The 72,089-nt window shown below is 37.9% G+C and overlaps 2 protein-coding genes across 16 annotated transcripts; both read right to left on the bottom strand.

Moving 5' to 3' along the window:
• Positions 1-28,321: 28,321 nt before the first annotated feature.
• On the bottom strand, positions 28,322-33,666 carry KCNRG (potassium channel regulator). Its single transcript, XM_004274614.4, has 2 exons — positions 32,553-33,666; positions 28,322-28,952 (listed from the first exon to the last, which is right to left on the bottom strand). The coding sequence occupies exons 1-2, from the start codon at positions 33,131-33,133 to the stop codon at positions 28,712-28,714; spliced, it is 822 nt and encodes a 273-aa protein (XP_004274662.1). The 5' UTR covers positions 33,134-33,666; the 3' UTR covers positions 28,322-28,711.
• Positions 33,667-34,802: 1,136 nt separating this feature from the next.
• TRIM13 (tripartite motif containing 13) lies at positions 34,803-48,018 on the bottom strand. Of its 15 annotated transcripts, none has more exons than XM_049701068.1 (4): positions 47,421-48,018; positions 46,725-46,842; positions 42,845-42,911; positions 37,871-38,076 (listed from the first exon to the last, which is right to left on the bottom strand). In XM_049701068.1, the coding sequence occupies exons 1-4, from the start codon at positions 47,905-47,907 to the stop codon at positions 37,969-37,971; spliced, it is 780 nt and encodes a 259-aa protein (XP_049557025.1). In that variant the 5' UTR covers positions 47,908-48,018; the 3' UTR covers positions 37,871-37,968. The 15 variants fall into 15 exon arrangements, 13 of the variants coding, with proteins under 13 accessions (XP_033292774.1, XP_004274661.1, XP_033292776.1 ...); XM_049701067.1 differs by having other exon boundaries at positions 37,871-38,151; positions 46,725-46,839; XM_049701066.1 differs by having other exon boundaries at positions 37,871-38,151; positions 47,421-48,017.
• Between the last annotated feature and the right edge of the window lie 24,071 nt (positions 48,019-72,089).

The raw sequence follows: 72,089 nt of genomic DNA, 5'->3' as shown, positions 1-72,089 counted from the left end.
CACAACAAAGTAAATGGACTTAATACCACAGAACTATGCACTTTAAAATGGTAGAATTTATATTACGTATATTTAACCACAATTTTTAAAAATAAAACAATAATAAGTGAAGACATTCACTGTGAAGGTTTTTTTAAAGATTTATAAAACTATTTGTATTTTGCAGTATTCACACTTATTTCTTTCAAGTTTGGCATACTTGGCTTAGTTTAAAATTTATAGATTTAGGGGAACTCCCTGGCAGTCCAGTGGTTAGGACTGCACTTTCACTGCCGAATATGTATATAGAGAGATACATACAGATTTTGCAAAAAAAAAAGATACGAATTGAAATAACCCATTTGATTTTAGAATAATCATTTAATGTATATGTCTGCTTTGCATGGGCAAAGAAAAATACGCAGTCTTGAACAATTATTTGCTTTATGTTTTTGTGTCTTATAATTTAAATGATTTTAGAGTCTTTCTTGAGAAGGGATTATGTCTGTTCGGTACACCAGTATACCGACTCACATAACAACTGGGACGGTACCTGGAACATAGTAGATGTTCAATAAAATATTTTTAAATGAAAAATGTGCATATATAAATTATGTATATTTGAAAATCTGTTCACAGTTTTGTCTGTTCGAGCAGGGAGGGTAGCCTAAAAGGACAGTTCCTTAATATAATTGATAAATACAGATATGTGTTTCTCAAGTCATTACAAACATTTATTTTGGTTACATATTAAAAACTGTGCCGAAACTTGAGACAATAATAGAGTAAGATATGAAACTGGTTGCTCAAATAGAAAATTAGCTGCATGGGAATTTCCTGGCAGTCTAGTGGTTAGGACTTCACACTCTCACTGCCGAAGGGCCGGGTTCAACCCCTCGTTGGGGAACTAAGGTCCCACAAGCCTAGCGGCAGGCCAAAAAAAAGAAAAGAAAAGATTAGCTACATATGCTTTTAATGGGAAAATATTCACAAAAAATTAATGTGGGATATAGGACAATTATGCTTTGTATAAACAATTAGATATTAGAAGGGAGGGGCAAATTTCAGTGCACATCCCCTTATTCTGTATAGAAGTAGTGTAGCTTTAGCATAGCCATTTTAGTGGTAAGAAAACTGCGATAAAAGAGGTTGTCGAAGCTTGAGCTACAGTGGTGGTAGTTTTCTGGTATCTTCTAGAGAGAGAAGAAATTTCATTCCAACATCTGAGTATGTGGAAACTGTTTAGGAGTAAAATTCCTTACCTGGTGAAGAGTGGGGACAGGAAGAGACTAGGAAGATCAAGAGCCACAGGGTTCCTGTTTTATTTCTCATCTCTGGGTACAAAATTAACTCATTTTTCCAAGGTTCATATTTTAGAATTACTTCCTATATAAAGTGATATCCAAGTCTAACAATAACTATTCTAATAGATAAATGTTGAGGGTAAAATAATATTTGGATTTTTTTAACAAATTAAGAGAAAATTGGTTTGTTTTAGGCCTTCTGTATATTTTTACTGTATTTAGTATTAAAATATTTCACATGACTTCTGATTTTTTTCCTTTAAAAGTATATTTGCGTTTTGCTAGCTTAAGTTTATTGAAACTTAGCTCTTGTATGTCATTTCTTATTTTTCCCTTGACATGAAGTCTTACCTACTCGATGAAGATGTCATTTGAATGGTGTACTGCAAGGAATTAAATGCTGTTTGTAAATTATGCTTTTACCAAGGTAAAGACCAAATTTTATGAATTCACTGTTTGTTTATAAAAGGAAAAAATAACTTCATATATTTAATACATTCAAAAGTTTGATTAAATATTTAATTGTATTTACTTATTAAGTTGACACAAAAAAATGCTTTTATTTTTCTCATATTATACAACTTTGTGTTCCTAACCTATAGCAAGGTGCTTCGCACATAATAGGCTTTTCCTTAAATTTTCAATGTAGGAATAAGTTTTATTATGTTACTCAAAAGCTTCCAAGAAATAACTAATTATGCATACTATGTTAATGTTAGAATCTTTAAACATGGGTTTTTTAATGTATTTACCCTCTCTTTTCCTGAAATTTTTTTTTGTATCTTTAGGTGCTAATGTGTGTTTAAAAAAACAAAACCTTGGAGTAAAGTAGCAGCACATAATGGTTTGTGGATTTTGAAAAGGTGCAGGCCATATTGTGCTGCCTCAAAAATACAAGGATCTGATCTTCTGAAGAAAATATATTTCTTTTTATTCATAGCTCTTATGATAGCAATGTCAGCAGTGCCTTAGCAGCACGTAAATATTGGCGTTAAACTTCTAAAATTATCTCCAGTATTAACTGTGCTGCTGAAGTAAGGTTGGCCATACTCTACAGTCATATTTTAATGTATATTAATATTACCAATGTATTTTCAGCTTTATTGATAATTAATTTTCAGTATTAGTGATAATCTTGTTATTTTTAGTATGATTCAATAAAAATAAGTTAGTACTAACTTTTAGATGTTTTTATTAAAATAGTATAATTGCAATTTAATGGTTGTGTTGAATGCCATCAAGTTTATTGAAAGAGCTCATACAGCATCAAATAAATTTATTTTAATGCATATTTGTATTCAGTCTAAATATTCCATTTTTACTTCAGGTAGAACGGAAATATTAGTTTTCCCTTTATTTCTCTAGTAAAATGAAATTACATTAAGACATTTGCTTATCTCACAGATAAATGTACATTATAAAATACACATTTTGAACAGAACTTAGAGGATAATTTTTAGTAATATTTCTAAATATTCTCTTATAAGGGAAAGGGGAAAGTATCAAAACATGTGAATTAAATTCCTGAAATCCTGTGTCTCAAAAATAGACTTAATCATAACTTTAAAAGTAGGAAAGACCTTGTAAATGACAAGTATATTTGTTGGTTAGTTCAGGAAACAGAAACTCAAATTAAGTAATCTGCTACACATGCAGATTAGGATCTTTAACCTTACGTCTTCTGACTTTATCCTATCATATTGGTTTTTTATTGTTTTTATTTAAAAAATTTTTTTAATCCTTAGCCACAGATTTTTGTTAGAAAGTAAAGTCGAAAATATGAAGGCCTTGTTTGCTTTTTTTATATCTAATATTTAACTTTAGCATAAGACCAAAAATTATTATGATAGTCACTAATTTTATAGATGCAAACAGTCAAAATTTTTTAATTTAATTGAAATTTGAAGGAAAATGTTTTCTTTACCTTCTATTCCTTATTTGTTGGTGTTTAATTAAGTCATTAAACTAAAAATTGATGTTTAGGATAAGAGTGTGGTTGTGTAGTGTACTATACTCCTGGTCTTATTTCCTACAAGGAATATCTCCTTTCAGTTGTAACCAAGCAGGAAATCTATAAAATACAAGCAGTTCTTAACAAATCATTTCAATTATAATTGTCTATATTGGAAACCCTAGAAGTATTTCAGATGTAATTTAAGGAGTTGTATTTGAGCATCTTCTGTTTAAATTCTTATTTCAAGGTAAAGAAAATATATAAGACAAAGCTCTCATTTTTAAGAACAATCTCACTTTTTTCCAGCAAAATTTTTTTCCCAAAATAAAGAAGTAGTATACGATATTGGCGAGAATCAAATGCCAGCTTTCACATGGAAATATTGCCTTGGGGCTTTTAAAAGTCATTCATCAAGCTTTTAGCCTGTTCCCTTTATTTTATCTCAGCCATTTCATGAAAGACCGTAACAAATATATAGTAATTTTTGGTTCCACTGAGAATATTTCAGGAACTAATACATAGATACTTAGAAATATTTATTGAATGAATTACAAAGTTTGTCCAGTATTTTCCGGAAGAACCCAGGAATTAGATTTCTATTTTTTCTTTTGTTTTCCTTAATGTATTTGAAGTCAGATTTTAGAAAATTATATTTAGTCTAATTTGCCTTCTAAATGCATTTTATATGTACTAAATAAATCTTTATATCTAGGTGCTCAAGATGTGAAAAAGGATCATTTGGGGCTAAATAAAAACTTTACTTAATTCAATCCTGAGAATAGATTAAAGAAAAATTGAAATATTGGGAGAGTAAGAAAGTATAGAAAAACTGTTGCATTGAAATTCATTAGAACAGTATGCAACTTCTTTCCAGTCTCTTATTAGAGAAGGTGAAATAGCCTGTCAGTACCTAATGAAACACTCATTTAGGTAACTCAACAGGACTTAAAGTTTTATTTGTAAGAGTTAATATATTTCCATCTTTGTGTAATTTTGAAACACAAAGAGCAAATAGTAAAATAAAAGTTATACCCTTTCATGTTAGTCTTAATATGGCCATTTATTTTTTTGCAAAGAAGAAATAACTATATATGGGTGTATATTAAGCTTTCATTTTTTCCACCTTCTTTGGAAAAAAATCCTAATCTTTTTCATTCAGGTTTAAGTTGATGCCAAATAATTCCAATATTGAGCATCTTAAATCTGTTACTTGGAGTATGGATTGAGTTTGGAGCTAACTCAGAGGACTACAGGCAAGTATTCAGGAGGTAGTCAGAGGGATAATCGTAATAGTTGAACAATTCAGCTTGCATACTATATTCAACTTCAAGTCTCTTAAGATCACATATATGTGAAAGTAGAATTGACAATTTGATCATAGACTAAATGCCATATTTAACAGTAAAGATTTTCTTCAATCAATTATGTAACCTTTTAATTGTTATAGAATTAGAGGTGTTTTTAAGCCACCAGGTATCATTACTGATATATGTTCAGGTTAGCCATAACTGGATTAGCAAGATTATACTTTAATAAACTATGATTTCTAAGTTAATGTATTTATTTATTTAGAAGTTGACATTCTAAATCAATTTTTTTTTCCTTTTGCAGGTGGATATTACTATCCCTTATTCATGGAAAAAGTTATATTCTAAGTGTTGTTTCTCATTGAGTATTAGCAAAAAGGAGAAAAATTAATGTCCTAAACTTTTGAGATAGATTTGGCTCTAGTAAGTATTTAGATCTGTTATTAATAGGGTTGGCCAAAAAGTTCGTTCGGTTTTTTCCCATAAGATGGCTCTAGTAGTGAGCGCTTAGTTGTCTTTAACTTCATTCGAAACAGTTTTGTTAGGTTGTATTGTGACAGCTGTCATATCAGAGTGCATTTAAAAAAAAACATCAAAATTGGTGAATTTTTGTGTAGCCATTTTAGTATTGAAGATGGAAGAAAAAAGCAATATTTTCGGCATATTATTGCTTTATTATTTCAAGAAAGGTAAAAACACAACTGAAACGCAAAAAAAGATTCGTGCATTGTGTGGAGAAATTGCTGTGACTGATCGAACCTGTCAAAAGTGGTTTGCGAAGTTTTGTGCTGGAGATTTCTTGCTGGACGATGCTCCATGGTTGGGTAGACCAATTGAAGTTGTTAGGGATCAAATCAAGACATTAATTGAGAACAACCAACGTTATACCACGTGGAAGATAGCTGACATACTCAAAATATCCAAATCAAGCTTTGAAAATCATTTGCAGCAGCTTGGTTATGTTAATCGCTTTGATGTTTGGGTTCCACATAAGTTAAGCGAAAAAAACCTTCCTGACCTTATTTCCGCGTGTGATTCTCTACTTAAACGTAACGAAAACATTCCGTTTTTAAAACAAATTGTGACGGGCAATGAAAAGTGGATACTGTACAATAATGTGGAACAGAAGAGATCGTGGGGCAAGTGAAATGAACCACCCCAAAGTCCGGTCTTCATCCAAAGAAGGTGACGTTGTGTATTTGGTGGAATTGGAAGGGAGTCCCCTCTTATGAGCTCCTTCCAGAAAACCAATTAATTCCAAGAAGTACTGCTCCCAGTTAGACCTACTGAAATCAGCACTCGATGAAAAGCATCCAGAATTACTCAACAGAAAACACATAATCTGGGACTTTCCTGGCTGTCCAGTGGTTAAGACTCCGTGCACCACAGGGGGTGCAGGTCCGATTCCTGGTCAGGGAACTAAGATCCCACATGCCACGCAACGCGGCCAAAAATAAATGAATAAATTTAAGAAGCAAAAAGAAAGAAAACGTATAATCTTCCATCAGGATACCGCAAGACTGCATGTTTCTTTGATAACTAGGCAAAAAGTGTTACAGCTTGGCTAGGAAGTTCTGATTCATCCACCATATTCACCAGACATTGCACCTTCGGGTTTCCATTTACTTCAGTCTTCACAAAATTCTCTTAATGGAAAAAATTTAAATTCCCTGCAAGACTATAAAAGGCACCTAGAATAGTTCTTTGCTCAAAAAGATAAAAAATTTTGGGAAGGAGGAATTACGAAGTTGCCTGAAAAATGACAGAAGGTAGTAGAACAAAAGGGCGAATACGTTGTTCAATAAAATTCTTGGTGAAAATGAAAAATGTGTCTTTTATTTTTACTTAAAACCCTAAGGAATTTTTTGGCCAACCCAATACTTACATGTCTGGGAGAAGAAGTAAGAGACCATCATCAGTACATTTCCAGCTAAAATTTTTTATTTTCTTACCTCTTATCAAGGGATTTCCTAAAATTTCTGTTTTATTACTAATAGCTTGAGCCCCTTTAATGGAGAATTAATTTCTCCAGCAGAATTTAAGAGTTTATGTTCTTACCTTGTTTATTTATAAAATAGATCTCACAGATTTCTGATTTTTTTTTTTTTAGGCTATTTGCAATGAAGAAAATGTTGGCAAAATAAATAAGTTTAAACTATGTTAAAATTACTGTGCAAGGTAACAAGTTAGTTGCTGGGTTTTTGTTTTTATTATACTGAAATTAAATTCAACATTTATCATTTCTCTTTGGGTCTATTTCTTGATTTTTAATCCATGGGATTCATGCAAAAACTTCATGAACAATACATTTAGATTAGCATATGTATGAGTACAGGTCTCCCTTAATTCTGTGGAACTTTGAATAATCTGATACTTATCATATTCTTGTGATTGAACTTTTGTGTTTTGAAAAAATGTAAACTGCCTAGAGAATCTTGTTATTGTTTCTATTTATCTTATGCTATAGGGTTAGATTTTGTTTGAGAAATTATGCTGAGAAAAATTTTTAAGCCACCTTTACACTAAATGTCAATTTGATTAACTTGTTATTAAAGTTATTCTGTATATCTTCATTTTATAATTTAAGCACTTAGCATGGATTAATATCTTTAGGAAGTAGTAGAAACTTTAAAATCACTCCAGAGTTTGCTTATTTCCACATCTCATTATTTTAAAATCTTTGGGAATGCTTGTATTTATGAAAGTAACATTTTTCAGGGACATAAATTCTAACAGAACCACTAAAAGTTTTTTTCTGTTTGGACTTTAATGCATATGATACTAAACTATAGGATAAATTTTTTAAGTTTTCATGTGATCAGTTAAAAATACCACTTTAGCATGAAGCAACAAAGTAGAATGTTGTCCCATAGTTAGAAGTAAAGAAAGTTTAAGTACGTCATTTCTTAAGAGAATTTGTACATTTTAACATAGTCTATGCAGATTTTTATGTTAATTTGTTTTTCCATAAATGTCTTTTCTGGCTTATGTTTAACAAGGAGCATTAAAAATAGATTTGAAGCATTTATATAGAGAGGACTACAAATTTATTTATTCCACTATATTGGCACTGAGGATCAGCACTGAACAAAACAGGTAAATTCCAGCCCTCATGAGCTTACAATTTTGGGAGTGAGGCATGGGTAATAGAATAGACAAACTGATAAGTACTAATACGTAGTATGTCAGATGGTGATAAGTTCTATGAAGAAAAAAAGCAAGGGAAGTGGGAGGGATGGGTTAAACGTGTTTGGAAGGCAGGCAGATGTGTTTTTAAATAGTGTGGTCCAAAAATGCCTCACAAAAATGACATTTGAACAAAGATATAAAAAACGGAGCAAACCATTAGGTTTCTGGGAGAAGAGCCTTTCAAGCAGGTGAAATAACAACTACAGAGACCTTGAGGCTAAAATATTTTTGGTGTGTACCAAAAAGAGCAGCAAAAAGGTCTCGATGGCTATGATCAAATATACAAGAAGGAGAATCATAGCCCAAAAAGTTTATAGGAGCCAGATCTTAGGGCTGTTTAAGTTCTTAGCTTAATGTACAGATTTAATTTTCCTTACTTTAAGAGAAACTTGACAGTTGTATGTGCATCAGCCTATGTGACCTTTGTAGATAGAATATTTTTTTGGATCTCACTCAAGGTTAGAACCTCCATCTGAGACCATTTAGAACATAAAATGTTTAAATGGTTAATAGGTGTATGTGTGATGATCAGGTTTTTATGAATTGTGACTTGATTGGTCTGAAATTGTTTTTTACTTGCTCAGTTTAGGTAGTCAAAGCTAATAGCTCCAAGAGACACTCTGAACTTGTTCGCATTTGTCATTTACTCAAACAAATCACAGTTGTCTTCAACTCCTCCATTCTAGGAATTGCTGCCATTTTTCTCACTTATTCCTATTAGCATTTTAGCTGAAGAGTTCTTTGCCTGTAATTGTTTCATCATGCTTTTGCTAATTAAATAAAATTCAGACTTCTTAACTTAGACCTCATGATCTTGCCCCAGCCTTAAGTTTTTCCATTTTTCTTCAAGCAAACTAGTCCTGCTCCGTCTGTTTTTCTATCTCTGTGCCCTTATTTATGCCATTTCACCACCCCAGTTCTCCCCCGACTAATTCCTGTACATTTTTAAAAAGCAGGTCAAACCTCTTGTGTGTGCTGAGTGTTTCCTGACTTTAACAGTCTGGCATTATCCCTCCTTCCCATGTTATGAATGGTTTATACCTGTAGCTCTTAACCTTTTTCTCTCACTTAACAGAGAAGTACATTCATTATCATTAATCATTAATTGTATCTCATTTATTCATGCATATTAACCTTTTATAAATGTATTGGCAATGTGAAGAAAAAATTTAAATTTAAGAACAAAAAGCAAGTGGACTAAGATATCCAGAACTTCAAAACACCAGCCTAAATATTAGGTCCCAAAGTTCAAATATTAATTTTATGCTGACAAGTGATATAGTTGATTTTTTCCTCAGTTATATTAAAATATATATCACATACAGTAGAGTGTGGACCAGTCATAATATATTTCTAGGATTTTAGCACGTTAAAAGAATTAACAAATTAAAAAAATTCTTTGTGAGTAGGACCCAGGCATCATGATTTTAAAGCTTTATAGTTGATCTGTATCTGGCCAAAGTTGAGTGACCTAGAGCATCATAGCACATAAAAAGGCATTTAATAAAGAGCTGAATGATTGAGAAAAAAAAAATTTTTTTTAAAGAATACTGGATTCTCTATTTCAATTTTCTAATACTGTAAAAGCTATTAATATTCTCATTTAAAAAGTAATCCATGTGTTTATTATAGTGTTTATAATATCAAAAGATTGAAAGTTTTTAAACTGTCCAATAATAAGAAACTGATTAAATAACATGCTGAGTGGAATATGATGCAGCTGTTTAAAATAATGTAATCAGTATTTTAATGAGCTAGAAACTTCATGATTAAGTGAAAAAAGGTTACCAAATAGCGTGAACAGACTCATTAAAAGAATACATATGCTAAAATGTTATTACTGGTTCACTATGGATGTGAGATAAATCTTACTTATTCTTATGGTAAATAAGCATGTATGATTTTTGTGAGTGGGGGAGGGAGGTTGTTTTTTGAAAAGGAGAGAGAGCTCCTTGAAAAATAAAAACAGTTACTTGCAGCAGCCTTACCACCACTTAATCACCTCCTTTAGAAATCTGTAAATGGAAACCCTAAGTTCCTATGGGTTCAGGAAATTTAGAAGTGATAATGAAGAATTAACTATCATGGGAAGGACTGAACAGGTAATTTCAAAAATCAGATAACTTTAAAATCAGCTTCAGGGGAGCAATCTACTCTGTGTTCTCAAAGGAATGGTGAAAAGGAATTCAAGAATCACTTCTTGAATTCTCTGTTGAGAGGTTTTGCTGTCTTTTCCCCGGTCTTCCAGCCCCCAAAACCTCAAAAGGTAAGTATAAGAAAAGGAGTAGGTATCTATTTTAATTTTGAAACTATATTAATAAGCTGTAAAGAAAAACAAATCTGGTTTATTTTATAGTTATAGATATTTAATAGCACAGTGAAACTGACTTTCAGATCTTAAAAGAATTTTTGTTTAAAATGAAGTTTGTTTTAATTTTTCCCAGCATAAAAATAATGTATAGGCATAGAAACCTCGAAAAAGGCAAAAAATTCTATTTAAAAATTACATTTTTACCATCCAATGGCAACTATTATTAGCAGTATATTGTTTCCTTCTAGTTGTGTAGTTGGATTAACAAATTTATTTCTTAATTCATGACTATGCCAGAAACTGGAAAGAACATCACCCTCTGGAAAAGAGATATGAGATATGCTCCTGGCTCAAAAGGTTTTTCTTTACATTTATCTACAATACAGTTGATCCCCAAACAACATGGGTTTGAACTGTGAGAGTCCACTTAATTTTTTTCAATAAATACGTACTACAATACTACACCATCTGAGGATGAGGAACCGCGGGTACAGAGGCAAACTCTAAAGTTACACGTGGATTTTCAGCTGCAAGGTGGGTCAGTTCCCCTAACTCCCTTGTTCAGGGGTCAACTGTATACCCAAAAAATACCACTAATTTTATCATTTGTTCCATAATGTTTTACTGTAAAAATGCATACATTTTAAAATTTCTTTTTTCTCAAAATATTTTAGTAAATTTGAGTACATGAGAAGATGCATCTTGTTTACCCTCTGGCTTCCTCTTTCACACCTGCATGTCATCCCCAAGCGTACCTTTGCATAGTTTGAGAGCCTTTCTGAGGCAAGGGATGTCATTGAAGGGTTTTCATTGGGAGAGAAAGAAAAATAATTACTGAAAATGTATTGCTCAAGATTTGCTGAAGGAAATCTAGGACCATTAGAGAAATGCTGCTTTTGTACCCCAATAATCACATCAAATTTATCAAAAAGCTGAGCTGGTGTTCTAAAATTGTGGAATTCACATTTGATATTCAAAAAACATTTACTAATTACAGACATTTCAGTTCAAACACATGGCTATGGTTATCAAAATGTAAACACGACACATATATAAATTCATAGTGTATGACCTGTCTGTTACAGTGACCCATTTAGAATGTAAAAATAGTATGTCTCAACCAATTTCTCACATTTCAATATTTTATAATTTAACTAAACCTCTTTAACAGTAGTTTTAGACAGGCAGGTTTAGAATCTGACAACTTGGCTAATCAAATAAACATTTGGGAGTCTAAAAATCTGACTCAGAGCGGTGTTTGTCACCAGAACTCACCTATGGTACAGATGTCAAGTTAGACCCTCTGTTATGCCACTTTTGTCACCATTTTAGTGGGCATTGCATCCTTTGAAAAAATAGGGAAAGCACCCAAAAGTAAAGCCTCAGGTCCATAGTAGTTAAGCTATCAGACCAGTTTTTTGAATATAACTCTTTAGATGTATTTACCCCTAAAACCCAAGGAATTTGGATCTTTAAAAATTGATTACTTACTCTTTCTAAAAAGTTCCTTATATTCTTCAGGAAAAAATTTGTGATTTTACAATATTTCTATATTCATTAAATTCCTTTTTTTAAAAAGAATTGTGGATGGTTTTTTGGGTAGTCAAATTGGATAATTTAGTTTGGAATTTAGGTAAAGATTCAACAAATTTCAAAACTAGCATGAAAATTCTTCATTTATTTAGGATAAACTTGCTATATGCTAATAAACACGTGTTCTCCCAAATCATTGTTGATTGAAAGTCTTGGTTTGTATGGTTCATGTCAGGACACATGCAGACTATGGATGTGAACCAGTTTCAGAGGGCATTCAGAGAACTGAAAAAATATGAGATGTCAAATGTCCTCAGGGGTGGGTGGAGGTATTAAGAAGCTTGCTTGAAAAAGAACAATATTGAGACTTTTATTCTGTATTGCAAAATATAGAAGGGCAAAACTGGGGAGATTGAGTTTCAGGGATGCAAATATAAACTCTTAAGCAAGGGATTTCTACTGACTATGGATGTGTGTGTGCATTATGGAAATGGACTGCTTTACCAAGGACCTCAGAGCGATGACGTGGGGGCGGAGGAGGGAATAAGATTTAAAGACATCATTTGAGATGATGAAAATCAATACATCAGCTTGAACAAATTCTTGCCTTTAAAATAAGCGCACTTGTGCTAACAAGTTTTGACTAAAGGAAACTACAGGGATATTTCTAGATTTTTTGTTTTAGCACAGCTTTTACTGAAAACTATTATTTTAACAGAACTGACAGTATCTAAGGAAGGTACTCCCTTAAGAAGTTCAAGATCACGGTTTCAAGAAGTATGTGTCACTTGTCTGAAAACAAATAATGAAAATAAATGTTAATAAGTTACTGAAATTGGAACATAGTTTTTGAATACTAAAACTTAAAAGTTGGCATTTGGTTTCAAGAAAGATTACTTTATCAAGGCTGTTGGGTAAGTCCAGTATAGAACTGGATCATTAAGTTTTCATTTTCCTCTTAAGACTTCAGAGGAGAATAAAGTTGAAGAATTTGGATAAACTAACAGGAAGGAACCAATTCCAGAGAAATTCTTAATCATACCGTTTTGATTTGAAGAGAGTTGAATCATAGTGTCAGTGGGACATTCTCTGATACTTATATTCCAGGGTGCTTGGATATTTCAGAAGACTGCTGCGCCATAGCTTGGGCTTAGAATTGCCACTTTTGGAATTCTCTTTCTGTAGTTAAATATAGGGGGGGATTCAGCTTCAATTGGAGCTTTTCTTACCTTACTAGACACATAGTAGATGCTCAGTTATTTATTAAGTGGAGTGTTCCTAGGAAGATCAATCTCACTCTGAAATTGGCACTGGGTCTAGTTGATTCTGTCATCACATAAACAGGAAATAATCTGTATATTCTTTGCCAGTCTTTTGAGCCTAAATCATAGTTGAGACTTGATTAAGAAGTGTTACGCCTTGGCTGAGAAGATAGCTTTTATGACGTCTTTTAATGCAGGCTTCTTAGTTTTTACAGTTCAAGTACTTTTCAGACTACTCTGGTTCTCTTTCAAATTTATATAGAGATTCTTGATAGGAGAGAATTATTAATACAGTAAGGAACATCAGCCCTGGCACATTTGTTAATGTTTATTTGCCCCTCTGGGAAATAGGCCTGTAAATATTTATTATTTATTTTGAGTGCTTATTTTAGTGAAAGTGACCCAAATCAATCAAATCAAAACATTTAAATACCACCCCTTGGGTTGTGGATGAATTTTTTTTTAAGTACATATGGAAACCACTCAAGCTTTAGGTGCTATTAGTGACAGAAATAACTGCTGACACATTGTCCTTTGCCAGAAACTTTTACATTTAAAAATCCTTTCAATTCTCATAACCACCTTATGGGGGAGATACGTCATTATTCCCATGTTATAAGGTAAGGAAACAATCACAGGGAAATAGCATGCCTGATGTCACATAACTAGTAAGTGGGGGAGTCAGGATTCAAGCTCAGGTAGTTTCATTGCAGAGCTCATGCTCTTAATAATTATATCTACAACCTCTGTCCTATAGTTAACAAAAGGTAGGGGAGAGAAAACTAAATATTAAGCCCTAAAATGCTCAAAATGATAGTGATACCTTCCAAAGAATGTTAAGACTTTAAAATAGGTTTGTATGTGGAAGTACTATACTAAGCACAAATTACCTTCTCAAATATTCCATGATGGTGCTACCATCCCACTGCAAGGAGGCATGCTCTGAGAAGTGTGTTTTGGTAACACTGGATGTGGGTGTTTATGTGTCCATGTCCTTCTGTATGTATGTGTAGTCCATGAACATACATGCAGCTATATGAATTCAGTCAGCCCTTAGTAGCATTGTCCTCCCCTGAGAAAACTGCCCCACCTAATTGTCCAGAGTAAGTCTACACAATCTATAGGTCATACTTGGTTGTACTGTTTTTAAGGTGTCAAAGCATCAAACAGCATTGTTCTCTCACTTCACATGTCTCTTTGGAAGCTAATCAAAATCTAAGAGAAAATAAACCTTTTGTAACTAAAAGGCTGCAGACAAATTATACATTTAAATTGTAAACTTATTTTGCAGGTTACCTATTCCTAAGCTATAAGACATACCATTTTCTTTGTATTTTATGTTAATTTAAAGAATTGGACTTCTGGCAGGCTTAAAAATCATTAACTTCATTCTGTCTTAGAGAGCAATTGCAGGCAGTGTAGCAAGTTCTTACTGAGCCTTCAGAAATACTCTCGGGTATTGCCTCAGAAGGGCAACCTCCTCCCACCCCCTTCACATACACACACAGAAAATTAATAGCTCCCTTTTCTGTTCTATCATCCCTATAGTAGTTTCATTATTGCTTATGTTACATCATATTGTGATTATTTTTCTTATTTCTCTCTGATTAACCTGTAAGCTTAATAGGCTTGAGCCCAGACTATCTTAGCTCATTTGGTGACTGATATAGTAAATAGAGCCCATGATCGCACATAGCACTCAGTATTATGTTACATCCCTTCCTTATCATGGAATACATTGATACCAATATTAGTATGGCTACTCAAAACAACTCACTTGTTAGATAGCCAGAAGATAGATCTTTTCAATGGAATCCTCCTAGGATCAATTAGGTGAAATTTCCAGATCACAAATATCAGTTTCATTGAAGGATCACAAGGAAAGAGAAATGAGAAACATGAAATAGTTCTTGCCAGGTAGTAGCAAGTTTTATATGTGAAATAAGTCTTTGTGAAGGCTCTTTATCTCTTACTGAGATGATGCATTAGTTAAGGAATAAAAAATTTCACAGAGCATGTTTTATCTCCTAGGTAACAGACAAAAGAAACTGACAATATACCTTATGTAAGTCTCAGGAAAACTGTCTCTAGCAGATTGAAATTGTTTCCCAGATGTTCTTCCTGAAGTGCCACAAGAACACTATGGAGGTCAGGAATTCCAGTTAGCTTTGCTACCATCTCAAGATTCAGGGTTTTCAAAAAATATTAAGTGCTTTTAAAAGGGTTAAAATTATTTAATTGCTGTTTTTCCCACTTCATCATTCATCTGACTGACCCTACAGTTGATTGCTTAAGACAGCTTTTAAAATCCAAGTCAGCCTTGCTTAGGCCAATGAATTCATACCAGCTTGTATGTAAGAATACAACCAGAACAACTATTTGTGACTGCCTCTGTTTCTACCTCATCAAGAAATAGTTTTCACTTTAATCTTTCGCACTGAGGTCATACGGTGTGACCTTTTTTCCTAGCACTGTATTTGTGTTCTTTTCTTGCTATCTCCCAGACTCTGAACTTTACCAGCTTCCTGAACCCACAGTACCCAGCCTCTAAATCCTACCTGCCTAAATCCATGTCATTCAGATGCTTTGTCCTACATTGGGAAATCATCTGGCTTCCGGGCTCTACTTTTGTTTGGAGGACCCAAGTATATTCCCAAATTAACTGAAGCTCTAGCCTTAATACTCTTTTGCTCTCAGGTCGATTTCACATGGTGGCTTCTGTTGCTCTTCATAGTTAATGCCTTCCAAACTAGGTTTGGCCTACCTGTCAACAAAATATTTGGGTGTTTTATAATTAATAAATGTATGCATTGATAATATACCTGATATGTCTGCTACTCTAATATTGTTTTTATCTTTAAGATGTTTTCTAAAATTAATTGCTCACTGCCAGTAATACTCATTACCCTCATTTTTAGATAAGGAAAAAGCCTAAGATACTGTTGCATTAGTATAGGATTTTGGCATCAAGATTCTAAATACAACACATGGCACAGTGTCAACAATTAGTTAGCTTTAAATAGATAATTGCTCAATAGAATTTATCCAGAGACCTACGAAAGGAAGCATGAGAATGATGAAATCATCTTATAACCTCATCTTCAATCCAGGCCTGCCTAATTGCTTGCCACGGAGAAGACTAAAATTGTTGGAAATTCCTTTTTTTGGCTAAGTTTACTTTTCATCTTGTTTCATTTCCTGTCTTAGTATGATAATATTTTTATATGAAATTGTGCTATTTAAATTTTCATAATTTTAATTTATTCATGTGTAGAATGTGTAATTTTATAATTTGTGATACCTGATGTATTTCAAGTAACATAATTTCCTTACACATATAAGAACAACATTAAAATTAAACTGACACAGAGTAGATATCCAATAAACATTTAAATTAATATTGAATGAATTAATAAATTTATTTAACATGGTGGTAAGTCAGAATTTTTAGAATTCTGTTATCGACAAATAGTCTTATAACTTTTCAACCTTCTCTGTGTTTTCAAAGTGTTTACTTTTAATGCTCAGTGTTTTTGTATTTAATTTCCCACAGTTGAAAAGATGAAGCTTCTCATAGAAACAAAATAATTTTTTTAGATTAAATAATCCTTTTTAGACTATGTTTTTGGTTCTGTTACTGGCTCCTAGGGAAAAGAAATTGCAATAAAATAGGCATTTCTAAAGAAATAATTTAGGATTAGGATTCCTTCAAGAATTCATACAAGAATTAAGAACACTGTAGAAAATCAAGTAATATAAATTAGAAGTGAAAATTTCCATTAGATTAATTTGATGATTCTAGACATGAGAATCTGTAAGTTATTTTCTATCATTTTGTCTTCATTTTTAAAGTCTCAGACAATGAAACTTCCATCACTTGAATCTCATTCAGTAATGTGTATACAGCTATTCATTCAACAAGTCACTTTGTTCAGAGGCATTTGCCTCTGATACTAGTATCTTCAATGTCATCAAAATGCATTTTATTAAGATGACAATTGAGCATGTAGGAAAGCTTAAGCTTTCCCCCTGGTTTAGAAGACCATGAAATGAAGCAGAATAAAAAGTTATAATTCAGTATAATAAAATTTGTGAATATTATCCTAAAGAAGTGTTCAGGTAGCTTGGTTACTTTGCCAGGGGAATGACAATGTAAACAGAAGCTTAAACTGTTCCTATCCTAGAGAAGTTAAATGTGGTCCTATTCAAATACTTAAAAATTGGCTTGGCTTAAATTTGTGTGACCTTAAACAAATTGCTCTCTCCAAGCCTCAGCTGTAAATTTTAAGTAAGAGGTTGAACTTGGATCTGTTTTGTCCCAAAGTTTTATAATCCTAGAACAGAGTCAGCCTCCAATGTATTTATTTTATGAATAATTCTGTATGCTGACATATTACTCATTAAAGCAAAGGAAAAAAAGTTAAATAATCTTGTAGATTTATGTGGAAACCTTAGTTATCACCTTAGAATTTTGGATATTATACATTTAAGTTTTCCATTCTAGAAAAAAAAATTAGATTTGTTTTTCCTACCCTTTTGTCAGATTGTCACCTTGACTGTATGAGACATGGCCAACAAAAGGAAAACAACCCCCATAGAAACTTGAAGAAGGAGAGGCACTCACTGTAAATGAAAAATAAGAAATCTTTTAATGTTTATCAGATAAAGAAAGCATTTAATTGAATTAATGGGACACTGGAGTACCAGATGATTTAGTTAACTGACGTTTACAATGATCTTAAACCTTGTTTGAATATTTTCTAAAACATTAATAAAAATTACAATATTTCAGTATATCAAACAGTATGCTGAATATTGTTAAATTTTATGTAAGGATCAAGTCATATAAAGTATTATGTAATAATAAGTATAGAAGTTTCGAGAGTAGTGTTTAATGTGTTTTAAGCCATAACATCCAGAGGGTGTTTGATTATAATTTTTCTTAAAGTTAACTTCTTTTTTCTTGAAGTAGAGTGCAAGAGACAAATTCAGGTTAACTAAGGATTCAATTTGAAGAATTCCAGTTTCCTTTAAGCAAAATTTCACTTTATTTCAAACTGAACAAAATTATGTTGTATTCTTAATTTGACAACACACTCAAAAGGTGTACACTCTAAAGGATTCAAATTACAAACCTTCCAGTTATAATCTGTTGGTTGTAAGCAAGGCCATGTACTTGTAAGTTTCTCTTACTGCCAGAAATTGTATCAGAAGGGACTAAATTATCAAGAATGGCCACTGGTGTTTTGTTTTGTTTTGTTTCGTTTTTGGCTCTGTGGCATGGGGGATCTTATTTCCCCGACCAGGGATCAAACCCGTGCCACCTGCCATGGAAACACAGAGTCACAACCACTGGACCATCAGGGAATCCCAAGAATGGCTACTGGTTTTGATCATGGTTATGTACATAAATGTGTGTTATATACTCTACCTAAGTAGAGTAGGACAGTTTTATCATATGCAAATCTATTTTTGAATAGTGTGAAAAATCTGAGGTGATAATTTGAGGTGTCATATTCTGTAAATGAGAGTGATTATAATTTCATCTCATCAAGAATAGTTATAATAATAATACTTAAAATGCCTTGAAAGTTTTCTGTTGGCATTTTTCAAGTGAGATAATCTTTTATTATTAAAGACATATTCTATGCCCAGTACTTCACTATAGTCTAAAAAAGATGGTCACTGTTGGCAAAGAACTTCTGGCCTAAATGGTAATATTATACTAACTTAACAGGAAACAACTAGAGAAGAGTGGAGTGTAATCTGTCTTGCTGATCTGAAGTGGCAATAGAAGCTCAAAGAAAATGTGGATTTGGACAACAGAGAAGACTTCTTAGAGGAGGTTGAAAATGAGCTGGGCTTAAAGAATAGATAGGACTGATTCAGTGAAATGAAGGAATTGGAGACTTACAAGTGCAGAAAACATGAACCAAAGGATGATCAAGTAGGAAGGAGTAAAGTAGAATTACTGGGTTGAAAACAGATTGGTATTGGGGAGTAGGTAGGGAGGTGAGTGTAACCATGCTTGAGATTGTTTTCCTTCCTTTGCATAAAATGCCCTAATTTCTAATTGAAGAAAATGAGAGTATATTCAGATTGCCTGCAGCCCTTCGAAAATCAAGGTGTGATATTTGAAGAAAAAAATCACGATTTGTAAGAAATGTTGGAAGGAATCTAGGCTTAAATTAGACGAGTTTACCTGAAATGTTGGGGGTCTATAGCCTTTAACTGAGCAAATCAAGTGAGAAATCTTGAGAGGCAGGGGTTGCATAGCCAAAAGTCTACTATCAGGGATATTTTTTGCCCAGGTGAGATTGACCTTATCACTATGGGAATGATCACAAGTACCACAGTACTGTTGTTAAGCCAAATAAAAACACTGTACTCCTTTTCCAAACCTCTAATTTGCATACAAACCTTAGCTCAAGTTATGTCCTTTCCCTCATCTTCAGCTGTCTAAATATTCTTAGGCTATCTAGCCCCTGCAAGAAATTTTCCCAGTTCACTTTCCTTCCTCACCCAGAAATACCATTTCTCTCTTTTGTGCTCCTATACCTGACCTAGAACAATTAATACATCCTGCTTTATGGGCCGAGGCTATTTTATTTTGTATTGTATACTCTGCAAGTCTAACATAGTGGGTGCTTGATAAATGGCAGTTGGTTGCTGAAAATCAGTAGTGATTTGGTGATAAATTAATGTTTTGGAAAGGCTGAATACCAGCTAGATAAACATAGAAATGCCCAAGCTCTTGCCTGGTAATTTAGAAGTTCTCCACCTTTTACTGTTTCACTTACCAGGGGTCAGGGCTCCTCTCATTCTATGCTACCTATTAACATTCAAGTCTTAGCTACCTTAAAGTTTTTTTAAAAAAATCAAAGCCAGAAACCTGTGGGTGGGGGTATGAATAGCTGGAAAGCCTATGAAATTTTGAGGGTTATAAATGATCTGATTGATCATCTAAAACTTTCCAACAAAGTATAATTTAACTGTTCCCTATTGGCTTTTATTTGTTGTCTCTCTGAGGAGATGGGAGATGGTAGTAGAATGAAAAGTCCTTACATTAAAAAATACTTTTCAAAAAAATTTTTTTCAAGAAGCATCATTACCATAATCACAAAAATAAATGTATTGAACATCTGCTGCAGTTCTTTAAAGTGACTCTCTAAAGTTAATTGTATGCTTCTGAATCCCTCCGCTTACTAGAGCTACCTTATTGAGTGAAATGGGTTTTCTTATAAACTTTCTTGGACAATTTTGTAAGACAGTACCCAAGTCACACGAAAAAGCTTTCAGAAATCTCAGAAGGCAGAGAAAATTGTGGATCAAATATGTAGCATTTGTTTTCTGCTAGGACATTTAAGTCATATTTATAATGTGATAAGGATTTATTTTTATGTATCCTTAAGAGCTTTTATATAAAATCTATAGGACATTTATGTCTGATTTCCAGAACCTATATAAATATAAATTACTTTTTTTTGAAAAGTCTAATGTTGCTGTTGGGTTGGGTTTGGCTTTGAGGGAGGTTGACATATTTGTTATACTTAACATTTAGCTAGAAGTCAGGAATTCAACCAGCAATTAAATAATGGTTCCCACGGTGAAGCAGTTTCCCCTCTACACTTATTTGCCTTATGACCTGTTTTCTAGGCACTTATTTTGACATCACCACTGCCCCCACCAAAAAAAAAAAAAAAAAAAAATGTGAGAACTGACTATATCACGGGTACCTAGACCATGTGGAGAAAGGACTGAGACTGGAAGCAGAAAACTCATTGTCCGTACAGAGCAAAGTGCCAGACAACAGCTCACTCTAGTAAAGGGCGATAAATGCCACATGAGATGGTCTCCTCAGTTCAAAACTGTAAGTAACTTTAGGGAATTGCAGGGGGATTAGACAGTTGTCTCTGCTGACTCAATTAAAAAATGTCTTCATTTTGTAATTTGTGGCCTGTATGCTTGTAAATAAGATGCACTGAATTGTCAAGTAGTGGACTTTTCTGGTTTGTGGGTGAGAAATAGAATGCAGCCAAAATAGAATGCAGTATTCCCCCAAAAGTAACTTGGGACCTTTGCCTTAAGACCTGAGACAAAGGTTACATGAATTTAGATAACCAGGTTAGAACTAAGCTATTGGGCCTTTGCCTAGATAACCAATTAGAGGACTTTTAGTCTTGATATAGCAAGGAATAGGGAGGTAATTATGGCCTCTTGAAACAAAATAATGAAAACTTACAAAATAATGGAATTTTTGGAAATTAAATGTGGCTATACTATATATAGAAGGATTCTAAGAAAGTCTGTTGGCAAAGAAACTGGGCATGTGACTACTGTGGTGATCTAGGAGTGAAGAAAACTTGAACAGAATGGTGGCAATAAGAATGGAGATAAGAGAATAAATTTAAGATATTTCAAAAGAAAAATTGTAGAACATCATGATGAGTTGGATAAAAGGGGGGGTGTCAAAAATTACACATTTTCTTTACTGGAAGACAATGATAGTATCACTGAAAGGAGAGAGTTAAGAGAAGATAGTTTGAAAGGAAAGATTTTGAGTCCCATTTTTGTAATATTGAATTTAAGATGATATCCAGGCATTCCTTTTGAAATGCTTGGATTAAAAGTCGCTGAATATACAGAACTGGAATCCTATGTAAAAGTCTGGCTGGAGAGGTAAATTCATCAGTTATCCACTCAAAACTGATAAGGGTAGACAAGCTAACTGAAGTTATTTATTAAAGACAGTATATCCCTTTCTTTTAAAAAGAAGTACATAAACACATACATTTACATTAAAAAATTATTTGATTAGGTATGTAGTCTTAAATAAACATTTCCAAAATGGAATTAAAACTCTCCTTTTTTTCTTAGAGTGTCATATCTCAAGCTTGTGCCTATAGGAAAACCCTACACTGGTATCAGTTATGAAGGTCAGTGACTAAAATGTGTTAATTATTCTTTTTTTTATAAATTTATTTATTTTATTTATTTTTGGCTGCATTGGGTCTTAATTGCTGCATGCTGGCTTTCTCTAGTTGTGGTGAGTGGGGGCTACTCTCCGTTGCAGGTGCATGGGCTTCTCAGTGCAGTAGCTTCGCTTATTGTGGAGTACGGGCTCTAGGGCACACGGGCTTCGGTAGATGTGGCGCATGGGCTCAGTAGTTGTGGCTTGTGGTCTCTAGAGCACAGGCTCAGTAGCTATGGCGCACGGGCTTAGTTGCTCCACAGCATGTGGGATCTTCCCAGACCAGGGCTCGAACCCATGTCCCCTGCATTAGCAGGCAGATTTTTAACCACCGTGCCACCAGGGAAGCCCCTAATTATTCTTGAACCTTACCTTTGCTTCTATTCATTAAACAAATATCTTTCCCAGTATTACATTGAGGGAATGAAATTGAGAACTTAAAGTCCAAATAATTCAGTCAGTTAAAACTGTAAAATTGACATGGCTTTAATTTCTCAAATGGAAAAGCAAGTAATTGAACTGTGGGAAATGTGCTGGTCTCCAGTTTCAAGACACAGTACAGCACAAAGACCTGGCATTCTGGCTGAAGAGTTATAATAATAAACAGAAATTTGAAAACCAGGAAGACAAGTTTTCCAAGAGTGCAACTGTGGCATTTCAAAAGAGATATAACAAGAAATTCCGGAAGATGGCCAAAAATAGGTTTAGATAATTGAGATTCCTTATTTGAATACTTGTTTTTGATGGAGAAACACAGTTAAGAGGAAATGAAGCTTCTGTCTAAGAGGTCTAAAATATTTTCTCCTTTTCACCCTAAATTGGGTTTGCTTCTGAAGAAAAGTGTTAGCCAAAAAAAATCAAATAGGAATTCAGTACTGCTTAAATTGTAGCCAGAAGTTTAAAAAGTGACCAAATCAAAACAAAAAAAAATTTTTTTAATTAATTGAAAGCAAGTATTTTGATTTTCTAGGAGCTAAACCTTGTTTTATAGGATTCCTATTTAGAAAGTCAAAGTATCTTGATCTGTTTACCTAGTAATTACATGCCCATCATGGGACAGAAGTACCACATCACTCTACGTTTTAAATTTCTAATATGTTCTACTTTAATGATATGTAAGGAAACCTAAAATGTTAATCTATGCCTCCAAAATGCCTTTAAAAAACTCAGTAACATGTCTTTTGAATATATCAGAGTCTTTTATACCATTTTACCTAAATCCTTGAACTATTTGATTAATCCGAATTCAGTGAACCTATGTCTTCAAGGCAGGTTATCCAGAACTGGGAACATTTGTTTCTGTATTTCCATCCTAGTTGCAACTGACTCATGTGCCTGGTCTGATGACTTCGACTATCTTTTCATGACTCCTAAATTATGGCGGTAAGTCAAGATTTAATATTGATTATAGTCATGTAACATTCATTCGGAATTTGTATTCCTGTAATATTTAATTACTAAGCACTCGTAGCATTGCATTTTTACTAGCAAATTATGGTATATTCCAGTTTTGGCTGAGCTGTTTTACTCTGATTAAATGTATAATTTTGCATAACTTTTTAAAAAAAATTTATTTATTTTTGGCAGCGTCGGGTCTTCGTTGCTGCACGCGGGCTTTCTAGTTGCAGTGAGCGGGGGCTGCTCTTCGTTGTGGTGCGCGGGCTTCTCGTGGTGGCTTCTCTTGTGGAGCACGGGCTCTAGGTGCGTGGGCTCCAGTAGTTGTGGCACACAGGCTCAGTAGTTGAGGCTTGCAAGCTCTAGAGCGCAGGCTCAGTAGTTGTACCGCACGTGCTTAGTTGCTCCGCGGCATGTGGGATCTTCCTGAACCAGGGCTCGAAACTGTGTCCCCTGCATTGGCAGGCGGATTCTTAACCACTAACCCACCAGGAAAGTCCAGTTTTGCATAACATTCAATTACTTACTATTTCTATATACATCTAGACTTTCATCTCATTTTTTGTGTGATTACCCACATAAACTTCTAGTAGAAAATACCATGGGTTTTTTTCTGTAGTCTTTAACTTGAATCAACTCTTTCAGACTCTTTATGTAAAGTATACTCATCTATCTTTGAATCTACTATAATTCTTGTTTTTCCAAGTGCCTGTTTACTGAGGCTATAGTGTTCCAAATTTTTCAGTTCAGTTCAGTTAAGACTCTTAGATGTCCAGCCCTGCGGGGGAATATAAAGACCAATATAAAGCACAGTCCCAGTCCTCATCTTAAAAGAACTCATGGAACCTCAGACATTGCAGCCAGACTTTCTTGGGGTCTCTTATTACAAGAAGGGTAAGATAAACCTCTCCTGTTTGACTTCCAACTTGGGAACTCAAAGACATTCAAATTCTTACCAGATTGTGAAATGAGAAAAGTAACATGAAATAGAAACACTTGGTAGTTGGTGTGTTTTACTCAACTGATAAAAAACCACTTTAAAACAATGATTTATGGATTTGAGGTGTTGGTGTGAAATCTGAAGGTGCAGAAAGCTCTGTATGATTAACTAAGTCTTAGGCACATTTCAGTTTTAGGAGCAAATTCCTATTTATTTTGCTGTATTTTGTTGCTTATTTATTCTGTGCCATGCTTAATACTCATTTCCCCATCACCATGTAAGGTGTTAGCTTTTTATCTATTAAAATATTTTGGGAGTTGGATCGACCTCATAGCTTAGATATATATTAAGGCATTTTCTGAGCTCAGAAATATTGAGATGATGAGTCTTTTGGTAAAATTTGCACATAACTTTTCATCTCAGATAGATCCAATAGAAGGCCTAACAATTCATGACAAAGCTGTTCTGGGACCAAGCTGGTGAGTAATTATGGTTTTTATGATGTTGTTGATTTTCCAGAAATCTAAGTATTTTTAGTAATATATTTTCATCTCATCTCTATACTCCTTGAACTTTTGTTTAAAACAATAAGTTTGATGTCACACTGGTGTTTTCCACGGGTTCACTGGCTCCAGGAAGGTAATAAAATTTCCCAAATTTCTTTTTAAAAATTTCCTCTTAGTGGCTTTTACATTGCTAAGTGTGCTATTACAGAGTCAACTTCCCCAGCACAGAGGAAAAATAAAAGTAGAATACGGGATAGTTAGAAGTCTTAGCAAGTCTTTTGTTATTCCAGCAAGGTCTCTGTTAATGTGACCATTTCTGTTATTTATGATAGAGAACCAATACAAAGACTTATAAAACTAAGCTGACATTTGTCAGATGTAAACAGAATACAAGACAAATAGAAACAGCTTACAATTCCCTAAATCATATATTTCTCAAGCTGCTTTCCCTTGACCATTTTATATTACTTCAGGCTTCTGAATTCAGATATATTTTGAAAGCAGCCCGAATTAATTTCGACTTTAACATAACCTAAGGATTCTTTGTAATTATGACTTGTAGATTCTTTGTAATTATGACTTGTATATTAAATTCGAGAGTAAAATTCAACACCAGAGCATCTTTTCAGAAAATCTTTGTAGGGAGAACTTCCAACAATTTATAAGGTTACATTGTTGAGGTTCAAGAATAAGCTAAAATCTTTAGTGCCTTATCAGAAATGAAACTGTAGGTGATGGAAAGAGGCTGAAACAAACATAAGTGGGAGAATAGGGGAGACCCAACTATCACTGGTATTGTTAAGACTGACAAACCATGCTTTGTGATGACTCATACCTGTATATCTGAGATGGATTGATAGGAGTATATGATTTGATAGACCAAAGTTTTCAGTTTGGTTGGCCAAGACAAGCTTCTGCCATTATTTTCTTATAATTTCTTATGATTTTCTTATAATCAATTCAGTCAAGAAGTTAAGTGATGCTCATATGAAGATGTTAAAGTCTTTTTTTTTTTTTCTAAAGCAGGCAAGAGTTTAAATTTGCCTGTGGTGCATCTAACATAAGCCTGTTTTCTTCCAGCCATATGCCTGCCTCCCTTTCTAAAACAAGACTCTCTTTTGCACGTCTTGACATACCAGTTACAGTGCCCCACTCTATGTTGGAGTGAAGACAAGAGGCTTATTACTTAGATAATCTTGACAGATGTGTCTCCAGATAATATCATCTGTAAAATATTTACTAAAATAAGAAACTCAATCCACTCTGAAAGTACACTTTTCCTAATGAATAATATACATTTTTAAATTTTGGTTATCTATCTCCTTCTGAAAACCTCTGGATTGTGAACCCATGACTTTTGAGGAACTGTTTAATTAAAGGCTTAAGTTATTTTAATTTAAACCCATTGTCAGTGTTATGAACTGTAGTTGTAGTGAGCTCTAGAAGGGACGACCTTATTTTGCTCCTTGCAGCTCCTTGCTCCCCAGTGTCTAGAATAGTATTTGGCACACAGTAGATGTCAATAAATATTTTCTGACTGAATTAATTAAACGTATATATACTACATGTTTCCATAGGGTAATGTTTCTATTAGCACATTAAAAAGAACATTTTATTTCTCATCTCAAGCTAATTTCCGGCAAGTGTGAATGACTAAGAACACATAATAGCAGTTTAAACATTTCCTATCTTATTCCTTGCCAACCTGTAGTTACAGTATTTTTTGCTTCACTATTCTTTTAACCAGTTATCAGTTTTGAATCATCTTATCAGCAAAGCCGTATACGGAATTAAACAGTGTAACATATATAACCATGCCAACTACACCCAGCTAGTTAAATCACACACGTGCCCAAAACTTAGCAAACTAGAAATATTGTGCCCTCGAATATGATGCTAGCAAGGGAACCAGGCCAGACACATCATCCCCAAAACTAAGATGACAGACTAAAACAACTAAGTTGGTTTTTTCTGCAGTAAAGAGAGGATGTGTGCCACCAAAAACAAAACACTCATTCATAAGGCTTTTTTCTTATTTGGGTCATTATTTTCCGTTGCTAACCTTAACGTTACTAATCTTGAAGTATTTTGCACTTTTCCATTATACATAATCTTTTGACGTACTATTAGGAAATTTTTTTTTTAAATCTTTCTTCCCTGCAACTTAGTACACAAATCTATAAGTAATTACTAGAAATTTCTGGAGTGTAATTTCTTTACTAAGTGTAGGGGTTTCACAGAAAGGATGGAAGAGTAAAATTTATGTCAGTATGAGATAATAGGCCATACTATGCCATAACATGCCTCCAACCCTGGCACACACACACACAATCTTTCAGGTATGGTTTTTTCTTTCTTTTTTAAAAAAGACCTCCCTGGTCTGATGAAAAGTAAATCTTCCTCCCACACCCAAACCCCACTCACCCAGTTTCCTCTCTACAGGTGACACATATCTTTGCTGAAAATTCCATGAATATAGATATATGAGTATTATATATCTTTCCACAAATGGAAACTAGATACTGCATATAAAGTGGAAATATATTTTTCCACTTTATACATTGTCTTACTCCTTGCTTTTTTTCAACTTATATATATTTGACAATCCTTCCTTCTTAGTTTATAAACTGCTGTCTCATTCTTTTTAAAGGCTGCACGGTATTTCACTGTATGAACCATACTTTATACCCATTACCTGTTGATGAACTTTGAGTTTACTTCCAATTTTTCGCTGTTATGATGATACACTGTCTCACTTGAATGTGAGTTCCTTGAGAATAAGGATTTTTGTCATGAGTAAATGTTTTAATTCTGAAAACTTAGTATAGTATTCAACAAACGTTTAACGGATGTTTTTGAATGAATGAATGGTACTTTTTAAAATGCTGCTCAACTGCTTCCACTCAATGTTTTTTAACCCTACTATGTGCAGAGTACTTTGTACTCGTTGATCTAATGATTCCCTTTCTAGATATTTATCCTAATATTTTAAAGACGTGTATATAAGAGAAATTCCTACAAGAGGACTCACTAAGTCAAAGTAATATGTGTAGGGGACTTCCCTGGTGGTCCAGTGGCTAAGACTCTGCACTCCCAATGCAGGTTCGATCCCTGGTCAGGGAGCTAGATCCCACATGCCGCAACTAAGAGTTTGCATGCCACAACTAAAAGATTCTTCATGCCGCAACTAAAAGATACCGCATGCTGCAACTAAGACCCGATGCAGCCAAATAAATAAATATTTTTTAAAAAGTAATATGTGTATTTTAAATGTTAGTAGAAGTTATATGCAAAAAGCTTTTTACCAGAGTAGGTGCTAATTGGTAACAAAGGTATTTCTCAACAAGTGTTCAGCACAGTGCTTTACACATAGTAGAGTTAAAACTGTTGAGTGGATCGAGCTCACATTCAAGTGAGAAAAATTTGTTTTTATGATGGCATGTAAGTCTAGATAGAGGAAAGGGCTGATTACTATGCCTAGGAAAGGAGGAAAACAAGGCCTTACAGAAGAGGTACAGTTGAAAGTGGGTTACCCATCTTCTTCATCATTATCATCACTGATAGTTACTGAGTGCCTACCATGCGCCAGGCAGTGTGTTGAATGCTTTACATTATCTCCTTTAATCCTCATATATCCTATAAGGGAGATATATTTATTATCCTCATTTGATAGATGAAAAAGTTGAGGCAGAGAGAGGTTAAATGACTTGCCCTAGCCACATAGCTAGTAAGTGACTTAGTTGGGATTAGAAATCAAGCAGTCTGATTCCATAGTCCATTCTTGAACGCTTTGTAAGTGTTCATGAAGAAGAGAAAGGGAAAGAGGCATTGAAGGTAGAAGGAATGTGCACCAAAGCACCAAGTGCACGGTGTTGTTTAGAGAGCAGCACATAGTTAGTGTGTCTTAAGCACTGTTAAGCTGTGGTTGCCCAAAGATGGCATGGTAGAAGGCCAGAAAGTTAGGGTGAGTACATATCTGACTAACATATATGCCCTAAATATGGAATTTCCAAACCAGAAAATGGCAATTTCTTTTTACTCTAAAAGAGAACAGAGAACCTCATTTCTTTTTCTGAGATTGCTCTGGCATGAGGGTAGTCTCTGGTTTCAGTGTTTTGTTCATGGCAAGAGCTTCAGGCTTTTTTATCCTTTCAAAGCTATAGCATTCAGTTTTGTCTTCAGAGGATACTGTTCTGGTGCTGACCAGATGGAAGCCTTCCATTAATAAAGTGTCAATCAGTAAGCCGAGGACATTAGTTCCGTTGGCCAGTTTTCGGTTATCAGGTTTTATAGAAACATACCTAGGACACACAAAAATGTTCAATTATAAAACATCCCTTTAATAACCAGCAAAACTAAACAGAAATATTTGATTTATAACCTCAAATAAAGGTATCAAACCATTTTCTGATCAGATATTTTTAAAGACTTCATTTATAAATCCAAGCCAGTACCTTCAGGCTACTGAAAACAGAGACTTTGCTGTGATCTCCAAAGTCATTTTAATTCCACATTTAGGAATATAGCTAACATTGATGAATTTTCATTGAGAAATTATTGTCTGGAGCAAACAATTTGATCAAACAATTAAATTAGCTTAATTTTCATATAATGTGATTTAACTATTTCCAAATTTTGTTTTCAACTTACTAAATATTGTTCTAATCGATTTAATTAATTGATTCAATCTTTTTAATGAACATCTGATACATTTACAGTTTCCCCCTAGATCTAATTTTACCCATTACCAGCACTGACATTACAAATTTTCTTTTGTGACTTTCTCCTATCAAATGCATTTTGCAGGTGAAATTTTGCAGATGTTAAATGTCAAGAAGACTTTATTGTCAATTTTTCTCAATAACTGTCCATTGTTGAAGAGCAAGACATGGGGTCAAAAGGCTTCTGGAGTCAAAATGACAAAACTTTCTGGAAAACTCGATAGATACACATTATTCAAGAAAAATATACCTGAACTTTTCAGATTGACTATATGTTGCTTTAATAATGTCAACATAACATGTCCATAAAGATATAGCTATATTGCCCCTTCTTTATCTACCATCAGGAGTTTTTTTTTTTTTTTTTTTTTTTTTTGGTACGCGGGCCTCTCACTGCTGTGGCCTCTCCCACTGCGGAGCACAGGCTCCATATGCACAGGCTCAGCGGCCATGGCTCACGGGCCCAGCCGCTTCGTGGCATGTGGGATCCTCCCGGACGGGGGCACGAACCCGTGTCCCTGCATCGGCAGGCGGACTCTCGACCACTGCGCCACCAGGGAAGCCCCATCAGGATATTTTTATATCCTTTGTGTCCTGCCACCATTTGTTTATGAGATGTGAAAAAAAAAAAGGCTTTAGTTCCAGGCAGCTACCTAAACTGTCTGTGGTTTTATGGGATAAAAAGAGCCTTGGGGTCATCCCTAGCCTCCTTTTAATTATGATTGATAGAGTGGTTATTGTAGCTCACATTTAGAAACCCATTCTAGGCAAAGAAAAAAAATCAATAATAAAATGTAAAAATTATAAAAGTACATATCAAAAGCACATTTATGTTTAATACAGGAAACTTTTAACATTAGTAAATCATTTCATCTACCCCCAAACCCCAGATCTTGATTTTATAGCCTAGAAACTTTTGTCAAAGAGAAAAAATGTTACAGAATGTCTCACAAAATTAAGATGCAAATAGTATATAGTAGGTGATAACAAAGTGGAATGTACTTGCAAGAAATCACTTGGCCTAAATACTTGATTCCCTAAGAGGCCAAAATGAAAAATGGAAGATTTCAAGGCATAAGAAAAAGATAAAAGAAACTAATGGGAACTGGAAAATCAAAACTTATTTTAAAAACTTATAAGGCAAGTACACTTTTCCATTTGAGCTAGTTTATACAGGAACGGTCATATAGAAGATGGCTACCAAAGAGACTCTAGAATCCTGTGACCATAACTTGACTTGATAATGTGGTATGTCCCTCTGCAAGATGCATGCCAAGTATTTCTAGTACTGTGAACTTGAGAGATAATAACTGAGCAACTTGCTAGGTTACCAAGACCTCAGAGTGATAAATCATATTAGTAGAACACACTGAACAGCTGGATGATACATCAGGCTCTGAGCAGCCATTCAGGCTCACTCCTCCACTTTCCACCATCAAGAAAAACATCTGAATGGACAGATTCAGACCACAAGGAGTGAGCAAGAAATAAAAATGATTGCTAGCTAAATAATTATATACCTAAGGTGGGCCTCTTAAGACCAAGAGCTTTCATCCGATCACCTGAACTCCCAATAATGTCACCTTATTTGGGTTTCTACCTCTACTTTGAAATTGGAACTATAGAAGAAAATCATGACCACTTATAGGCTGAAAAAAATTCTAAACTTCAAACAACTGAAAAGAATACTCTTTGGGGATGCAAGAAAAAGTCAGTTTAAAAAATAGCTTCTGGTTTTGGAATTTAAATATAATGTCATTCTCTCATTAAGATGAAAAAATTTTTTGTACTATTTGTAAAACACAAACACTTAACAGCAAAGGGAAAACTACTGTCACTGTGTACACACAAAGAATATCCCAACTTGAGTTTCTAATGTTTTTCAAGATTATAGTCATTTTCTCCAAATGCATAGCTTTTAAAAATCATTTAGTATTTCCATGATACCTTTTTATCTTGCATGTTTCTTCTTGAAATCAATGACACCATTTTTTCTTAGTTTTTTAACTTTTTAGAAAGGGTCCCCAAAGATCTTAATCACACAAATTAAAAAAAAACAACTGGTAATTTCCCTTCTATTTATGTTAGTACCCCACCAACTGTGCCCAGAGGTATCTTAAAACATTTTGAGGTGAAGATAGGGTCTTAGGTTTTCTTCTCAATCAGCCTGTTAGCTGGATCTCTTTCCCCAAAATGACATTTCATGCCTCTTTGGAAAGGCAGGAAATTATAAAGCGTAAAAACTTAAGAATTGTCCTACTGTCCTACTGGGTTCTTCAGCTGGTATGCAGGACCAAGGGGTATGTTGTGGGAGGGGTAAACATTGGTCATTTCTTATGGTTACTGCAAAAGTTAAGAAAATATCCCCAAATATGTCTGTCTACCTTGACCCCAAAAACATGTATCTTATTTAAATACTGTCAGTAAAGAACATATGTAGACATTTTTTTTCCCCTCCTGAAAATTAAAGCCAGCTTTCACAGTAAAATAACAGTGGGACAGCATTAAGACATTTCTAAGCGGCGAAAAAAGTGTCCGTGACAGTAGAGTGGAAATCCGTCTTAGGGTCCAGCCAAGAATAACAGGGGGAGAAAGTGACTGACTCAGAAGCAACTATCCTTAATATACTGACAGCCTATCCCAGTATTTTGAGTTGTGTAAAGAGTGCCAACAATGTAAGAGGAGACCAGATTTGCCATGAGATATATCTGCCTTAATGGTGTTTAAAAATGAAGTGGAATGGAGAAAAATCAGTAGCCAAATCAGAAGGACTGAAAGAACAACTGTACATAGTGTAATGAAATCATGACAAACTGTTGAGCCTTTACTATATACCAGCAACGAAAAGAAACCCTTGGGGAGAAAAAGGCTTCTCATTCCATAGTAATGGAACATAATCTATAAAATTGTTTCCTCCTACAACTTGAATGACCATAGTCCCAGTTTTCCCTGGACAACTTTGATTCTTATTGTCCCACATAATAACAACTTCTTTCACTCTGAAAAGTATCCCAGTTTGGACAATAATTATCTGGTCATTCCACCCAACTCTGCTGGTTACTCCCACCAAAAAATCATTTTGAGTAATCATTTTTTTCCAAAACTGAAATGAGAAAATTTCAATTTTGAGGGGATACATCAGGAACCGGTGTAGAATAGAGGCTTCAAAATACAAAATACCTGACTCCAGTTTGGTTATCAGTCGTGCTGTCAGAGCCGCACTGGAAAACCAGGTCATGGTAAGAAGGTCTTTGTGGAGGCAGTGGAAGTAAGGTCATCTGAGGAGGGAAGGAGTTACTACTCCAGGTCGGTGCTGAAGGTTGCTCTATAAACACTGTAATTCTCCCAGTTAACATCTCGATTGTTTTGCTGCAAGAGCCAAACACCCTAAAAAAAGCTTGAGTGTTTCGGCTTAGGAAATGTACCTCCACAAGAGCAGGTCTTGGCTGTAGCAGGTGTTCTTGGTTTAAGAGATCCACCAGAGGATCAAGTTCATAGAATACAGCCTCCCTCTGAAGCCTGAGATAGTCTGAAAAGTCAGTGGGTAATAAAAGCTGGTGAGTTCTCAAAAAATCTAAGACGAAACTAAATAAAACACCATCTCTGTCCACAAAAATCTGGCCACCAACCATCTTGAATTCTTGGTCTCTGCCATCTAACATACGTGTCAACCGAGAGGCAGGAAACTGCTTTAAGGTTGAAGACCTTGTGGTGAATATCTTCCCTCCCACGTTCAAAGTGACCAGTTCCTGACTACTCATTTTCCTCTTGCTTCACACTAGAGGCTACACACCATCAGGCACAGACTTAGGAACTTGAAAATCAACCTGTGACCACAAACATTACATATGATTAAGAAATGTAGGGGAGTGGAATGTAACAAAAACAGAGACCTCGATTTCCAGGTAACTACTGTTAAAGCAAATAGTGTGTCTATAGCTGTGTTTACAAATTTGAGAGTTGCCTGGGAACGTACAGTATACAGAATGAAAAAATAACAGATGAGGAACTCCATAGTTTAAGGAAAACTGCCAATATGTCTGAGGACATATGTCAAATAGATCCCTTTACTATATCTCATTAAAAAAAAAAAGAACCTTCATAAAAACCTCTTGTAAATCTATAAAATATACTGGGAGCAGAAAAGCATTCCCCCTCTCCAAACCTCTTATCTACTATGAGTCCTCATGGCAGAGGTAATATTTATAAACATTGTCTTAATTTTTTATATCCCTTTAGAAATTTAGTGGCTAATCTTGGATTGTCAGTTGGGGATAAGGCAGTCATTACCTCAACTAGCAGCTTATTTTGACTACTCTTCTCATAACTAGAATGATTCTTCTGTACTTGAAATTTAGTTGCCACCTTCTTTTCCTGTCCCTGCTTGTATTACCTCCTCTCAACCAAATTAATGGACTGGGGTAAAGACCCTCTGGACTGTCAAGGAATGTCTTGTCCCATGACAGAAATAAGGTTGACTGAAAGCAGTTCTAAGATAAAGTCACTTCTTGTTTTCATCTGAATTCTAAACAAGGTGAAAAAATTATTTTTGTTCTGTGGGAGACAGGGCATCTTTATCTCATGTGAGCAGACAGGACAGCCTTAGTGTTTAGCTGATCATTTTGTACTTTATAATAGCTGATAGATTGTTTCATCTATCGTTAAATTAGTCTTACTACTCTTAAAAAATTCTTTAAACAAGTGAATTGATTGGTTGTACAGTTGCCATGGTACTTTGGAACAACACTTAGCTGCCAGTAAAAAGGCGGCTTTTCCATTTCCTGCTCTTGCAATGTGTTTGTTTGTTTTTACCCATGCCTTTGCTTGCACAGTCACCTAAGTTTTGTAGTTTACCTCCAAACTCCTCTGGTGATAAATTTACAAAACCTAAGCAGATAAAAGGCAAGCTGAAATAAATCTCCACCCTCCTTAAAACGTAAACTTCGCATAAGGTAATGCCAGTTTTTGTTTACATGAGACTTACATTGTACCAAAAAAAGAAATCAACCCTCTGCAGAAAAAGTTGGAAATTCAATCCATATCTTATTCCTTTTTAAAGAATGTTCACTCTCAAAAAAAAAGTTGCTTTACAAGAGTAGTCTTTATTACATGCTTAAGAACAATCATTATTACACTACCCCATCAATATTAAATCATGTACTCTCTCACATCCCCTTTTTTCATAGCGTAAACACAACCAGTATTAGGGGTAGGATGCTTATTTCAAAACACTTTAAAAAGGAAGGAGGGCTCAGGACTACACTATTAAATTTCACTTTTATCTTTATACTACCTAATTTCAACAACATGTGTAGGACATTGTTTTTGAAAGGAATACTTGTGGAGGAAAATATCTGACTGGAATCTTGACCAAATCTGAACTACCACTCTGTATTCTGACAAATTTCTAACAAAAGACACAGAACTATGTACTTCAAACAGATTTTATAACAGTTTATATTTGCACACAAATTCTGCCACATTGTTCAGCACCACCAAAGTGAAATTCTTTAATCTTTCACTGAAAACGAAAAACCCATCTGCCAACTGTTCCCAGTAGAAAACTGATTGTTCTACAAAATCAGCTGATTTAGTCAGGTAGGAACTAAAGTTTGAAAGATTGTCTTTCCAAGTTGTGATTTCATCAAATAAAGACCATTCTAGGAATATGGTAGGACTGAAGAAAATGAGAAAGCCCAGCAGAATGATTACCACAAATAACAGATAAAAGTTCCAAGGAATCTTGCTAATGAATGTGCCAGTGTCTTGAGGCAAAGAAAGTTTATCCACATCTACTAGTTTTATGTCTTCCCACTGACTGGTATCAAAGTTCTTCATTAAAGGGCTTGAGGGCAAATTAGAGGGAGGCAAAGGAGTTTCCTTGATGACTTTTATTTTCTCCCTGAACTCCTGCATCTGTTGCAGAAATATGATGGGTTCTGACACATCTTTGAAAGCCTCAGCAATGTTAAAGGCCATTCGTTGTTCCTGCAAGATGGTGTTGAGTTTGTTGATCTCTGGGTCATAGGCCTGCATAACTGCAAGTTTCATGGTCTCAAAGTCAGAAAGGATTTCATTCTTCTTTTGATCTAATGTGTGTTGTAACTTCTCAAAAAACTCCTTCACTTTATCTGAATCTTTAGTCAGCAACTGTAGAGATTTCCTTTTGCTAGTTTCCAAGGTATCCAAGCGAGAAAGAGCATCTCCCCGACGCCAGGTCTCAAAGCTCTGGAAGAGGGACTCAAAGGCATCCCTTTCCTGAGCATAGGCATCTTCGATAGAACAGAAGACATGCTTGGTGTGGTCACCACGAGTAGCACAGATCCCACAAATCAGCTGCATATCAGTCAGGCAGAAAATGTTGAGAGGCTGCCCCAAGTGTCCTTTGCACACTGGCATTTTGGGAGAGATCTTGATCTTGTTATACTTTTCCACAATACCCTTCAGGGAGTAATTAACCTGCAGGCTACTGACCCCGGTGGCTGAAGTTTCCTTGCGGCATGTGGGGCACTTGAATGGAGATGATCTCCACAATGAATTCCGCACATTCCCCTCTAAGATCCCTTCTAAGCATTTTTTGCAAAAGTTATGCGAGCAAGGCAAAACTCGAGGATCGTCAAACAGACTGCAGCAAATTGGGCACGTGAGATCTTCTTCAAGCAGCTCCATCACATCTCCTACCAGAGAGAAAGAAACATTTTATTTTACTCCAGTAACCCCTTCATTTGGACTACGGACTAGTTAGAAGAAACTATCTTCACAGCCATTAAAAATGATTTTTCACTGAAATAACCAAACAAAGAAAATAAGTGAGAAATTTGTGAAGGGAATGCACACCAAAGCAGATTTAATCTGCTGGGACTAGAACACGCTCCTTATTAGTAGGGCTCCCTGTACACAAGGCCTTTGTGTGGGCTTTCCAACAACAGTCTTTGGCTGAGACAGGGTTAGGACTAGGACAACTGCAAGTTGAGCCAGCAGGACCCAACTGCTTGTTTTAAAACAGAGCTGACTACTAGCTGTCAGAAACAAAGCCACTCAGTGTCTGAAGAGAATGAGCTCTTTAGTCTGGGCCCACAATTATAAAATGGTATGCTATTTAAAGAAAGCAGCACAGAAATATAAATCCAAGCATGCACTGTCATGTAGACTTTTATTAAAAACTGGCATATTTTTCTATTTCAAAGGCAAGATTACAATTATTAAAATCAGAGGTAAAAACATAAAATGAGACAGCTGCAATTCATTCTTCCCTTGAGAATTAAGTGAATATTTTTTCAAACCACTGGAACAGTAATCAAAGCCAGTGGGGACAAACCTGGGCGTCCCTAAGACTCTTCCAGGGCATCTGTGAGGACAATACTATTTTCATAGTAATACTGAGATGTTATTTACTTCTGGCACAATGTTGACAGTGCACTGTAAAAGGAGCAATGGTGAGTAGACACTGCTGGAGCCTTAGCAGGAATCAAACAAGGCAATAGGTAGCACCAAACTGGATTCCTGGTTATTGTATTCTTCACCACCACGTACCCACGGTGGGGGCAGGGGTGAGGGCAGCCAGTTTCATTTTAGAATGTTCTAGATGAAGCAGTAAAAATTACTCATTTTACTAAATCTTGATCCTTGTGGACATGTCTTTTTAATATTTTGTGTGACAAAATATGAAGTAACCACAAAGCATTTCTACTGCATACCAGCAGATACTGTCTGGAGGAAAAGCAATTAGGTGATTGAGCTACAAGCTAAATCAGCCGCTTTTTTCGTGAAACACCATTTTTACTTGAAACAACAAATGACGAACTATGGCTGTGCAGACTTAGGTATCTGACAGATTTTTTTTGAAAATGAACAAAATGAACCCATCACTTCAAGGGAAACAAATGACAGTATTTCTCGCCAATGATAAAAAGTTGAATTTTTGAGTGAAAATTGGATTTTGGAAAACATATTTGCCACTTAAGAGCTTGTAATGAAACAAGTGGTGATATTAACATGTGGGCTTTGGCTTTTTTAGAGGAGAGATCGTGTATAATGAAATATGTCACTATTTGGAGATCTATATTACACAGTGAACTAATTGGTTCAAATCACCAATGCATGTTATAAATCATACATTCTAATACAGTTAAATATCTATATATAATACACATGTAAATAAAAGCTCTTGGGAGCCTTAGTTTTTAAGTGTAAAGGGGTCCTGCAACCAAAATATTTGAGATCTCTGACCTAGAGGATACCATAGAGAATACCAATTCTCAATTCAAGTTTATTCTTTCAAAATGTACACTTTAAAACTTTTATCCCTGAAGTTTTAGAACCAAAAATAGTGCTAAATATGTCCTCATTCAGTTTACTGAGGGATATATACACACACACATATAACATTACCACCAAAGTAACAAAATAGGGTCTACTAATCTCTATGCCATCTTATAACCAAAAGTAAATAATTTTTATTATATAATACTCTTTTTTAAAAAATATTTATTTACTTGGTTGTGCCAGGTCTTAGTTGCGGCAGGTGGGCTCCTTAGTTGTGGCTCGTGGGCTCCTTAGTTGCGTCTTGTGGGCTCCTTAGTTGCAGCTTGCCAGCTTAGTTGCGGCATGTGGGCTCCTTAGTTGCAGCATGCATGTGGGGCCTATTTCCCTGACCAGGGATAGAACCTGGGCCCCCTGCATTGGGAGCATGGAGTCTTAACCACTGCACCACCAGGCAAGTCCCAGGAAGTGAATAAATTTTAACAGTAATTTTAAGAATCACAATTGGAGCTACAATCTAGAAGATAAATAGTATTTAAAAGATAAGCTGAACTTGCAAGACTAATTAGTTTATGGTTTTCTATTAGGTTGTGAGAGATATATGTATAACAAATATATAATACATATATATGTAGAATTAAAGCAAAGAGTATTCTGTCAAATTTAGTGTTACATGGCAAAAATGGTGACGAAGCTTATTTTTCTGAAAAATCTTTTGTGACATGGCAAATCATACAACCTTTGAAAAGCACTGAGAAGAGAACAGCTACAGAGACTGAGGTTAGTGTGCTCTCTAAGAAGTTATCAAGCAGCTATAAAACATTCTGACTCTTTAGAGCAAAGAAGGAAAACTGTTGATGATCTTCCATCACTAGTCCTGGGGTTCTACACTTTATCACCTCCATTGATCTCTGTCATCTTTCACCTAAGAATTCTATGCTAAGGCTAGATTTTGGAGTAAACTGTAGGAACAGGAAAGTAGTGGCAGCAGCATTCAATAAAGTAAACCTAATTTACTCATCCTTGCAAGGTTAACACTTCCAGAGAATCCTATCCAAGCACATTAAATAAATAAAAGGAAAAACAAAGGATACCAAGTTTTGTCATGAGAAGGAGAAAAAAGGCACCCAAGACAAAGAGAAACTTTGGAGAAAACTGAGGGACCAAGAAGAATTTTAAGGCAATCAAGTATGATCAAAAGGAAAATGTCACAAACAGGAAAATTTAGAAATAATAAACAGTCATCCCAAAGCCACAATCAATTTACAGCTCTTAAAATGAACCAGAGGAAAAAAGTTGGTATTTGGAAAGTCCCTTTTTTAAAAAAATTGCATCAAAATCATGGTAGATCCTATTGTTCCACTTTTCGTGATATAACTTACAAATTTTGGTTTATAATTTAAAGATTCTCATTTTAATCCACATTAAAACTAAACACTATTTTCTTTTCTTAGCTTTATACTCAAAACTTTAATCACAAAACTATGTGACCACTTCCACAGCTGACTTTTAGAGAAAACTGAGACATATAGCCTAACAACCCAAGAAACCATGGCAAGTTTGTTGCCTTAAAAGTTTTAAAGGAAAATACATAATAAGGTTTTTAGTCTCACTAAGTGAAGGGTATGCTTTTCACAGTAAAGGAACTTATAGATCCTTTTCTAAAGTGTGGCTAACACATAAAAATCTAAATAAATCAATTGAGCTTACTCCTTTGATGAAATCAAAGTACATATCCCCCCCTTCTGGGGGACAAATATAGATATCAAGAAATTTTATGTGAACAAAATTACTGTTCACCAGTGATAAAATTTCAACTTAACCAATGTCAAGTTAAGTATATAAAGGCAAATAAGTTTTCCAAGATTCATTTCTTCTTTTTAATTAAAAATTTCCCAAGATTTATTTATTTATTTACTTATTTATGTATTTACTTATTTAGGCCACGCCATGCGACTTCTGGGATGTTAGTTCCCCAACCAAGGATTGAACCCATGCCCTCAGCAGTGAAAGCGTGGAGTCCTAACTACTGCACCACCAGGGAATTCCCAACAATTTCCCAAGTTTTATACCAACAAAGAAAGTAGCCAAATATATACCTAGTTATCTACCGCCTCTCTGGTTTTCCACTTCATTTTCCTACCATATTTATACTTTAAAATATACTTTTTAATTTATGTAGAATAAAACTCACTCCTTTCAGTACGCCGTTCTATGAGTTTTGACAAAGGCACAGTTGTATAACACCACCACAGATTTATTTTTAAGCAAACATTCAAGATATCCACACTTAAGGAAGACTATGAAAACTGATCAATACAACCTTGAGTAGGTATATAGCAACAACAGTCTCTGCAAATGAAAACAGTAACACAACAACCAGAATATTAAAAATGGAAAAGCCAACACTTATAAAGGAGTCATAAAATAGAAGTAAAAGCTAATATATATGACTTCTCCCTCCTGGAAGCCCTTTTGTTTTTATATGATCAACCCAAAATGATTACAATTGAACAGGTGCTCATTTTATTCACTCTTAAAAGGTAATTTTAATAAAACCTTTTGGGCTCCCCTGGTGGTGCAGTGGTTAAGTAATCCACCTGCCAATGCAGAGGACACGGGTTTGAGCCCTGGTCCGGGAAGATCCCACATGCTGCGGAGCAACTAAGCCCGTGCGCCACAACTACTGAAGCCCACGCACCTAGAGCCCATGCTCTGCAATAAGAAGCCACCGCAACGAGAAGCCCGCGCACCGCAACAAAGAGTAGCCCCTGCCCGCCGCAACTAGAGAAAGCCTGGGTGCAACAATGAAGACCCAACGCAGCCAAAAGTAAATAAATTTATTTAAAAAATAAATAAAACCTTTTAATTAAAAGAAACTTTCCTATTAAATCTTTGAACTTCATTAGTTGATAGCAATATAAAGTTCAAAATATTAAATGAGTGAAGTGTACGGTGTTACGACTGTTAAAATATCATTTGTTAAGTGGAGCACAAGGTGTCAGATAGTGAGCCATGGTTCAATGATAGACCATGAGAGAAACTGAAACAGAGAAGTTTATTACTCACAAGTCCTGCAGGAGGGGCCCCATGGGGAGGTCAAGGTAGAGTGCAGAGAGCAACGGGACCTGGGGTGAATGCCTTTACTTAAGTAAAGAAAGTGAAGTGGTGTCGGGTTCCTGGGCTAAGGCCAGACTGGCAAATTCAAACCAAAAGAGCAGGGTTTTGGTACTTCACAGGGGTCTTATCTAAGAGATGAGCAAGGGGAAGGCCCTCGGACTCAGGGGAGAATACGGAAGGCATGGGCTGTTGGGGAAGTCATGCCAGAAACTTACACACGCCTGTGACTCTGCGGGCTGTTTTCCAGGGTGGGCACCTGTACGAGGACCTGGTGTCAGGATAAGGTCACTGCAGGCTGATTGGTCAAACAAAACAGATGCCAAGGAGGCAGCAATGCCATGCAGTAGCTTAGCTAAACTCTCAACATACGGTGTGGGAATTTACACCTCAATAAAGCCATTAAAAGTGAAACCGCTATGGGTCAGGAGGTAGGGGATGGTGGTGAGGGAAAAAAAAAAAAAGAAAAAAAAGAAAGTTCAAAATAATACCCATGATTTCTTTCCCAAATCCCATTACAGAAGAAAAAGAAAAGCCAATGTATTATACCTTATATCTGAGAGATTTAAATCAAATTTCCATCCTGCTTTGAGGCATCTTTGAATTCAGGAATTTCAAAGCAGTATCTAAATACCTAACAAGTAACTAGATAGCAAATTCTGAAACTCACTTCATAGACAAAACTAAATTACGTGAGCTCTACTAAACAGACAGCCACCAATCAACCTTATCTTGGAACAAAGCTTGGAATCAAAGAGCTCACCTTTAAAAAAAAACCACTTCCCCTCATCCCACTAGTTAATCTTATTTTCAAGTTGTATACTGTATTTTCAAGTAGTATACTGATATTTTAGTATGAGATCCACTAATAATCATTTCTTGAAACTTACTAAGAATCTATTAACAACTACTGAATCTAGGTAGAGGATGTAAGGATATCTATTGTAATTTTTTTTTTTTTTTTTTTTTTTTTTGCGGTACGCGGGCCTCTCACTGTTGTGGCCTCTCCCGTTGCGCAGCACAGGCTCCAGACGTGCAGGCTCAGCGGCCATGGCTCACGGGCCCAGCTGCTCCGCAGCATGTGGGATCTTCCCGGACCGGGGCACGAACCCGTGTCCCCTGCATCGGCAGGTGGACCCTCAACCACTGTGCCACCAGGGAAGCCCTCCGTAATATATTTTTAATTTTCAGTATATTTGAAAATTTTCACAATAAAAAGTTGGAAAAAAAAACCTAAAGAGGGGACCAATAATAAGAAAACAATATTGAGCTAAAAAAGTAAAACTTCAAAAACATTAGCTAACTATGATAAATTTCACAGAGAGTTTAATCTGCTGTAATATTGTTTTATCTTTTATAAAATAAAAAATATATTATTGGAATCTCTGGATCAAGCCCTGTGAGGAGACTGACATACTTGTTTTGCTCTCAGTCTATGACCTTTGACAAACCACTTATACATATTAGTTTTTCTCCTCATTGAATAAGTGTTTTGAAAGGTATCTAACAATATATGAAAATTATTTACCAAGGTTTTTTTTGTTGTTGTTTTTTGTTTGTTTTTTTGCTCTATGCGGGCCTTTCACTGTTGTGGCCTCTCCGTTGCAGAGCACAGGCTCTGGACGCACAGTCTCAGCGGCCACGGCTCACGGGCCTAGCCGCTGCGCGGCATGTGGGATCTTCCCGGACAGGGGCACAAGCCCGCGCGTCCTCTGCATCGGCAGGCGGACTCTCAACCACTGCGCCACCAAGGGAAGCCCTCAAGTTTTGGGGTTTTTTTTTAATACTCTATATCAATGTGTTATTAACACCTCATTCTGGCTTTTAGAGACTGTTCCCAAACTTATATGATCCAAACAGGATAAAGTGAGATTAAGAAAAAGACAAAATTTCTGATAACTTAAAAAAGGAATATTAAAATTAATATACCATATACTCCAATAAAGATGTTTAAATAAAACCTTAAGGAGCCATAAAAAAATAAAATAAATATACCACATATAGCATCTAAAATAGCTCATCTAATTGTTATGTGGCCCTTGCAAACAAAATATAATTTACCTTTATGTCCATATAAGATATAAGTAACTTACCTTTTCTGGCATTATCCTAGAATAAGTAGTAGTCAAAATTTCCTCCAAGGTATTTCTAGTAGAATTCCTGATAAGTAGGGCAAAATAAACCTAGTACAGAAGGTCCAGCAGCTTGGAAGGCCTACCTACTCAGAAAATTCACAAGTTTTTGGACTAAGGTGACAGTCTCAAAAACAAAAAACTAGGTCATTACCTTCATAGTCCAGAAAAACTTGGAAAAAATGAGATTTTTCCTTTCCTTCATTCTCTTCTCTGTGCCACTATTTTGCCTCGACTTTTCCTTTGTTTATTCTTCTTTTAACTCATCTTCCCCATTCTATTTCAAGGAATGCAATCTTTTGATTTCCTCTTATTCCTTCCTTATCTCACACCTCCTCTTTACCTTACTTCTTATGTTTCTTTCCCTATTTTCTTTTCCCTGTGTCACCTGATAATCACCCAAGATATTATTCTGTAATCCTGTAAATCGGCAGCATTAAATCAATAGTTTTAGGATACCAGCTAGATCAGATATCCCTATCCCATTTTTGTACAACTACTGAGAAATCTATGAGGACACCGAATGGTGGTGAATCCCATTCTCTCCCATCCAGATGAAATCAATTTGAATATAATGAGGGTCTGAATTTGAAGGAAACATACATATAGCCCAAATTATTCTCCTGGTCTGGTAGGAACCAAACCCAGATTACTTATCTTTACCTGTTAAGAGTTAAAATTAACTTAAATTGGAACTACTGACTTCTGCAAAGGTTTTACAAACTAGAAATGTCTGGTTCCTTTTCTCCCAAATAAATGTAAACAGGTTTAAATGAAGGTAGCAAAATTCTACCCCTAGAACAAATTGTCTTCTTTCACAACAATAAACTTGGCAATCATTAACCTAAATTATTATCCCCAACAGGTTGGTATCTATTAAAAGTTTTCATCATCTAGCTCTGCATTTGAGGTTAATTCCAGCTTTCAGAAAGTGATGTCAAAGTCTAGCATTCAGTACACAGCAAGCTAGATCTATGTAGATAAGTGAAATTATTTACGTAGTATGTAATACTGTGCCAAGTGAAAACAAGTATTTAGTGGATAACTAATAAGTACTACCTACCTGCTAATAAGCACTTACTTCTGAGATGGAAATGTAATTGGTCTGAACAAAGTTCCTTTTGCTCAGTGTAGAATTACATACGCATTTTATTCTAAGTAAAACTGATCTAGAAAATATTTCAAGTAGAAAGCTAATTATGCTAAACTTTAAGCAATTTTTAGGTTGGCTGTATTCTATAATACTATGTTGGCACTCCTCACTCATATTCAATACTGCACATATGCAGGGGAAGAAAGGAAGAGCTCCTCTGGGAGTTTTAAATGGGGAGCCAGGTTACTGCCAAGGAGGTATACTTGTGGTGCTTATGCCACAGGAAAGACAATAATTTAAACTATTGGCAAAAGTTTTCAGTTCAACTTTTCCTTAGAAATATATTTACATCTATAATGCAAATGAATTAGAAAGCGTTCACATTATGGGAATTTGCTTTATATTTACAGAAGGCTTAACTGGAATGTAACTATTCTGTATGTCAAAGGACACCTGTTTTTAGTTAACTGTTATGAGTACTATTCCTCTAGCACCATTCTAGTATCTAAAAATCCCAAGGCAAGGTAATGACAATGGCAGTGTCTTTCATGAATAACAAAAATGGATAATCCAATGATATTTTAAAAGATGAAATATAAGCCAAAAGTCAATTCCTGCCCTAAATTCAGAAATATAGCACATTTACAAAGGTATTGTTACTATAAAAGGTGTGATAACTGCCTTACAAAAGGACATAGAAAGCTGACACCATACTGAAGTTGGAGAGGTTATCCATGCAAGTGGACTTTGTTTTTCTAAAATTATAAAAGTAATTTGTGATTATAGAAAATTCAGAAAATACAGGAAAAAAATTACCCGTAGTTACATCAGCAAGGAATAACCATTATTATTATTTTGGTATATTACTTCTAACATTATTTTGGCACATTCCTCCCAATACTGTGTGTTTGCACACACACATATTTTAACAAAACTGGAAGCATAACACAACTTTGTATCCACTTTTTTCACTTGTTTTATCATATGCATTTCCCCTATTATAAATTCTTCTAGAACATGACCGTCTATCTTATGGATATGCTGTTTCTTATTGACTGCTTGTTTTGGGTGGATTATAACATTTTAATGAACGTTCTGTAGAAAAGTCTTAGTCCAACTGTTAGGTGGGTCAAAGAGTAGGAACATTCTTAAGGCTCTTGAAAAGACTGCCAAGTTTCCCTCTAGAAAGGGCATACCACTTTCTGAACTCTGACCAATGATGTATGACAGTACTCCACCTCTCCATGCAATTCCCAACCTTACAACAGAATCATACGTTTATAGAGCTTAGTAAAAAAGTAAGAAAAAGGCATAGTTTTTTACCATACACTTTTTTACCATACCTACCTAAGTTTAAAATATAAAACAGTTTAAGGCAGTTAATATTAGTATGTGTCTACGTATTACCAATATATAAGAATATATGGTGCTAAAAGTTATGGAGTAGGAATAAAACAGAAGTACTGGGCTTAAAAACATCTTAGAGATCATTTAGCTAAATACCTAACTTTACAAGTGAAAAAACTGAGCCTACCCTGCTCCCCCAAATTGTACACAGCAAGCAAGGCATAGGACCTGAGTTTCCCAATTCTCAGACCTTAGCACTATCCAAGAAAGTGGGTCAGGAATTCAGTATCCTCATTCATCAAATGGAGAACCTTAAGCATGAGCTCTCTAAATCCATTCTAAAATTCTATAATTTTTACAAAGTAGGTTGTAACAGGTTCTCCAGTGAAGGGTAAAGAGCACTGAACCTGCATCTGAATACCTACCTTTAAGCACTAGTTTTACCCTTCATGGAATGAGGATTTTTACAGTACCTACCTCATAATGTTCTTGGAAAGACTAAGTAATGTGTGACAATTTTGTAAACTACTGAGCTACATCAGTGTAAGGTGGTTTAATTACATATGTGTACAGATACTGTGAAAACTGTAAATACTCATTTACAGTGTTATGTTAGAGCATGAGTGTATTAACCAAGAAAGGTCCTAAAGGAGAGTTGGACTCCCTTGAACTGTAATTTCAAGGGAGGACAAAGTAAGTATTACATAGCATAGCAGGTACAAAGCATGTTCGTGGAAATGGGCATAGCTGAACAACAGCTATGGCAGAAGCAGGGCCAGGTAACCAATAAATGTAGAGAATGAAAATAACCTGGTGTTATGGAAGGACTTGCCAGAGAGGTTTAGTGCATCAGCTGGTGCAAAAAAGATGGTATTTTTAGGGAAAGATAGGAGAGCATGAAGAAACATATGTGCTTATTGTGCAAGACAGAAGTATAACCAATTAATCAATAGCTCCATCAAGTTCTACCAGAGGAAGTGGCTATGTAAAAGAAATTCTGCATTTAAAATACCTTTTATATAAAGGTCTGTAGAGTCAGAAAACTGAAGCCCTGTTGTATAAGCCCTAGCAGCAGTGACACAGAAGGAAAAAGAAACCTATTATCAAAAAGAAAGAAAAGCTGCTGTAGCCTCTTTTCCTTTGCAGTGTGAATCTCTGGATTATAGTATGTTTCAAATAATTGTCACATAAAGAATTTCCAAGTATATAATCAATTTTTCTGAGTTTTGACAAAATATGAAAAGAACAAAGACCATCCATGAGGGTGGGAACACATACATTCTGCACAGAGTTCAATTTTGAAAGGTTCTGGGCCTGACGAAATTGGGTGCTTTCTTTTTTTGTTGGTTTTTGTTTGTTTGTTTATTTGTTTTTAACGTAGGGAAAAGTATTGTAGTTTACCTCTGTCCCCTGCAAGCAGGTGTATTGGTCAGGGTTACAATTTCCCAGGGCAGAGCAATCAGGTTTTGGTTTTGTTTGTTTGGTTTTTTTTTTTTTTCCACGTCGTGACTGGAGGCTACTGTAAAGAAAGAACAAAGAAAGAGAGGGTATTATGCATTTATGTGCAAAGGGTCCTTAGTCTTCACCCTCAATTTTTTCAATCATCCCCCACAAATAAAGCCAGGCTGCTAGGACCTGATGAAAAAGCCAGGAGCATGGGAGAGGCTGGCCATCTCTGTGCTAAGGAGCTTCTCGGTGAGGGCGCCCTCCCACGGGGCCAGGCAGCCTCCCCAGGTTCAGTGCCAGGGGGTGGTCGCGTGCTCTGACTCCGGTTCACGGTCGCCTTTTCTTTTGTAGGCGATCCCGAGGCGCTGGAAGTGAACCCAGGCGTGTTGGGTAGCGGACCAGGTTTTCAGCAGCCCGGACGCGCTGCCCCCGCCGCCCACCCGCACGCCGTTGCTCCCCATCCCCCCGTTCCGGGGCCTGGCTGCTTTCTGCTGTGCTGCCGGGACTGGAGCGCCGACTGAGCTCTCCGCCAGGCCCCCCGACTCACGCAGGTGCCTGCCCGGCCAGAGCAAGTCCCCACCCCCCTTCCCCGTAAGGACCCGGGCGGCGGGTACTTATCTCGGACCTCCGGGGCCGCTGGAGGGTACCCACCGGGAGCCGCGCCGCGGCCAGTCCTCCAGCCGCGGGCACCGCGCGCTAAGAGTCGGAACGGCTGCAAAATGGATTCGCGGCGCCGACGGGCCCCGCCCCAAGGCCCTCCTCCGCCGGCACCTCGGTCCGCCTCCGAGGCTAGGCCTCGCCTTTCCCCCGGGGAGGGAGTGGGTGAGGGGAGGCGGAGTCCTTCCGGTATCTCCAACCGCCACCGATGACCGCCGCCGGCCGCGGTGCGCCTGGGAGAGGGGAGGGTTGCTGGCTGCTGGCTTCTCTCCTTTCCAGAGGGGCTGCGCGCGCCCGCGAAGCGCCGTTCCTCGGGCGCCGGGAAGGGGACGTGGATCGCGCAGACCCGCGGGGTCGGCCTGGACCGAGCGCGGGCGACGGGAGGCGGCGTTGTCCCCGGTGGAGCCGCCTGGGAAGAAAGCCGGCGCGCAACAAGATGGTTGGGTTTGGATTGTTGTACTTTTTTTTTTGTTCGTTGCATTTTTAGGAACAAAAAAAAAAGCCCAACCCTTCACACCGCTTCATCTGCATCTCTCAGGACCAGAGGCCCGGCCACAGCCGCTTGGGGGGACGGAGACGACTGTCCCCCCCGCACCCCACAACCCGGGGTGGGTGGGGCGGGCGCCCGCGCTGCTCCAGACGCAGCACAATCAAAATAGTTAACTACTGCACCCACCCACACCTTGCATCTATGTATTTCTTTGCAGGCTTTAGGCCGAACACTAGCCACCCAATTCAAGGTTTCTTTTTAGGAAAAACACCACTGCCCTTTTCTTTGGAGGGAAGGAAAAACTCAAGTATGGCTCTGAATTATCAGCCGCTAGCCTGACTCACTCTTCTGATGTCCGGCACCCTGTATAGGGACCTTCTCTAATTAGCAAACGCATTAAGCACTTACCAAGGAGCGGTTGCAAGAAGATTGCAATGATGAAAGAATGGCTTCTCCAAAACTTGCCATCTTGGGGGATGTGAAGCATGGACAAAAATCACAGAATATGCCCTGGGGTTGAGTTCGCCCCCCACCCCCGCCCCACTTGGGGAAGTCTGGGATTTGGAAGTAGAATTGGGGGGAAAGGTATTCAAGGTCTATTTACAGTACTTGGACCCGGTGACTACTAATACTAGCTCAAACCCCATAAAAAGCTCCTCCCCACTCCCTTCTGAGATGTCCAGTTCCTCACCATGCCCAGGGTCCCTTAAATTCAGTTTTGTGTGTGTCTCCCTTAAACCCAATTTTGCCTTTGAAGAACAGTTCCTATATTTATGTCATTTTGTCTTCATAAGAACACTGTGGAATGGAAATTATGATCTTCATCCTATAGATGAGGAAACGGATGAAGTGATTTCTCCAAGGCAAAAAACAAGAGGCAGCGCTGAGACTCTAAAGTCAGGTTCCAGGTACACGGTCTTTCTACAGCACGGTAACTGTCAGTGCCAACGAAAACTGCAGCCCAGTCTCCTACTAAATAAGTGTTATTAAAAGAAAATCAAACTCCTGATTTGTAGAAACATTTTGAATACCCTAATATTAAAATGATACAAGAGTGAAAGGTTATTAACTCATAAATCAGAAATTGTCCTATGTGTACCTGGTTGTTGGTAGATACTAATTAATTAACTTATAACCAACTAAATGTAAAACGTTGGTTAAATCTGCATAGAAATCCCTAGATTGTTAACAAAAAAAAAACTACTAAGAGACCATCGTATATTAAACTCTCTTACGTGTAGAAAAATAGGGAAGGAAGAATACCCTATTTTCCCTCCCATGGTCCTAATAAAACAGCCAATCAGGGAATCACCACATATAGTGTGACTAGAAAAAGAGATTAAAACCTGCATGCACGGGGCTTCCCTGGTGGTGCAGTGGTTAAGAATCCGCCTGCCAGTGCAGGAGACACGGGTTCAAGCCCTGGTCCAGGAAGATCCCACAAGCCGCAGAGCAGCTAAGCCCGTGCACCACAACTACTGAGCCCGTGTGCCACGACTACTGAAGCCTGCACGCCTAGAGCCCGAGCTCCGCAACAAGAGAAGCCGCGGCAATGAGAATCCAGCACACTGCAACGAAGTGTAGCCCCTGCTTGCCGCAACCAGAGAAAAGCCTGCACGCAGCAACAAAGACCCAACGCAACCAAAAATAAAATAAATTAAAAAATTTTAAAAACCTACATACATGGATTAAAACCCACACACACAGCTACCTCCTTCCTGGAAGAGCACACTATAACTAGATCCCATACCGAGGGACTGTCAAAATTCTTATCACACTGGAATTTCCTTTTATTGACTGTTCTTCAAATAAGCAGACTAAGCTTAAGACTGGAATTCATATGTCACCACAGCAATAAGATGTAGTCTTATGTAAGTTTGTCTTTTGTGAAAAACATATTTTTACAGGTAGAATTTCTAATGTTATATATTTGAAATATATATATACACACATATACTTATTTTTGTGATTTATTTCATGGTGTTGTTTTTGTCCTCAGCCTTGACAAAGGTGAAATCCTCCAGCTTTCCTTCCATCTACCAAGACGTGATCAGATGTTCCATAACAAAAGGGACAGTGCCAAATTTGGTGTACACTGAAATGTAAATTATCAGAATGGGGAACGTCTAATAATTAAGACTGGAGCAGTTATGTGCAGGAGAGGGGTGCTGGTGAGCCTCCTTAGATATACTGGAACATTTCATTACTATTCTGTACTTCCCTTCCCAATAGCTGCCAGTCATGAATGCAAGCCCCGACATTCCCCAATGAGAATTCCTGGCAATACAAGGCACTGACATTGCAAGGTGCAGCAAAAAGAGCAGACACTTTGGAATCAATTCTGCATCCAAACTCTAGCTCTGCCATATACAAGTTGTTCAAGTTACTAAGCATCTCTAAGCCTCAGTTTTCTCTTCTGTAAAATGGGGATAATGTTTCACTTGATTGTGAAAATCAGATAACATACAAAGCAACCAACATGGTATCTGACATATAGGAGGTACTTAATAAATGGTTGCTACTGCTATATGGGAGAAGAAAACCATGCTGGTTTTGAATAACGGTTGTTTTGGATTTGTAATGTGAGGCTCAAGCACAATAGTCTTAAGCAGAGCTAAACTGCCTACGTAGTAGAGGAAGCTAGCACCATAATTTCTGCTTTTTTTACACCCAGCCCAGGGTGGCCTTTTATTTTATTTTATATATTTATTTATGTATTATTTATTTATTTTTGGCTGCGTTGTGTCTTCATTGCTGCGTGCATGCTTTCTCTAGTTGCTGAGAGTGGGGGCTACTCTTTGTTACATCGCGGTGGCTTCTCTTGTTGAGGAGCATGGGCTCCAGGCACACGGGCTTCAGTAGTTGTGGCGCGCAGGCTCAGTAGTCGTGGCGCACGGGCTTAGTTCCTCCGCATCCTGGACCAGGGCTTGAACCCGTGTCCCCTGCATTGGCAGGCAGATTCTTAACCACTGCACCACCAGGGAAGTCCCCAGGGTGGCCTTTTAAAAGCATTTATCTTTCCACTGCTGTACCTCCTTCCTTGTGCTTAGGGAAAGGAGAGGAAAAGGAAAAAACATCTCACTTAATGAAAGGAAGACTCTGCAGTGCTTTTTAAAGCTTTACAATTTCAGTGAAATTGTTGGAACATCCAAAACATTCCATTAAAAGGAAAAGAATCTACCTGTAAAAATACATTTATCACAAAAGACAGAAACTTACCTAAGACTTGATGAAATTAAAGGAATTAGTCCTTGGTTTGAAGAAAGTTACAGGTTGCATATATTTCAGTTGCACAGTGAAGATCGTGCATTAGATGGAGCAAACAGCAATATCAGTGAGCTTTGGGAGAGAATGAGAGATGCTTAAGCAACAGTAAACTTGGCCTTTAGTTGTGCTGTTTGTTTAGATGGAAAAATAAGTTATAAGAATAAAATGTCAGAGGTAATTAAGATGATATTAACATATGCTTATAATTATATACTCAGGATTGTGCTAGGCACCAATGACACTAACTGAGGAATTTCCCATTTGGTTGAAGAGAAAAGTCTTAACAGCATGAACTAGTTCAGTAATAGTGGCTGTTTAAGAGTCAATGTGAGGGGTGTGGTGAAGAAAAGATCAGAGGAAGGCATGGAAGCATCACGAAGATTTCACAGGGGAGGTGGGAGTCAAACAGAATTAAAGATCATAGGATTTGAAGGTAAGAGGAAGAGCATTGGAGGTGAGGAACACAAGTTCAGGGTGGGAATTCGCTTCACTGATACTGAGTCAGGGAAGAGCATGGCCTAGTTTGGAAAAAAAGTTTGAGGCCAAATTGTGGAATGTTTTGATGTCAGAATAAAGAGTTGAACTTCATTCTGTAGGAAATGGGAAGCCACTGAATAATTACGTATATGGCACTAACAAGATGAAAACAGAATTTTGGGAAGACTAATCTAATAACAGGGTCCAAGATTTAAGGGGGAAGAAATTTCCTTTATTTTAATAGTTTTGAGGTTATTGAAAATTATAGATTTTTTTAATGCAGTAATGTATATAAAAGTACAACATATGTGCCTAGGTTAAATTCCATTGAACCATTTAATTTCAAGTGTATTGTTTACTAAAATTTTCAATTTGTAAATAAAATGTAATGAATGTAGAAAGAATTAACAATGACAAATACTCCTAAAGTCCTATGAGAGGAAATTATGTGTATATATATATATATCAATCCTATATAAATTATCTTAATATAATGATCTTAACTATATTGTATGACTAAAGTTAGTATGTTGCTTAAATATTAACTACATTTTAGAGTACGCCTCACTAGAGCTTTAAAAATCATTACATATACTCTGAAATGTAGTGCTCTGTTTTGATATTTTTAACAATGATTACACTCAATTATGTTAATAATTTTTTCTCTAAACTTAATTTCCATACATGTAGAATTTTATTCTTGATGAAAGTCACTTTATGAGGGCCTTAAGAAATGACTCATTCAGGTAAAGACTACTGTTGTATAAATATTTGCAGTTGTTTAAGAGAACTTGATTTGTAGAAACTTTATTTTGGAATCTTTGTGTAGCATTCACTAATCATTATGTGCTCTAGTTTTATCTTGAAAAATGTCAGTTATAATAATAAATTTTATAATTTCAATTTAGAAAACTACTCTCACCCTGCTCTATGAGACATTTTTAGAACATTTCTTCTACAAATAAAGGTACAACAGTTTTCTATTATAGTTTTCAATAGCTAGTAGATTCCTGTACTTTCTTTATCTTAAGTAAAGGCAGTAGTATATCTCATAGAACTTTGGTTCTGAAGGTCTAAATTTATCAGATACCTACCTATACAGCATTGCACAAGAAATCCATGCTTCTGTTTTTTAACATGAGTCCAGTTGAGTCTCTCTGATATCAAAGCATGTGGTAATAAATGCCTTGTCAAAAATGTATTTATCTTATAATGGTCTTGTTGTTTATAACACTGTGCTAGTTGTTGCTAGAATGTGGCCGGATCTCTGGGAACTTGCGCTGGATCTAAAGCAGCCCACACCCCTCCCAGTCAGGCAAAAGACACAGACAATCCAGAAGATGTGTGAGACTCGTTATACAATATGAACACAGGTTAGGCATTTTGTGAAGGTCATTGACCTCTGTGCTGTGAAATTCAATGGACATTTTTTCAGTTCTCATTTGCTTTGATCTCTTAGCAGCTCTCACTGCCTCCTCCTTAAAAGGCCCTCTTTCCCTGGCGTTTAGTAACATCATGCTCACACCGGGCTTTTCTTTTTCCAACTCTTTCAGGGACTCTTGCTGGGTTGTACCCAGCATTTAAGTTCTGTAATTCTTTGAACACTCAGGTTCAAGACACTGTCAGGACTTCAGCTAACATTTAATGACTCTCACAATCCCTGTAAAGCAGGGATCACAAACTGTTAGCCCGTAGTTACACCATTTTTAAATTTAAATACACTTTAGCGAGGTATGCCCCTTCTTCCTCTCCCACAGTCCTCCCTCTCTGCAGGCATTTGTGTTAGCCGCTGTGTTGTTGCTCGAGGCCCCTGCTCCTTCCAGATTCAGGATTCCTGCTCCCGAAGTCCCTTCTCTCCTGAAGGAACCCCCTCACTGGCCACCAGATTCCTCTTCGTCATCCTCATCCCCCAAGCACAGCACAACTGACACATCCCAGGTATGTCAAGCTTTCCAAGAAGTTCCAGGCCAAGGTCAGATCCCTCATGATCATCTCATACCATCCTATGCTCTTCTTCCATTGCACACGCTAAAGTTTGTTATTATATATTTATTTGTGTAATAATTTAATAATGTTTCTCTCCCCACTTGACTGTAAAGTCCGTAAAGTCAGATATTGTGTGCGTTTGTATGAGTGTGTTTATCCGTGTTTTCTCATCATTGCAGCCCCAGCACCTAACCCAGTGATAATAATTGTTTTTTCATGAATGTTTTAGGGAAGTAAGAATTCTCTTTTTCAGAGATTAGTGGTATATTTCAAACTTCTAAAAATTACCTGTTAACACCAGATGAAATGGTAATGTATTCTGAATTTTATTCACTTAAAATAGGCACTCTAATATATTTTATTTTATCAAAACAATATTTTCCCTCTTTATCTGCAAAACAAAGTTTTCCATACTCCTCCTATAGCTTACACAGATGTGTCAGTAGTCTTTTACAGTAGACCTTGTCTCTTAAAAATGAGGATAACTTGGGAGTTCCCTGGTGGTCTATTGGTTAGAATTCAGTGCTTTCACTGCCGTGGCCTGGGTTCAATCCCCGGTCAGGGAACTGAGATCCTGCAAGCCGTGCAGCACAGCCAAAAAAAAAAAAAAAGAAAGAAAAATTTTTTTAAAAAAGGATAATTTTTTGAATAGTCCATCAGAGAATTTTGCTCCAGACGCGCAGGCTCAGAGGCCATGGCTCACGGGCCCACCCTCTCCGCGGCATGTGGGATCTTCCCGGACCGGGGTGGGCACGAACCTGTGTCCCCTGCATCGGCAGGCGGACTCCCAACCACTGCGCCACCAGGGAAGCCCTTTTTTTGTTGTTTGTTTGTTTGTTTGTTTGCGGTACGCGGGCCTCTCACTGTTGTGGCCTCTCCCATTGCGGAGCACAGGCTCTGGACGCACAGTCTGAGTGGCCATGGCTCATGGGCCCAGCCGCTCCGTGGCATATGGGATCTTCCCGCACCGGGGCACGAACCCGTGTCCCCTGCATCAGCAGGAGGACTCTCAACCACTGCGCCACCAGGAAAGCCCGGGAACTTTCTTTTTAAGCATAAAAATTAAGCAATATGCCATAAAAAAAAAAAAGACTTAATGATATGACTAAATAAAAATGTAAAAAAAACTTTTATGTTAAAAATACAATATAGTGATAGTATATAACTATTAAAAGAAGTTATAAAGCAGTACGTATTAACAATGAGATATGTATAAGATATAATAAGTGAAAAATCAAGTTAAAAACAGTATATATACTATGATTCCAATTTTGAAAGGAAATGTAATTCATAATATATTGATAGGAAAAAACATTTGGAGGAATATACACCAAGTTATCAATGTGAGAAGATGGAAATGGGAAATGTTCAGTATCTATGTTTTATATTATTATAATTTTTTTGTATTTTTACATCGAGTGTCTATTACTTTTATACTGTATAAAAAAGAAAAAAGATAAATTTGTAAAAAACACAAACTCAGTTAGAACAAATACATGCAATGTATATGACTATGTTCTCTTCCAAATGAATAACAAATCAAACAAAAGGTAGAAAAACAAGCCAGGAACACGAAAAACAGGACACAAAAAGAAGAAATACAAATGACTGATAAGCATGCGAAAAAAATTTCACTCTCATTGATAAAGAAATACCAAGCAAAACACTTATACAGCCTTTTTTTAATGACAAGTAGGCCAGCATTGAGTGGTACAGGCCATCCTGTTTGCTGCTGGAAACCAACATAGATGGATACAACATTTTGGAGGACAGTTAGGTAATCTGTATCAAAAACACTCAAAATATATATATTTAATTCAACTTCTAGAAATGTATCCTAAGAAAAGAATCAAAAACATAATTTGTATAACAAGGATATTGTTATGGAACTTTCAAGGGAAAATTAGAAATATCCTAATTATCCATCAAAAGGACATGAGTTATATGAATCCTGGTACATTCAAACAAAATAATAATATGTAGCCATTTAAAAATCATGTTTTAGAAGGCTATTTAACAACTTGAAAAATTCTTTTATTATGTGAAGAAAAGCAAATTTCAAAACTATATGTAGCATGGTACTGATTATTTGTGTGTATGTGTGTGCATGCATATGCACACATTAAAAAGCCATCACAGGATTAACAGTTGTTATCCATAAATAGTAAAAAGTGAGAATGATTTTTATTTTGTCCTGATTCTTTAATGAATTTTTGAACATTTCTATAATGGTTATATAATGTATTACTTTTATAGTAATAAAAAAGAAGTTCTTTTAAAGTTGCTGGCCCATGCTTTGGAAAAAAGTTTGACCGTTCCTGTAAAGATTAAACATAGAGTTACTGTATGATCCAGCAAATCTACACCTAGATGTATACCCAAGAGAACTGAAAGTATATGTTCACGCAATAACTTTAACCTGAATGTTCATAACAGCATTATTCAGGATAGAAAAAAAAAAAAAAAGGAAGCAACTCAAATGTCCATCAATGGATGAGCAGAATGTGGTATATACATACAATGGAATATTATTCAGCCATAAAAAAGGAACAAAATACTGATTCATGCTACAACATGGATGAACCTTGAATACATCATGCTAAGTGAAAGGAAACTGACAAAAAGGCCACATATTGTGTGACTCCATTCAGATGAATTGTCCAGAAGAAGCAAAACCATATAAACAGAATGTTAGCCAGTGATTTCCAGGACTGGGGAGAGGGAAGAATGGTAAGTGACTGCTAATGGTTACAAGGTTTCTTTTTGGGGTGATGAAAAATTCTGGAATTAAATAGTGGTAATGGTCACACAACCTTGTGAATGTACTAAAACCCACTGAATTATACACTTTTAAAAGGTGAATTTTATGGTATATGAATTATATCCCAATTCTTAAATATGGAAAAAAGTTTATGGCCCATCAAAGTTTCCTGGAGAAAAAGAATAGCGCTTAAATGTATAGAGTACTTTATATATAAACAACCTACAATATGGTTAGAGCTATGAGAGAGGGATGGAACATAAAAAATAAAACATCTAACAGTACCTGGGGGTTAGAGGAAGTTTCCATTAAAACAGAGATTCCTGAGCTTTTTTTAAAAATTTATTTATTTATTCATTTATTTAATTTTTGGCTGCATTGGGTCTTTGCTGCTGCATGCGGGCTTTCTCTAGTTGCAGCGAGCGGGGGCTACCCCTCGTTGCAGGGTGCAGGCTTCTCACTGTGGTGGCTTCTCTTGTTGCAGAGCACAGGCTCTAGGCACACGGGCTTCAGTAGTTGTGGCACACGGGCTTCAGTCGTTGTGGCTCGCGGGCTCTAGAGCGCAGGCTCCATAGTTATGGCACACGGGCTCAGCTGCTCCGCGGCATGCGGGATCTTCCCGGACCAGGGCTTGAACCCGTTTCCCCTGCATTGGCAGGCAGACTCCCAACCACTGCACCACCAGGGAAGCCCCGAGATTCTTGAACTTTTTGAGAATAATAAATAAAATAACCTTTATTTATTAATCCATTTAAAATAATAATGATCCATTGCATTACTCATTCCTCTCAATGATGACATCTTATATAACCATAGTACAGTACCCAAACTAGGAAATTAACATTGACAACTAAATAGACTACAGGCTATTTAGGTTTTACCAGTTTTAGCATGCACTCACTCTTTTAAAAATTTTTGTAATTGAAAGGACAATACTGGGACTTCTCTGGCAGTCCCTAGCAGTTAAGACTCCATACTCCCAATGCAGGGGGCATGGGTTCGATCCCTGGTTGGCGGAACTAAGAGCCCACATGCCACGCCATGCAGCCAAGGAAAAAAAAAAAGAAAGGACAATACAACAATATTAAAAAATTTTAAATAAATGATTAGAGGGAATTCCCTGATGGTCCAGTGGTTGGGACTTCGTGCTTCCATTGCAGGGGGCACAGGTTCAATCCCTGGTCAGGGAACTAAGATCCCGCAAGCTGTGCAGCGTGGCAAATAAATAAATAAATAAACATCTTTAAAAAAATTTTTTAAATAAAATAAATGAGTAGAACTACCTATAATCTCACATTAAAACCAATCGGATTACCTTATATAGAAATACATTAAATTTTTATTACAAAATAGTTTAAATATACAAAAAAGTGGTAACATAAAAAATAGCCAGGTACCCACATTATCTCCATGTATGTTTTTACACTTTTACCACATATGTAAATATCCATGAAAATATGTTGTATTATTTTGCAAGTTTGAAAATCTTATATAAAAGTTGTATCACAATACACAAGGATGCATCTTTTAAATATTGGGTTGGTCAGAAAGTTCATTCAGGTTTTTCCGTAACATCTAATGTTTCTATCATAGTAATACATGCTGTCAACTGCTAGTTGGGGATGACACTTTCCAACCTCTCTTCCTACTTTCCACAGGAAGGGGTTGTCATGGAGATCAGAGCTGAGACTCTAGAGAGGCCTTGCCTGGACTGGAATCCAGAATCTTCTATTCATCAGCAGTGGAACATTTGACAAATTACTTACTCTGGTCTTCAATTTCCTCATATGTAAAATAGAGGTAATGACAGTCCCTATTTCATAAAGTCATTTGAGTATAAATTAAGGCTATGCAGGGGAAGCACTTGGTACAGTGAAGCACAGCATCTAGACGTGCTCACTAAGTGTTTATCGTCATTATCATCATCTTTATTATTGCAGATAATGAATCTAGACGTTGCTATCTCTTCCTGCAATGAAAGAGTGGTGCACATAACCAGAGCCAGTTCAGAGTAGGGGAGTAACATGTTTTCTGCCTCTCCCAGTGGTGTGCTAATCAACAGTTAACACGCGGCTTTGGGCAAGGGTGGGGGATAGGGAGCCACACTTCTCAGTGTTTACCAGTTTCCATGTTGTAAATTCTCCCACCATGGCTGACTGCAAGCTGTCAACTTGAGTTCACTGAATGCTGACTGCAGAGTTGGGAAGAGTTATCAGAATCATGTGAGCCTGCTCCAGCACACTCAAGCGAGAATTTATCTTTTTTGCTGCCTCTTTGTTCACTGCTGAAACCAGGATCTGTTCCCTCTCAGGCAGAGAACCAGGCATACATATCTGATGCGCTCCTGCCGAGGTAAGAGTTTATTTATGCCTGGAAGATAGAGGAAGTCTTCAGATGTGAAGCCCAAAGCAGTGCTCAGGCCCAGCTTACCAGAGTACACATAGCAAATGATACTTTAATTCTCATTTGTTACGTTCCCTTTGTGTCCCTGAGGGATCTTAGGTGTGAGTGTGGGTGTGGCCACAGTCTAGGGTAAGATTCTGTTATCTTTGGTCATGTGGCCATAATGCCTTCTTAAGACCAACAGCACCTTACCTATTTTTAACATGTAGCATTTTGCATTGCACTATTTCTACTTAAGACGTTCAAGTAATCATCTTTCCACAGTCTTTATAGAGATACTTTCTAATGGCCGCATAATTCCATTGATACATCTAAGTATAAGGTATATGTAAAGGAAAAAGAACCAGGAGGCAAAAACTGGGAAAAATGACATAAATGTAAGAAAAAAATAAGAATTTCAAAAACTGAGTATGGTCTTAGCTGTTGATGAGAAAAGTAAATTGAGCCCTGAATAATAACTGAATAATTGAATCTTACAGTTAGGTCTCTAATGCTTTCAGGAAGAGAAAGTTCATCTCCTTATGCGGGGCAAAGGTGAGTAGGGGGCGTGAAATGCATTACCTCGTGTAGAAGTCAAGTGGAGAAACTAAGGCTGGAGTGATTCATTAACCTGCTCAGGATCACACAGGGCAGATCACCCAGGCCAGGCTTCATTCCACTATAGTCAGGAGTGAATGAGAATTAAGGAAATGGAGACAGGAGGTATGAACAATTCTTTCCGGAAGCATGATGGGGAAAGAAGAGAAAGAGCAATAACTAAATAAAGTATGAGGACATGGAATCACTGCTTTTATAATAAATATAAGGCTCAGCTCCTCCAAAGTTGACATTGAAAAAGGCCCCAGTGAGTGCAGGGCCAGAAGCAGACAGACAACAGAACCCTACACCCTGTCCTGGAGATTTGTCTGTATTTTGGGACACTCATCATCTTTGCTCCATCAGAGCCTCCTCGGATTGATTCTTCCTTTCATATTTGAGGCCCATATGTGAGATGACAAAAGACATTTCTTAATATCCCGTGGCACAATCAAGTCAAAGCCAGAAAGTTTAACCCAGGGGTCCCCAACCCCGGGTCCACGGACCAGTACCAGTCTGTGGCCTGTTAGGAACCAGGCTGCACAGCAGGGGGTGAGCAGCGGGCCAGCGAGCGAGGCTTCATCTGCCTCTCCCCATCGCTCCCCACCGCTCCCCACAGCTCCCCATTACCGCCTGAGCCACCCTCCCCCCACCCAGTCTGTGGAAAAATTGTCTTCCATGAAACTGGTCCCTGCTGCCAAAAAAGTTGGGGACCACTGGTAAACAGCTTTTCTCAAGGCAAGGGCAATGTTTCCTAACCTTGCCGGTCACAGAGACTGCCCCAGACACTCATTTAAATATACGGAATGTCAGGAGATTTGGCTTCAGTTCTCTGGTGGGGGCCTGGGAATGGGTATTTTAAAGTAATGTCAGTTATCCTTAAATTCTTGCAGGTTTGGGTATCACTGTGCTGGCAAGTAACAAAGAGAAATAAACACAGTAGCATAAATCCCCGTAGTTTGGCTCAGAAGAAACGGCCTACTCATAACCACGCTGGGGTCCCCAGCCTACCCCTGTGATTTGATGCCATCTTGGCACGTGCTGGCTTAATCTCCAGCCCAATCTGGGCACAATGGAGAAAGGTCCGTCGCCAAATTATAAGGTGGCAGGAGAGAAGGGAAAGAGGGCTTCTTCTGTTCTTAATATGTTTCAAACTGACTTCTAGTTCCTAACCAGCATGCCAATACAGACAAAACCCGTCTTTGCCCACCTCATCCCCTTCTTCTCTGTCCCTCCGGCAGGCACCTCCTTCCTACAGGCTTCTCAGTCTTCGGGAGGGTGACCCTAACATCTTGGTTTGCCTGGAGGAGAATCTTGACTTAAGCCCAGAGTTCTCTCTGGTTTGGTGTCCCCTTTCATTCTCAAAAGAGTCCCAGTGTGGAGGTTAAATTATATCGTCATGCTGTCTATGAACAGAGTGAGAACAAAAACACAAGTGCACAAAAGCAAGAAGTAGTCTGCCAGCAATTTACACAATGACTTCCAATTATCAAGCAAATCACTCCATGACACTGCATACATCATTTCAATTAATTCTCACAGCACCCCATGAGGGAGCTCTGGGCACATGGATTCTTGCAAGTAAGGAAAGTAACCGGGTTAAATGACTTGACCAAGGTCATCCAACTATGAGGAACAGAACTGGATTCAAACATCCATCTGAGTGACTGCAACTTCTGCTCTAAAGGGGGCCTGCCTGACTCCTCAGGCCATGTGGCCACCCCACCCACCAATTTCTGACTGCGTTAAGAAACAGAACTTTACCAAGAACGTTGGGCAGTTTCAACACTAAAGGAACTCTCTCAATTTTCATATTTTTCATCTTACATTTGAAAGTAGAGTCTATTTCTGCAGCTGTGTATATAATTCAGCTCTTGTTTCTGTAACCTAATTTGAAAGAACACTTCCAAAAGAAGCAACGAAGTCTACAAAAGCACAGTTTGACTCAAGTAGATCCAACCAATTTACAAGTGGAAAATAACACTGAGGAATAAGTTTTGCATCACAAGTGTGGCTGCTTCAAGTCATCCTTCATGAAACTAAAGATGTAAGTGTAACCCAGAAAAGGGATGGTTCAAAATCTTTGCTTTACATCTGCATAGCTTTTTTTTTTCAATTTTATTTATTTATTTTGGCTGCGCTGGGTCCCCGCCGCTGCACACGGGCCCTCCCCAGTCGCGGCGAGCGGGGGCCACCCCTCACCGCAGTGCGCGAGCCTCTTCCCAGCAGTTGTGGCTCGTGGGCTCCAGAGTGCGGGCCTCAGTAGTTGTGGCGCATGGGCTCAGTTGCTCCGCGACACGCGGGATCCTCCCAGACCAGGACCCGAACCCGTGTCCCTGGCATCGGCAGGCGGACCCCCAACCACCACACCACCAGGGAAGCCCTACATCTGCATAGCTTTATCTTCTAAACCAGCTGCTCTCCCAGGAAAGATGAACTTAAAGTCTCACCCTTTGCTTTCACCACCAGATTGACTGCAGTTCTCTTTCTTTTAAAAAATGGATAATTTTTTAATTTTAATTCCAAAAGCACTGCCTTAATGCATTTTCTTTGGAAAAAGAAATCATAAATAAGTCTTAAGTGGCCTTCGATCAATACTCCAATCTCAGACCTGTACATTGTTACTGGTTTGTTTTTGTCCTTCTGTTTTTCTATCCAGGAAATTATTTTTCACCTTCTGCCTTTTCCAATAAAGCTTCCAGTAGAGGAGTATTTTCCTTCTTCCCCTCAAACTCCATCTATAGGGAAGCTCCTAAAATCTCAGAGATTGAAAGCTCCAAGAGGGCTACAGCAGCTTCTCTCTCCTTCTAGTTCTTCTTTCTCTCTGTTGAGTGTTTAAGAGCAAAAGCTCTAGAGCCAGAGTGCTGGGTGGGAATCTTACCTGCATCACCTATTAGCTGAGTGACCTTGGGAAGTTCATGTATTCACTATTCATTTAAATTTATTTATTTACTGAGTGACTTTTACGTATCAGGGATACAGTGGTATACAAGACAATGTTCCTACCCTTGTGGAACTTACATTCTAGTGGGAGACACAGAATGTAAACATATGAATGAATATAGCATAACTTCAGGTGGCAAGAAATGCCACAAGGAAAAATGAAACAGGGTCAGGGGACAGAGGCTGCCTTTTACCTGGATGAGCAGAGAAAATCTCCCTGAGGATGTGATGACAGAGCAGAAAGCTGAGCATAGTTAGGGAGCAAATCATGCAAAGATGTGAAGGGGAGGGCAAGTGCAAAGGCCCTGAGGCAGAAACAAACGTGAAGTGTTGGAAGAACCGAAGAAGGCTAGTGAGCTGACACAGAGTGTAGGAGAGAGACTGGTGGCACGTGAAGCCTCCCACTTTTCACCATCACCTCCCGTCTTCCAATCCCAACTCCAAAAATTCCCCAACTCCATTCGATCCTGTAGTCTACAGTTTCACTACATTTTGCTTGCTCCTGTCCTCCCTCATGTCCTCACGTCCCTCTTTAACCAGCTTAGATATGAGATCCATTATTATAATCACTCCCCTAAGTAAACATTCAACTCCTTTTAGCTTCATACCATTTTCTCTTTCCTCAAACTTCCAACACTTCCTCCCCAACCCTTACTCTTCACTGATGAGCTTCCTATTTCACTGAGAAAATAGAAGCAAACAATAATGGAGGCCCACAAGCTCCCACCCCGATACCTGCCCACCCACCCGTGCTTGTGTCCATATCCCCACCTCCCCTCCTATCACGGGGGCTGAAGGCCTTCCAAAGGTACACAAACTCACCCCCTCTCCTGCTCTAGCAAGTTTCTTTCCTCCTCTTCCATCAGTCCCATCATCATAAGAAATCACTGTAATTTCTTCCACTTCAATAAAGGCTTCTCTTGACCCAACTTGCACCTCTAGCCACCACCCATTTTCTGACATTCTTTACAGCACAACCACTTTCACTCACTGTCTTCACTTCCTCTCCCCCCATTTCCTCTGAACCCTCTGCAGCCCAGCTTGAGCCACCATTCTACTGAAACTGCCTCCGTTGCTAAATCTTTCACCGTAGTAAATCCAACGGTTAATTCTCGCTTCTCACTTACAGGCTCATCACCAACATTTGAACCCTTTTCCCCCACTGCCACCATCCTGGCCCATGCCACCCTTATCGCTCCCACCTCTGACTCTGAACAAGTCTCCCTGCAGCCACTGCTGCCCTGCTACCCAGTCACATCACTGCACTGCTCATATTCCTCCCGGGGCTGCCCAGCCACCCACTCAAAGTCCCATGCCTACAGTGGAGCAGGAGAGGGACCTACAAGTTCCTACATGGTCTGCGCTTTCCCCGACCACGCCCAGGACCTCTCTGCCCTCCGCTTACCCGCTGCATTGCTCTCTCTGCTCTCGCCACATCGGCCCCCTTGCCGTTACTCAAACATGCCAAGCACACCTCTTCCTTGGGGCCTTTGCACTTGCCATCCCCACTGCCTGGAATGTTCCCCCAGAATCCATTTGACTCACTCCTTCCTCTTCTTCCAGTGTCTGCTCCCTTGTCATCTTCTCAGGAGGCCTTCCTGGTCATCTGCTCAGCCACCCAGTGGCCCCTCACTGCCACTCACACTTCCTATTCTCCTTTCCCACTTCACTTTTGTCCATAGCACTCACCACCATCTGATAGCCTACATATTTCTTTTCTTCTTAATTGAAGTATAGTTGAGTTACAATATTGTGCTAGCTTCAGGTGTAAAGCCTCGTGATTTAGTATTTTTGTAGATTATGCTCCATTATAGCTTATTACAAGATAATGGGTATCATCCTACATACTTCTTTGATTATTGTCTCCTCCCACTAGAATGTAAGCTCTGGACAGGAACAGTATGCCCAGCATCTAGAACAGTGCCTGGGACATAGTAGGCTGTCAATAATTTTTTGTTAAATGAATGAAGACTGCACACAGCAACCAGGAACCAGCTCATGTAAGGCCTTGTAAGTCCCCCACTTTATTTTATATGTGAAGGACAGTCGTTGGAGAGTACGTGGTCTGACTTACAGTTTAAAAATACCACTCTGGCTGTAGTGTGCATGGAAGATTGTACCGGGGGTAAGAGTGGCCTCGGGGGCAGTCAGAGGTTAATGCAACATCTAATCAAGAAAGATAATGAGGACTTCAGCTAGGGTGAAGAAAGGTCAGATTTTTAGATATATTTTGGTGTTACAGCTGACAGAATTTGTTAATAATGAGGCGTCTGAGAAAAAAAAGAGGAACTGAGAATAACATCTAGGGCTTCCCTGGTGGCACAGTGCTTAGGAATCTGCCTACCAATGCAGGGGACACAGGTTCAAGCCCTGGTCCGGGAAGATCCCACATGCCGTGGAGAAGCTAAGCCCGTGCACCACAACTACTGAGCCTGCGCTCTAGAGCCCGCGAGCCACAACTACTGAGCCTGCATCCTAGAGCCTGGGAGCCACAGCTACTGAAACCCATGTGCCTAGAGACCGTGCTCCAAAAGAGAAGCCACTGTGATGAGAAGCCTGCGCACCATGACGAAGAGTGGCCCCCGCTTGCTAGAGGAAGCCCATGAGCAGCAATGAAAACCCAATGCAGTCAAAAATAAATTTTAAAAAATAATAAACAGGGCTTCCCTGGTGGCACAGTGGTTGAGAATCCGCCTGCCAATGCAGGGGACACGGGTTCGTGCCCCGGTCCGGGAAGATCCCACGTGCCACGGAGTGGCTAGGCCCGTGAGCCATGGCCGCTGAGCCTGCGCGTCCGGAGCCTGTGCTCCGCAACGGGAGGGGCCACAACAGTGAGAGGCCCGCGTACCGCAAAAAAAAAATAATAATAATAATAAACCAAAAAAAAAGAATAACATCTAGGTTTTTGGCCTCAATACTTAATCTTTCTGAGCCTGTTTCCTCTTCTGTAAAATGAGGATAATTAGAACACCTCTCTCGGGATTGTTGTGAGAAAGAGGGTAGAGGACAACCGTTGCTCACACAGTGTCAGGCACATGCTAAACACTCAATAAATGTTAGCTCTTCTTATTGCCCTAAAGATAACTATTTCCTAGGATTACAAAAATATCCACACCACAGAGACTGAGGGAAAAAATTGTTTTGTAGAGTGTACCCTCCCCTCCTAAGGGACAGACATTTACTTTATTTAACAGAATACTTAACATTAGTCTTGGAACAGTTTACTTGCACACAGATACCTAAAAGAATTCCTCACATTTCAAAAGGATCATAAGGCTCCTTTAAGTAGTGCTTGTCCATTTAATAGTTAGCAGAAGGAGTAAATAAAAGCTGAAATTACAAACCTCTGCTGATTAAAAATCAATCAAAATGTAAGAAAAGTTATATCTGAAATAATAGTGATTTTTTAAAAAACAGGTATTTGCTGCATTTTAATACACCAGAAACTAAAATACCATGCTGTCTGGTTCAATACAGGACACCTGGCAACCCTCTTTGTCAGTGTAACTTAGCTTTCTGCAAAACCAACACCCAGCTCTTTTTGGCTGCATTGGCCTGTCCTCATTTCCCCCTGGAAAACTCTTTTAAACTTAGTACAGATAACATTTTGCCTCTGTTACAATTAGCAGCTTCTCTCAATGGGTCACCTGGCTTGGCGAGTGCTTGTATAGGTAACCCGGTATCTTCTTTCAAAGCCTCCCAATGGTGGCCTCCAGGTAGCATGTGAAGAGCTGCCTGTGGGGAATTTAGGGCCTGCTTCGGGCCCTTCAGGAACTTTCCTGATAGCATCTTCTTCTGCCTCACCAGATCTCCCTGATTATTGGTGATCTGAGCCCCCCACCCAACTGTAGACCAGCCATTCTTCTTCCCAGACAGCTTCTCTGCCCTGCCCCCTCACAGCAAGGACCTCTTTTATGGACTCTTTTCTCTTCCTGGAGACCTCCCGCCACTCCTTTCCTCAGGTGAGACCCTAGGGCATTTCTTCTGCTGTGCTTCTCCCCAGGTAGGGCCTCTAATTCCGATCCAAGAGCTGCCTCTTCTGCCCTCTTAGAGCTGCTTTGACCTATCCAGTGACAGCCCCTTAGAGCTGGGCCCGACTGCCCTGACCTGGTCCTCAGCTGGATCCTAGTGGCCTATCGCAGGGCAGGGACCCACCTTTTCCACGGCCGACCCTGGAGTCGAGATGTCCCATGTGGCCTGGACAGACTATCCTTGCTCATCTTTCTTGCCAGCCACTCCCTGCAACCCCAACAGACAAGCAGAATACAGCAATGGCTGGCTCAGATGGAGACACTCAGGAAAAGGGGAGGAAGCTGATTAAGAGCCAGCTTCAAAAATAAAGTCATGATTTCTCTGAAACAGTAGACTGCAAGGGGCAGGTACATTTAAAATGCTCCAAGCACACAATTCTTTGAAGATTTGGGCATTTGAATTTGGGGTGGTTGTTTTTAAGCTTTCCAAAATGAGAAAAAAAATGTCAGATACTTTTCTGCACCCTGGAAACCAGAGCCTCGCCTGGAATCATAATGTAAAGCTTCAGACTCAATCTGGTGGGCAGGTTCACTAGCTACACATTCTTTCTCACACTTCTATCATTTATGACACAATCGATTTTCCCTAAAAAAGATATATTAAAAGCCAACTTCCAACCTTTTAAAAAGTACCCTTGCAGTGTTATCTACATTCATTATTAAAATGGTATTTTTCAAAATTATATAAATTCTATTTAAAAATTATTATAGTACTTTTTTATGTACCAAGTACCGTTCTAAGAGATTTACAAAGATTAACTTTTTTAATCCTTAAAATAACCTAATGAAACGGATACTGTTATTAACCTCATTTATAGACAAGGAAATTAAGTCACAGAGAGGTTAAGTAACTTGCCCAAGGTCACACAGCTAAGTGACAGAACCAAGAATTCAAACTGAGACAGTCTGGGTGGGTCACAGCCATATGCTGAGGTCACTAGGCTATGCTGCCTCTCTAAAGGGCCTGAAAAAATATAGATAGATAGAGAGATCTTTAATATATATTTATTATATATAAAATACATATTATATACATATATTTTGTGCATAAATGTTACATGTTTTATACATGTACATGTATGTACCTATGTAAATATGAGAGAGAGAAAGGAGGATTGTAGGTGCAATTTTTCCAAATGGCCACCTTTCCACATGTTTTCAACACATGCCTAAAACCCAGAAAAGTACTGTATAATTTTTCTGTAGCTACATCTTCTTGAGGAGCCTAGATAACTGGTTTCATAAACCTTGGCTTCTCATCTGAGAAATGAGGTGGCTAGATTAGAGGAACAGGTTGGTCAAGTGAGTGTAAGAGCCTCCAACTTCAAAATTATTGAAATTTCCTGGAAGACTGACCAGGTACTTTTCCTCTTTACATCTGACTCTGTGAGATGTCCTGACTCAGTATTCTGTAAGCAAACTCTGGACTATTCCTGTGCCTTTTGGACTAAATATAATGCGGGTTTGTTCTGTACAACAGGTGATATTCTAATGCGTATGTGCAGGTTTAAGTTTAAATTTCTAGGGACTCAGGCCTTTGGGTTCACCAAACAGGTAAGGCTTAAATTAACAAGTGGGTCCGAAGAAACACGTTCTATCTAGTCCTGATGCAATTGCGCCCCCTGCCGGCTATGTGCAGGTGAGCTGGCTTCCTAAGGGCACCACTCCTGCTCCTGGGGCACAGAGCAAACTTTCTCCCTTCCCCTTCTCCTGCAGGGTTCCCACCAAGCCACACTTGCTTAGCACTCCCTGAGCTAGGCACAAGTGCATTTAGGGCTGGGGATCGAAGATAAATCAAAGCGTCGCAACCTTAAAGGATCTCACGGTCTATCGGGGCACGCCCAAAGCAGCGCATAGAATACAACTTGAGCGGTGCGTCTCTGGAACCAGCCTCCTGTCCCATACGTTTGCAACCACAAGTGGCACGGAAGAGCCTGAACCAAACAGCACAGTACAATGCCCTTTTGTTGGGAAAGAACTATGACTCACCCCAGCATTTTCTCTGTGCGCAGAAACTACGGCCTGCACGGGAGCGACAAGTCTAATCGATGCTCCCCTGAAGCCCCAGGCTACCTGGGAGTAGTCCTGAAAGCCGCGCTTCAGAGTGAGGGGCTGCAAGGAAAGGTCACGATTTAACAGGGAAAGAACAGAGGTTAAGAACGGGGCCAGGAGGAGATGTAAGCATTTGCATATTAAATTAATAAGTAACAAGTGCATTAAAAAATATATAACCAAGACCTCTGATGCTTTTAGTAACAAGATGCTAACTTAACTTCCCAACTAGACTTTGTTGGATTTTTTTTTTTTTTTTTTTTTTTTTGCGGTATGCGGGCCTCTCACTGTTGTGGCCTCTCCCGTTGCAGAGCACAGGCTCCGGACGCGCAGGCTCAGCGGCCATGGCTCACGGGCCCAGGCGCTCCGCGGCATGTGGGATCTTCCCGGACTGGGGCACGAACCCGTGTCCCCTGAATCGGCAGGCGGACTCTCAACCACTGCGCCACCAGGGAAGTCCTGGATTTTTTAAAATAGAATTTTATCTGTTTGAGTTTTTCACGCTAGGCCAGGAGGCCTCCTCAATTTCTAAAACACAAAAATTCTTTCTGTTCCTCTTCTCAAACCTAATCAGACTCTGGACACACCCAGCAATTCAGTGTGTCTTTTAGTTAACTCTCTGTCTCCTTTCACTTTAGAGAAAGTTCTGCCGGTAACAAAACCTGCTCTACAAGCCAGGAGGAAAAAGGACTTAAAGGAAGAGGAAGAACACATTTTTCAAAATTCTTGTCAAAATATATGAGGGGGGAAAAATATAAGAAGCGGAGAAATATGCCACTCGACTCAGGAGTCACTCTGGACAAGTGTCTTGGAATCAAGTCCTAAAGGACAGCCATCATGGCAACAAAAGGTGGATGTAATTACAAATAAGGGCCTTGGAAGAATCTCTAAAACGGTTCCTGCAAAGAGTGCAGTTCGGAAAAATCTATGCAAAAGAAGGACAAAAGTGGAAGCTCATGAGAGCAGAGAAAAAGCAAAAGGTGAGAAGGGAGAGAGGAGGAGGTGGGAGGCGGAGAGGAAGGGGCAAGTGTGGGTGGCGGGCTGCACCAGGGTGAGCGCCTCACATTTGTAATACAATGTAAAAAATGTGTGGCTTTGTAAAAAAGCAGGCAAAGAAAGTAGAACTTCAGTGTTGTCACACACACACACACACACACACACACACACACACACACACAGAGTAAATACGTGAAAATGCAGACAGTGCAGAGAGCATAATGTAGAAGTGAAAGCCTCTTCCCCGCCCTCAGTGCATAGCCACTAATAGGGGTGGGAGAGGTGCTGGGGGTGAGGACAGGTGGGAGGCCGTGTGCGCCTGAGACAGTGGTGGCACGCTGACCTGCTGGAGGCCAGACCTGGACACTGTGGTTTAAACCAAAGGTTTTCAGCTAATGGCTTCACAGGAAGCCCATACACAGGCTTCCCACCCCTAAAAATCCTCACCTAATTCTCAGCATATGTGAGACCTATTGCCAAAAACAAGAGCCACCTCCTTATTTGATTTAATTGGCAAAAAACAGAAACAAAACCTCTATTTTTATGCATGCCTGAAATGTTAAGAATGTACCTGTAGCAAATTTGAACAGAGCGCATTAAGCTTTGTGAAGTAAACTGAGTGAAAGTGTGTACAACAAATATACAAATGTCACTCTCTGGACCTGGGTCAGCTGGTGTGTGGTAATAAAAGCAGACCGGAAGATTCACCCAGTTTTGTTGTATTTTTACAGTATCTCTCTCCTCTGTCCTAATTCACAGGAGGTGGCAGTGGGAATGAGGATGAGGATGGAGAGGAGAAGGTGTTAGGCTAATGTTGTGTGCCAGGTGATAAATGAAAATGTTGAATTTCCACAGGTATGTTAGAATTTCACACATCCTGTAGAGAGGTTAAAATAGCATTGTCTCATGTAGCTTTAACATAAAATAGTTAATCCTGAAGAATGGGTAACATATAGTACTTTATCTATTATAGAAACAATGATAAATACTATTTATGTAAGAAATGATGAATGATAGATATTTATAGTACACATAGATTCTCCTTCATGCAGTTATAAAAAGAGCTCTAGTTGTTATTTCAGTAATAATCCCTTATATAATAATTCTTTATGAATTATTAAAGTATGAGTTTGGCCTTTAAAATATCTACCACGTTTTAGCAAGGTTAGGACTAGAACAGTTCTCATTGCATTGCCCAGATTGTATCTTTGTATAGTTTGTTAGTTGGTTGATTTATACCCTACTTTGTTGCACAAGAGATTTAAGATTGCCGGGCTTCCCTGGTGGTGCAGTGGTTGAGAGTCCGCCTGCCGATGCAGGGGACATGGGTTCGTACCCCGGTCCGGGAAGATCCCACAGGCCGCGGAGCACCTGGGCCCGTGAGCCATGGCCGCTGAGCCTGCGTGTCCGGAGCCTGTGCTCTGCAACGGGAGAGGCCACAGCAGTGACAGGCCCGTGTACTGCAAAAAAAAAAAAAAAAAAGATTGCCCAGTGCCTTTCACATCAGAGGTGCTAAGTCGTCTTCAACTGTATGCTATGAGGCTGTATATAAGTATATATAAAAATTGTGTGCCAGTTAGAGCAGTCCTAATGTTAGATGAATATATTTGAATAATACTAAGTACTAAAACACATGGTAACTGAAATGGTTTCTCACACATACACAAACACACACTTTTTTCTTTTAACCCCATAGCTTTTCTGAACAGTGACAGAAGAAAAATGCAGAAAATATAAAGCCAAGCTGGGGTAGGTCCTATGCAGTGAGCTCTTTGGGGTCCCTAGCAGAGACATAGATTTCAGTCTGTTCATAGTTATCCAAATTAACACAACAGAATAGAGATATGAAGGCTTGAGAAGATTCAGTCGTCTCAGCATCATCCTTTCAAAGAGCTGTCATCAGATGCCTTTTGATTCTAAAGGGAAAAGGATAAAAACACTGCTCTTCCTAGGGAGCTAATTCTATATAGTTGAAGTAGTCAAACCACATAGCTCTTTATATTTATTTACAGTGTTGTAATTGTATAACAGGATAGAGGTATCAAATGCATTCAATAGATAAAATGCACTTTATTTAAAATAGGGAAGGATTTCCTGGGGGAACCATAAAATCAAGAATGTTGTAATAATTTTGTGAATCATTCAGGCATAATTACCAACCAATAAAAATAAAATATTCCATATACTCTCAGTTTTCACTAGATATTGGTTTATAAGTCATTGTTCTATTGTGTGCTTTGGTTAAAACAAAGTCTTTAAAACCAATATCCTTTATTTGTCAGCATGTACTAGGTGGAAATCTTTATAGTCATGGAATTTTATGTGCAAAAAGCTGCCCAGACAGGTCCCAGCTCTGGGTGTGCAGTGTGCACCAGCCACTGGAGCATCCTTGTGGCCCAAGGGCCTGCATAGGATGGGCCTTTCCCAAGGGACCCTGAAATAACACAGCTAAAAGTAGAGAAACAGAAGCTAAGATCTCAGCTGATAAGATGGGCCTTGCATGAGGTCAGAGGGCAAGTAAAGTCAACAGTGGGAGAACAGTAGTGCTTAGAACCTGGAAGTTGAGAAAAAGATAAAGCAAGGCTTTATGAGAACTGAATCAACTAGAACAGTTCAAAACTAAGGCTCTGGATGACAAGGTGGGTCAGAATATTCCCCATCCCCCTTTTGTAGTCACTATA

The sequence above is a fragment of the Orcinus orca genome, chromosome 18 (genome assembly GCF_937001465.1).
Source record: "Orcinus orca chromosome 18, mOrcOrc1.1, whole genome shotgun sequence".
Taxonomy (NCBI): Eukaryota; Metazoa; Chordata; class Mammalia; order Artiodactyla; family Delphinidae; genus Orcinus; species Orcinus orca.
Note: the sequence above shows the minus strand (reverse complement) of the source record. Positions and strands in the feature narration are given on the sequence as shown.

Excerpts from the sequence above, each read along its gene's own strand:
- KCNRG (XM_004274614.4), bottom strand. The coding sequence starts at position 33,133 with ATGAGTAGTCAGGAACTGGTCACTTTGAACGTGGGAGGGAAGATATTC. Across the intron at positions 28,953-32,552 it reads GATAACCAAACTGGAGTCAG|GTATGTTTCTATAAAACCTG; the intron begins GTATTTTGTATT and ends TGTGTGTCCTAG.
- TRIM13 (XM_033436883.2), bottom strand. The coding sequence starts at position 36,041 with ATGGAGCTGCTTGAAGAAGATCTCACGTGCCCAATTTGCTGCAGTCTG.